This window comes from Nomascus leucogenys, chromosome 14, assembly GCF_006542625.1.
Source record: "Nomascus leucogenys isolate Asia chromosome 14, Asia_NLE_v1, whole genome shotgun sequence".
Classification (NCBI taxonomy): Eukaryota; Metazoa; Chordata; class Mammalia; order Primates; family Hylobatidae; genus Nomascus; species Nomascus leucogenys.
In genome coordinates this window covers 20,680,916-20,753,004 of record NC_044394.1, presented here as the reverse complement: position 1 = coordinate 20,753,004, position 72,089 = coordinate 20,680,916, and the positions used below count along the sequence as shown (strand labels likewise).

At 41.4% G+C, this 72,089-nt stretch overlaps 1 long non-coding RNA gene across 1 annotated transcript; it reads left to right on the top strand.

Annotated features, from left to right (window-relative positions):
* The first annotated feature begins 55,390 nt into the window (after positions 1–55,390).
* Positions 55,391–71,115, top strand: LOC105738566. The gene is made up of 2 exons (XR_001114391.2): positions 55,391–55,463; positions 67,713–71,115. It is a non-coding gene; the product is annotated as an uncharacterized LOC105738566 (long non-coding RNA).
* The last annotated feature ends 974 nt before the right edge of the window (positions 71,116–72,089 follow it).

Here is a 72,089-nt window from a genome sequence, read left to right as displayed (position 1 = left end):
AAAGAAACGAACAAAGCCTCCAAGAAATATGAGATTATGTGAAAAGAACAAATCTACGTCTTATTGGTGTACCTCAAAGTGACAGGGAGAATGGAACCAAGCTGGAAAACACTCTGCAGGATATTATCCAGGAGAACTTCCCCCAACCTAGCAAGGCACGCCAACATTCAAATTCAGGAAATACAGAGAACGCCACAAAGATACTCCTCCAGAAGAGCAACTCCAAGACACATAATTGTCAGATTCACCAAAGTAGAAATGAAGGAAAAAATGTCAAGGGCAGCCAGAGAGAAAGGTTGATTACCCACAAAGGGAAGCACATCAGACTAACAGCTGATCTCTCGGCAGAAACTCTACAAGCCAGAAGAGAGTGGGGGCCAATATTCAACACTCTTAAGGAAAATAATTTTCAACCTAGAATTTCATATCCAGCCAAACTAAGCTTCATAAGTGAAGGAGAAATAAAATTATTTACAGACAAGCAAATACTGAGAGATTTTGTCACCACCAGGCCTACCCTATAAGAGCTCCTGAAGGAAGCACTAAACATGGAAAGGAACAACCGGTACCAGCCACTGCAAAAACATGCCAAATTGTAAAGACCATCAAGGCTAGGAAGAAACTGCATCAACTAACAAGCAAAATAACCAGCTAACATCATAATGACAAGATCAAATTCACACATAACAATATTAACGTTAAATGTAAATGGGCTAAATGCTCCAATTAAAAGACACAGACTGGCAAATTGGATAACGAGTCAAGACCCATCAGTGTGCTGTATTCAGGAGACCCATCTCACATGCAGAGACACACATAGACTCAAAATAAAGGGCTGGAGGAAGATCTACCAAGCAAATGGAAAACAAAAAAAGGCAGGGGTTGCAATCCTAGTCTTTGATAAAACAGACTTTAAGCCAAGAAAGATCCAAAGAGACCAAGAAGACCATTACATAATGGTAAAGGAATCAATTCAACAAGAAGAGCTAACTATCCTAAATATATATGCACCCAATACAGGAGCACCCAGATTCATAAAGCAAGCCCTTGGAGACCTACAAAGAGACTTAGACTCTAACACAATAATAATGGGAGACTTTAACACCCCACTGTCAACATTAGACACATCAACGAGACAGAAAGTTAACAAGGATATCCAGGAATTGAACTCAGCTCTGCACCAAGTGGACCTAATAGACATCTACAGAACTCTCCACCCCAAATCAACAGAATATACATTCTTCTCAGCACCACACCACACCTATTCCAAAATTGACCACATAGTTGGAAGTAAAGCACTCCTCAGCAAATGTAAAAGAACAGAAATTATAACAAACTGTCTCTCAGACCAGAGTGCAATCAAACTAGAACTCAGGATTAAGAAACTCACTCAAAACCACACAACTACATGGAAACTGAACAACCCGCTCCTGCATGACTACTGGTTACATAAAGAAATGCAGGCAGAAATAAAGATGTTCTTTGAAACCAACAAGAACAAAGATACAACATACCAGAATCTCTGGGACACATTTAAAGCAGTGTACAGAGGGAAATTTATAGCACTAAATGCCCACAAGAGAAAGCAGGAAAGATCTAAAATTGACACCCTAACATCACAATTAAAAGAACTAGAGAAAAAAGAGCAAACACATTCAAAAGCTAGCAGAAGGCAAGAAATAACTAAGATCAGAGCAGAACTGAAGGAAATAGAGACACAAAAAACCCTTCAAAAAATCAATGAACCCAGGAGCTGGTTTTTTGAAAAGATCAACAAAATTGATAGACCACTAGCAAGACTAATAAAGAAGAAAAGAGAGAAGAATCAAATAGAGGCAATAAAAAATAAAGGATATATCACCACCCATCCCACAGAAATACAAACTACCATCAGAGAATACTATAAACACTTCTACGCAAATAAACTAGAAAATCTAGAAGAAACGGATAAATTCCTTGACACATACAACCTCCCAAGACTAAACCAGGAAGAAGTTGAATCTCTGAATAGACCAATAACAGGCTCTGAAATTGAGGCAATAATTAATAGCTTACCAACCAAAAAAAGTCCAGGACCAGATGGATTCACAGCCGAATTCTACCAGAGGTACAAGGAGGAGCTGGTACCATTCCTTCTGAAACTACTCCAGTCAATAGAAAAAGAGGGAATCCTCCCTAACTCATTTTATGAGGCCAGCATTATCCTGATACCAAAGCCTGGCAGAGACACAACAAAAAAAGAGAGTTTTAGACCAATATCCCTGATGAACATCGATGCAAAAATCCTCAATAAAATACTGGCAAACCGAATCCAGCAGCACATCAAAAAGCTTATCCTCCATGATCAAGTGGGCTTCATCCCTGGGATGCAAGGCTGGTTCAACATATGCAAATCAATAGATGTAATCCAGCATATAAACAGAACCAATGACAAAACCACATGATTATCTCAATAGATGCAGAAAAGGCCTTTGACAAAATTCAACAACCCTTCATGCTAAAAACTCTCAATAAATTAGGTATTGATGGGACATATCTCAAAATAAGAAGAGCCATCTATGACAAACCCATAGCCAATATCATACCGAATGGGCAAAAACTGGAAGCATTCCCTTTGAAAACTGGCACAAGACAGGGATGCCCTCTCTCACCACTCCCATTCAACATAGTGTTGGAAGTTCTGGCCAGGGCAATCAGGCAGGAGAAGAAAATAAAGGGTATTCAATTAGGAAAAGAGGAAGTCAAATTGTCCCTGTTTGCAGATGACATGATTGTATATCTAGAAAACCCCATCGTCTCAGCCCAAAATCTCCTTAAGCTGATTAGCAGCTTCAGCAAAGTCTCAGGATACAAAATCAATGTGCAAAAATCACAAGTATTCCTATAGACCAATAACAGACAAACAGAGAGCCAAATCATGAGTGAACTCCCATTCACAATTGCTTCAACAAGAATAAAATACCTAGGAACCCAACTTACAAGGGATGTGAAGAACCTCTTTAAGGAGACCAACAAACCACTGCTCAACAAAATAAAAGAGGATACAAACAAATGGAAGAACATTCCATGCTCATGGGTAGGAAGAATCAATATCTTGAAAATGGCCATACTGCCCAAGGTAATTTATAGATTCAATGCCATCCCCATCAAGCTACCAATGACTTTCCTCACAGAATTGGAAAAAACTACTTTAAAGTTCATATGGAACCAAAAAAGAGCCCGCATTGCCAAGTCAATCCTAAGCCAAAAGAACAAAGCTGGAGGCATCACGCTACCTGACTTCAAACCATACTACAAGGCTACAGTAACCAAAACAGCATGATACTGGTACCAAAACAGATCCATAGACCAATAGAACAGAACAGAGCCCTCTGAAATAATGCCGCATGTCTACAACTATCTGAATTTTGACAAACCTGACAAAAACAAGAAATGGGGAAAGGATTCCCTATTTAATAAATGGTGCTGGGAAAACTGACTAACCATATGTAGAAAGCTGAAACTGGATCCCTTCCTTACACCGTATACAAAAATTAATTCAAGATGGATTAAAGACTTAAATGTTAGACCTAAAACCGTAAAAACCCTAGAAGAAAACCTAGGCAATATCATTCAGGACACAGGCATGGGCAAGGACTTCATGTCTAAAACACCAAAAGCAATGGCAACAAAAGCCAAAATTGACAAATAGGATCTAATTAAACTAAAGAGCTTCTGCACAGCAAAAGAAACTACCATCAGAGTGAACAGGCAACCTACACAATTGGAGAAAATTTTTGCAACCTACTCATCTGACAAAGGGCTAGTATCCAGAATCTACAATGAACTCAAACAAATTTACAAGAAAAAAACAAACAACCCCATCAACAAGTGGGCAAAGGATATGAACAGACACTTCCCAAAAGAAGACATTTGTGCAGCCAACAGACACATGAAAAAATGCTCATCATCACTGGCCATCATAGAAATGCAAATCAAAACCACAGTGAGATACCATCTCACACCAGTTAGAATGGCGATCATTAAAAAGTCAGGAAACAACAGGTGCTGGAGAGGATGTGGAGAAATAGGAACACTTTTACACTGTTGGTGGGACTGTAAACTAGTTCAACCATTGTGGAAGTCAGTGTGGCGATTCCTCACGAATCTAGAACTAGAAATACCATTTGACCCAACCATCCCATTACTGAGTATATACCCAAAGGATTATAAAACATGCTGCTATAAAGACACATGCACACGTATGTTTATTGCAACACTATTCACAATAGTAAAGACTTGGAACCAACCCAGATGTCCAACAAGATAGACTGGATTAAGAAAATGTGGCACATATCCACCATGGAATACTATGTAGCCATAAAAAATGATGACTTCATGTCCTTTGTAGGGACATGGATGAAGCCAGAAACCATCATTCTCAGCAAACTATCTCAAGGACAAAAAACCAAACACCGCATGTTCTCACTCATAGGTGGGAATTGAACAATGAGAACACACAGACACAGGAAGGGGAACATCACACACCGGGGCCTGTTGTGGGGTGGGGGGAGGGGGGAGGGACAGCATTAGGAGATATACCTAATGTTAAATGATGAGTTAATGGGTGCAGCACACCAACATGGCACATGTATACATATGTAACAAACCTGCCCATTGTGCACATGTACCCTAAAACTTAAAGTATAATTAAAAAAAAAAGAAATCTCATAGAAAGTAAAACAAAATGACAAAAAGGTAGGAAATAAGAGAACAAAAAATCAAGAAAATTGGAGGATTGATGGTCAAACATCAGGATAGCAAGGGTTCCAGGGAAGGAGGGGGTGGTGTGGAAAATGAGATCAGAGAACATGCAGGGAAACTATTATAAAAGAAATTATGCAAAAAATTTCTCAGAACTTAGAAGAATGTGTTTCTAAAATAGAAAGGACCTACCAGATGTCCTGAAAAATGCCCATCATTGTGAAATTTCATAACACTCACTGGGCCTCTGGAAAACAGTTCCTTCAAGGTTCTGAGGGAAATTCTGTTGAACACAGAATTCTATACTTAGCAAAATCATTAGTCAAGTGTGAGGGTAGAATATAGACAAGAAACAGGAAGTCATGTAATCCAAGAAGCCAGGGATAAAACACAGAAGTGAACCAAATTCCCAGGATGACGGTGAGGGGAGCCTCTGGGTAACAGCCAGGCTTCAGGGCCAGAGAAGGGTCAGAACTGATTGGAAGCAAGGTAGGCGGATTCCAAAGGTTCATCTCAAAGGTGGCAGGCAGGGGCGTTGGCGTTGGGGAGTGCAAGAGATTACTTGAACTTATAGAGGGGTGTTTTCAGCCTTCAGGAGTTTACAGATGGGCTATTCAAATAAACAGAAGCAGTTCATAGCTCTAGGAAAAAAGAAAGAGCACTACAGGAAAAGAAGGGTATATTTAAAAATATGTAATTATAATTCTCGGGTCCTTCCAAGGAATCTGGTAAATCATTTTCTTATTTCTCACCAAAGTTTTAAACAAATTGGCAAATAAATCAGAAAATTTAGATGAAGGACAAAACCTCACCCTTATTTCCCTCTAGTGATAAAGGCTTCACTAGCTTCCACCATCTGAGGTTAGAGTGAGAAGATGGCTGTCTATTAGGAAGTGGACCCTCACCAGAATTCCAGATCTGCCAGTGCCTTGATCTTGGACTTCTCAACCTCTAGACCTGTGAGAAATAAATTTCTGTTCTCTATTAAAAAGAAAAAGGCATATTTGGCTAATGTAGTTTAGGCATGAGAACCAAATGAGCCTTGAATCTCATAATTAGGCAGATTCCCACTCTTCCCCAAACTCCCTGCCCAAGCCAAGGCAAGGCTGGACCTTCCCTGCCCAGATGGAGCAGCAAGGAACACTCTCCCCTTGCTATTAAATAGCTTCCAGAGAGCAGAAGGAAAAAGGGCTGATCCAAATTCACTGACCAGATTAAGCCACTCTTCCTTCCCTACAGAGAAGCAAATGAATTAACGAGTAAAGGCGCAGAGAGATCACGGAAATGTTTAGCAGAAACCCCACTTCACGGAAAAAAATATCAGGAGTTCCCTCCTGACATTAATGATGCAAATATGAAGTGTGATCTCACTAGAAATTGTAATATAGTAATGTAAGGGCAGAGAATGCAGACATTTATGATAGTGGTGGCATAAGCGTTAAATCGTCATCCTCAGAGCAGAAATTCAATAGATAGTTACAATGGAAAATCAAGAAATGACAGTAACATATATTATTTGGCAATATGTAGCCAAGGAAATAGCTAAAAACAGCTACCTATAAGAGTTGAGAGTGGCAGCCTTCGGGGAGAAGGAGTCTGAGGTGGGAAGATGCGAAGCAGGGACCTCCTGCCCGTTTCATATTAAAACCTATTTGTAGTGCTGTTGTGTTGTTGGACTTTGAAAACTTTGGATTAGATTGGATCATATAAAATTGCCAATATTTGCCTATTTGTGGCCTAAAAAACTGGCAATTTCATATGGTTCATATAGTTCAGCCTAAAATTTTAACAAAGTGAATTTAAAAAAACTTTTTTAATGAAAGGAAAAGGAGCCCAGCCCTTGGGATACCTTCTCTGCTTCCTTTCTCGTTAGTCTAGTTTGTGTGCCTCCCTGAGGCACTTTATCTCTACTAACGAACCCGGCCCTATCTGATGTTGCCATAACACTGCAATCATTAGTGGCCTTGTCTTCCCTCCACTGGTTGAGATCACGTTGAGGGGAGGCCCTGTTTATTATCCCAGGGTGCCCACCACAGCAGCAGGCACATAGTAGGCCGTCAGCATTTTCTGAATGATGGCGTAGTTACAAACCCTCATTGGGTGGTTGGATTGGTTGCTTCCTTTCCCTGGTGTTTATTATACAATAACCTTTTAAGTCTTACGGCTATTACCCTATTATCTTAGGATTTCACCCAGCATCTACACCAAGCTCACTAACTTGCAATGCGTAGAATCTGTCTTATTCTGTCTCGCTCTCGCTCTCTCTTTTAGGAAAAGTTTCAAAAGAGAAACACATTTTCCCATTCCTGGATTTGCAACCCCTTGCCATGGTTCACAGTGCAAGTTCTCTCACAGGCTGGGGTGTTCTGTATCTGCACCAGGAGGACTGACCTCCCATAGGAACTCTGGAGGCCCAGTAATTGAGCAGCTCGGCTCTCAAGCTCCAGATCAGATGGCATGAGAATAAATTGTGTGTCGCCTTCCTTTCCCCTTATTACAGGGAACGTAAACAAATACTTTCACCTCTCTCTGTCTAAGGTTCCTAATATCTAAATAAGATAGTGCCTAAAACCGTAAAGTTACTGTATAGATTAAATGAGATAATACAGGTAAAATATTGAATGTAGGAAGCATTCTAATGTGTAGCTGTTACTAGCTGACATGGCTTTTTTTCAGTCTGAACTTCCATTCCCTTTTATCAACATTTGTTCTATGCTTTCAATTCAAAAATCATTCTTTGTTGCAAAAAATGAAGATGAACAGAAGTAAAGGAGCTCATTTATATTATTGGTCAGCATGCAAGAATCGCTCAAAGAAGCAGGCCCATTCCCCACCCCCTCTTGTGGGGATTACTCTAAAAATAATTTTCTGAGTTTTGTTGCCCCGAGAATTTCTTACAAGCTCATGGAAATGAGAGGCTATATAATACTGTTCTCATAAGCCTTCCTCTTATCACTGGCCAAGCACTCCTTCCTGTTTCTTTTCTAAGTATTCACTGGAAATCAGAGTTCATCAGAGAGAAACCTATGTAGCCACCCTGGCTTCCCTAAGCACCCATTTAATTACTCCTTGTGTTAGGCTGTTCCTGCATTGCTATAAAGGAACACAAGAGACTGGATAATTTATAAAGAAAAGAGGTTTCATTGGCTCACAGTTCTGCAGACTGTACAGGAAGCATGGCAGATGTTTGGCTTCTGGGGAGGCCTCAGGAACCTTACATTTATGGTAGAAGGCAAAGAAGGAGCCGACATACCACACAGTGAGAGCAGGGGCAAGAGAAAGAGAGTGGAAGGTGCCACACACTTTTTATTTATTGTATTATTTATTTATTTATTTATTTATTTATTGAGACAGTCTCACTCTGTCACCCAGGCTCACACTTTCAAACAACTGGATCTCGTGTGAATTCACTCATCACCAAGGGGATAGCACTAAGCCATTCATGAGGGATACACCCCCATGATTCAAACTCCTCCCACCAGGCACCACCTCCAACACTGGGATTACATTTCAACCTGAGGTTTGGCAGGGACACAGATCCAAATCATATCACTTCTTATTGGGTGTATTTGCAATTGTGGAGTCAGAGCACTGTGTTTTTGAGAGCTCCCCATCCTTCGTGCACACTTTTCCCTCTAAGTGCCCGTTTTGCTCTGAACGCTAGAACCCAGGTCTATGCCTCACCAGTCCCAGGTTTCTTCCCTGGATATTACTGCCTTGGGATGCCGTGGGTAATTCTCATGATGTTCTTCTCACTCATCACTCTCTCTTGGTTAGAATTAGATCTGGGCCAGGCCTGGTGGCTCATGCCTGTAATCCCAGCACTTTGGGAGGCCAAGGCGGGTGGATCACAAGGTTAGGAGATCGAGACCATCCTGGCTAACATGGTGAAACCCCGGCTCTACTAAAAAATACAAAAAAATTAGCTCTGCGTGGTGGTGGGCATGTGTAGTCCTAGCCACTCGGGAGGCTGAGGCTGGAGAATCACTTCAACCTGGGAGGCGGAGGTTGCAGTGAGCTGAGATCGCGCCACTGCACTCCAGCCTGGGCGACAGAGGGAGACTCAATCTCAAAAAAAAAAAAAAAAAAAAAAGGAATTAGATCTAAAGCAGCAGTTCTGCTGGTTACTTTCTAAATAAGCAGGTAAACAGCAACTAATCAGAGAAAATCCTATTGTTGTGAAGGCGTCTGTGGGGACTTACAGTACAAATGAATAAACATCACTTCCCATGCAAAGGAGCAACGCTAATTATGAGGCTTTCTAACAGTCTGTCAAGTCAGCCAGAGAGGTGTTCTGTTTGGCCCTGGATAACTTCTTGGTGACCTTTATATCATAATGTTTTGCCAAATGGCTACTTCATCTAAGTGAGGACCATCTTGGTGAGGAGAGGATATAAATGTCTGCATTACCTAACTGGAGAGAGTTGATGAATCCCTTCTCCATCTGAGCCCTGTTTCTCATCTGTAACATGAGGGTGTTGAAATGGTTGGTCTCAAAGATCTCAGCCATTTGAAGGTTTTAGGATTTTAAGCATAAATGGAGGGTTTCTTTTGATATCTAGTGTCTGCGCTAGCGTTAAAACAAAGTAGTATATCAAAGAAGCATATCTGAGTTCAAATATAATTTTTCTAGTCTTATGCAAAATGTAAACTTCCCATCTTTTTTCATGTTTTCTTTTACATCATATTCATCACATTCTTTTTTGCAGTGGGAACGCCTAATTCTGTTTTTCAATCTGTTGTTCTATTTCCCCAGTAGATGGCACCCCATTATAACTTTCAATTACTTTCTGACTACAAACTCAGTGCAACCAGCCCAGAAAATCAAGGCAGACTGAAGAGAATGTGGGAGTATTCGTTTATCAAAAACAGACAAATAAGCAAAAATTTATATTGAGCATCTAATATATGCATCGATTTTTTTAAAATTTAAACCTCTAATTTAAAATTTAAATTTAAATTTAGAAAAATCTAAATTAGTTTAAATTTAAACATTTTTTCTAGTTTAAATTTTAGAAAAATGGATGCATATTTTTGGTGCATGCCTAATATAAAGTTTAGAAAATTTAAATTTAAATTAGGTTCTAAAATAAGGTATAAGAAAGTAATTAGAATGTTTTTATACAAACATGTCAGACTACCGTGTGTTAGCCTGAGTGCTACCCCTCAAAATGATGAATGTTTGAGATTATGGATGATCAAGTTGATTCATTTACATTTCTATTTTTAAAAACATTTAGAAAACCATTTTCTGGAAAAAAAACTCCCAGGATCAATTTCTGGCCTATATGACAAAACCTGTCTCGATGCCTCCTTTCTGACAATTCCTCCTCTGTAGCATCCACTTCCTTGATAATCCTTACATTCAAGAAAGTTTTTCCCTCCTTGGAAAGGCTATTTCCAAACATTCTATACTCAATGAAGTTTGGCCATCTACTTTTAAGTATTTTGGACAGAATAGAACTCAGTGACTTATAACCATAATTTCAGCCCACGTGCTCTGTCTCGGCTGGCTTCCTTTGCCACGATGAGTAGAACGTGCCCCATGTTGCAGGTAAATGGTTACTGGTAAGCAAGCCCCATGTTACAGGTTACAGGTTACTGGTAAGCAAAGAAGCCAGTAACTGAGACGGGAAAGGACTCTAGCATTGGGAATTATGAGCCCTAACAAATTTGAATTTACCTTCTGAGAAAAGTAAGAAGGTGAGCAAATATCCTGCCAGTCTCTCATGAAGAACTCGCCCCTGCTTCAAGCCTGGCAGTGAGTTAGGAACTCCAGTCCTAGCTATATAGGGTCCAGGATTGGTCTTGCTGCCCTTAGCCCAGGTGCAGCATTCCTGGGGAAGAAGTACCCACCTGATATCCTTGGAGAAAGAAAGAATCACCCTCCAGTCTTTACCTGAATGCATTCTTATTCCCCTACTGGAAGGAAAGCCCTGCCCCAAACTGTTTCTCAGGTGAATCCACTCTTGTTCTTTAAATATTACTGGCACACCCTCCAATTACAGTGCACTGAGGGAATGCACAAACTTGCAGCACCCAGCCCAAAGAGTAGTCCCCATCTCAGATCTAATTAACCTGTCCCTGACTGCTCTCATCTCCTCACATGTTGAGTTCCATGACCTTTATATTCCCACTCCTGAAATCTACCTCAAGCCCTGCTTACTATGGTGACCTTCCTTCCCCACTGACGCTAGATTCCATACGCTTCTGAGTTTGGGTACCCTGACTTCTCCAGATAAGAGACGGGCCTCCACAGCCCCTATCCCCACCTTTCCTAGCTCCCTGATCTCTGCTGGGAGAAAGGATTAACACTTGGTTTTGAGCCCCTCATTTCTCACAGCTGAGATCTTGAATGGTAGAGAACTTCAATGAGTTTGGGATTATACTCTAAAGCCACTATTAACCCTGAAGATCAGTTGCATGATCTTCTAGACTTCCAGTTACATGAGCAATTTAATTTCCTAGTTGCTTAATCCAGTTTGAATTGGGTCTTCAACTCCCTCTGGTGGTAGAATCCTCACCCACAGGCCACCACACAAAGCTGAAGCTCTGAAGTTTGGCTGGTTTATAGGCACAGCTTAGTGGCTTCCCAAGCATGTAAGAATATTTAAGAATGCATGTTTTAATTGTGGGGGAACTATGCCATCTGACTCCCAGGTTGGGTTTCCTTGGGGGAAGTCTTCACTTACTCTGAATGACTTTAACTTTAACCTCTAATATGTTTTCTCCACAGACTGAAAATCCTCTATCATGAGAATTTGCCAAATACAATGACAATTCAGTCAACAGCCTATATTTCTATAGTACTATTTAAGTTTTTCTTTTTCCTAATATTTATTGAATATTTGCTATGTGCTTGTCCCTATTCTAAGCACCTTTCTTATATTACCTTTTTTAATACTTAAAACAACTCCATGAAGTTAATAATTATTATCCCCATTCTTTAGAAGAAAAGATTGTCATATGGCATCTCATATGCTCCAAGCCAGAGAGAACAACAGATATTCATCTCTCAGATTGATCTACATAGGTTTGTGAATCAAATGAGCCTGTTGGGCCCATAGAGAGGAATCAGGGTGACTTCAGCAGCCCAGATACTTTTTTTTTTTTTTTTTTCAGGAGATAAAGCACCCAAGAGGATTGTTAGACCTGTCAGAAAAATATAACCCAGATTCACACAGAAATCCCAAATCTGAACTTTTAGGAGTTTAATTGCTAACACATGGGTAAGAGCCAGCTTCCAAACACACTTAAGATTACAGAAGAGAAAGGATCTAGAGATGTATGTGACATCTGAGATAGGCCAACTGCGATCTTGCAGTAGGGTGACCAACTGTCCCAGTTTGCCCATGATTGAGGGGTTTCCCAGGCCGTAGGACTTTCATTGCTAGTGATAGGAAGGTATTCAGCCTTAGCCTTGACCCCACACCTAATCCACTCCCCATTTATTTAGCTGGGCAATATTGGCATCTCCTATAAGGAGTCAGGCCTGAGATTTAGGAGATCTAGAACTTGATACTAACTGTTCAGCCCCATGAGCCTCAGTTTTGCAGATTAAAATAGGAGTAATCCCTGCCCTTAACCACCTCCTAGGATATTTGGACTCCTCAAAACATTTTCATAAACCCATGAGGAAGACTGCTGTGATCCTAAGAACCTCTTTCTATACAACATTGCCCTTGACTGTGTTTAAAAATGGGCCCCATAGTTTCAAATTTAAAATTTTAAATTTTTAATTTAAAATGTTTTACATTTAATTTTAAAATTTAAAATTTAAAAACAAGGCTGGGCACGGTGGCTCACACCTGCAATCCCTGCACTTTGGGAGGCCAAGGTGGGTGGATCACCTGAGGTCAGGAGTTCGAAACCAGCCTGGACAACATGATGAAACCCCGTATCTACTAAAAGTACAAAAAGGTAGCCGGGCGTGGTGGCAGGCACCTGTAATCCCAGCTACTCAGGAGGCTGAGCCAGGAGAATCACTTGAACCCAAGATGCAGAGGTTGCAGTGAGCCGAGATCACGCTGCTGAACTCCAGCCTGGGCAACAAGAACGAAACTCTGTCTCAAAAGAAAAAAAAAAAGGGCCAGGCATGGTGGCTCACACCTGCAATCCCAGCACTTTGGGAGGCCAAGGTGGGCAGATCACCTGAGGTCAGAAATTCGAGACCAGCCTAAACAACATGGTGAAACTCTGTTTCTACTAAAAATACAAAAATTAGCTGGGCGTGGTGGTGCACACCAGTGATCCCAGCTACTTGGGAGGCTGAGGCACAAGAATTGCTTGAACCCGAGAGATGGAGGTTGCAGGGAGCCGAAATTGCACCACTGCCCTCCAGCCCGGGTGACTGAATGAGATTCCATCTCAAAAAAAAAAAAAAAAGACAAAAAGCAGACAATGCTAACACAGACAAGCAAAGCAATCAGAAAGATTTAGATAAATAGTTTGAGCTATTTAAAAAAAAAAAAAGAAGAAGAAGTACTTTTTTTTTTTTTTTTTTTGAGACAGAGTCTTGCTGTCGCCCAGGCTGGAGTGCAGTGGCGTGATCTCGGCTCACTGCAGGCTCCGCCCTCCCGGGGTTCACGCCATTCTCCTGCCTCAGCCTCCCGAGTAGCTGGGACTACAGGTGCCCGCCACCTCTCCTGGCTAATTTTTTGTATTTTTAGTAGAGACGGGGTTTCACTGTGTTAGCCAGGATGGTCTCGATCTCCTGACCTCGTGATCTGCCCGCCTCGGCCTCCCAAAGTGCTGGGATTACAGGCGTGAGCCACTGCGCCCGGCCAAGAAGAAGTACTTTTTAAAACCACTTCCCAGACTTGAATTGTATTCACAATTCTAGTCTAGACCCAACCAGCGGTACAGCATTAAGAAACCACACACACACACACACACATAAAAACCATCATTTGGCCTTTTTTTAAATGATGATCATCGGTACTCCAAGAGACACAGGTAGTGGAGACATCACTGTGTAGGAAATTGCTAAAGAAGTCCAGGCAATTCCAGTTTTCTAGTATCAGTTAAAAACAATCCTTGTCTCTTGCTCAGCATTTTCCCCTAGAAGTATCTGAGTCAGCCCTTTGGTCCTCCAGAGGTCTGGCTTTGTTCTGGTGCTCACATTCTGAGGTTCAGAGATAGATATCCCAATGGGAAGGGTCTGCATTCAAGCAACGAGACAAGCTTTCTAAATAAACACTCTTTATACCCTCTGTTGCCTCTTTCATTTCCTCTGCCTCCCAAATTTTCTCTCTAGGATAAAATGCATTCGATCTTTTTAAATAAAGAACATCTGCTTAACCCTGCCCAAAAGAAACTTCTACTGCCCTATTTATTTTAATAGCCATGTGATCTACCAATGAACACGAACAGCAGAAATTAAACAGAGGAAATCTCTCCTCAGTCATGCTTTATCCATTAAGCATGTGTGAATCTGTGATGATCTCGGCTTTCCTTGTGCACAATGACTAATTGAGTTTGAGACAGTGGCTGTCACAAGCTGAAAAAGGCATGATTTATGCTATGGAAATTTTTAGTTTCTGACATCTTCAGCTTTATAGGGAATAAAAGAAGTCATTACTGTATCAGGACTGTGACAACAGGCAGTTTCTAACAATGGAATTACCCTCCTACAACTAGCCAGTCTATTAATTGAAAGCATCGAGTTTCTATCTTTGCTTTCACCTGCTGCTCCTGGGCAGATGATCCTGCAGATTTTCCATTTGCATTTATTTCAGCTGCAACATTTATTACATTCCCATTTATCCTTCCCTGAGATCTTATTGACGCTGCCACTGGGAACCATGGCAATAAGTGATAGCTTCAGTGAAGAACCAGCTGCCAGACCTGGCCCACTGTTCAGATGATGTATGCCCCAGCCTGGCCCCTCTCTGAAGCAGCAACTCAGGAACATCCTGGTTACCCACAGAGGAATCACATTTCCAGCCCATAACTTGATTACCATCGCTTTCACTTGAGACTGCAAAATGGCAGTAGGTGAATGAAAATTTCTGGCTGATGTGTGTGAACTGGGTTCATAATATTGCCCTCTTGAAAAAACAAAACAAACACAAAAGGATAGAAGGACAGAGTTGGGGAGGTAAGACAGACTTAATTGTTTTAATAAATGCAGGGTGCACAAGTCAGAACTGAATCTATGTCAACCTGTAAGCCTTAGAAATAGCAATAACATTTAAATGCTGAATTCTGGTGACTACACATTTGCTTGACTGCTTTATCACAGGGATGATGTAATCAACTAGCAAGGTCTGAGATCCTGGCATGGATCACAGTGCAGAGACGTCTGCCTTTTTGTGACATTGCTTCCTTGGATCTTCTGCTTCCCCTGGAAATTGTCTCTGATGGATCCAAGAATATCATCACAGTGCTTGTATTTGCAGTTTCCTCTAAGCTCCACTGCTCTCCTGCAATCAGTCCTGCCTCGGGTAACATTGACAGAGCACCCTCTTGTCAGCTTACCCTCCTGCTCCTCCAATCCATCTCATGGGCCTGCCCTTCTCCACTCCCCACCTGAGTTGTTGCTCACAGTCCAGAACACTGACTCCTGCAAGGTCTTCTGATAACACGCTGTTAGAAAGGCCTTCAGTGATATGCATGGAAATGGAGGCAAAATGCCCCCAAGGGTTTAGATCCCCAGGAGTGAGGAATTCAAAGGACAGGTATTCACATTTCAGGGGAACCATGGGAAACACAGCAGTTTTGATCTCACCTCCCCTCTCTTTCATGTTCTACCCTGTCTGTCCCTCACTGGGGGTCCAATATCTTCTAACTGCCTACACAATTCTACAGCCCCTCTCAATATTGTTTGCTTCCTCATGAAGGGGCTCATTCTTTTCTCTTTCCCCAGCAACCTGGCTCAGGACATCCACCAGCAAGAATCATGCAGAGAGCAGGCTGTGGCTCTGACCTATAAGAGATAGAAACTCACCTCAAACACAGAAGGAGTTTACATAAATGAGAAGTTGAACAGACAAACTACCTCCAGGAATAGCTGGATCCAGGGGCTTAACGGTGTCTTCAGAAATCCCTCAATTTCTCAGCTCTGCCTTTCTGGTCTCAGCTTCATTTTAAGGTACACTGTCCCTAGGTCATGGCAAAGAGAACCACCAGCAGCTCTAGGTTTACCTAATCCTTACAGCTTGTGGTTCTAGTGAAACAAGAGGATCCATTTTCCCAATAATTCCAATAAAAATCTCAGGGCAGGCTCTGGTTTGCCTAACTTAATCACGTATCATCTCTGAAACATTTGCTATACCCAGGTGGACTGTGTATTCTAATTAGTTAGCCTTGGGTCATATATCTACCCTAAAACACATGGGATGGGCTTCCTGCTGAAATAGGGGTTATATGACTAGGAGAAGGAAGATTAAGGGGCATCCTGGACAAACATAACTATAGTTATAATAACAGTCCACTACACAGATTAAAACGCCTTTGCCCAGATTAATAGGTCTGAGAAATTTCCAGCATTAGTAACAAGAAAGTAGGAATCAGGAATCATTCTTACCATATTTCTTACATGTGACTATTGAACTCCCTCAAAATATAATGTGTGGAATATTCATATCAGAATTATCCCTGCTAAGGCATCATTCCCTAAAGCAATGGTGTTCAAATTTGATTTTAAGCACCAGGACTTTCCTCAAATAAATTGTATGTAAAATTCCAATACATAAAATGGATAAAAGTGAAAGGTTCTATTGACAGCTGAGAGCTGGAGGTTTTGAAGAGTAGAGGGGCAGACACAGACATGGGAACTCAGCCCTGTCTCACTTGGTGGCCCCTTGGGTAACATCCCTGGAACCCCTGGGGCTTCTGAAAGTTAAGTTTCTACATATGAATTTTGGAGGGACACAAACATTTCGTCCATAACATTAATCATGTACTTATATTACAGTTTTAATTAATAAGCAGTATAAAGTCCAAATAGTTCATTGTATACTGTGTTTGTTCTCAACTATCCTTTGTAATATTTAAATAAGTTTCTGAGTCAAATGAACCCCTACAGAAAAAAAAAGTATCTATAATACAGAAGCGGTCCTAACAAAATAACCTTTAAAAAGACAACCCAATAGAAGAATGAGCAAAGGCTATGAATTGGCAATTCACAAAAAAAAGAAGTCAAAATTGCTATTGCAATGAAGGTATGCTCAGCCTCACTAGCAGTGAAGGAAATGCCAATGAAAGTAACAAGGGAAAGCTGACTGTGCCCATCATAAACATATCCATTATAAAGAACTATGTAAAGGTCCAGGCACGGTGGCTCACGCCTGTAATCCCAGCGCTTTGGGAGGCCGAGGCGGGTGGATCACGAGGTCAGGAGATTGAGACCATCCTGGCTAACATGGTGAAACCCCGTCTCCACTAAAAAAAAAATTACAAAAAATTAGCCGGGCATGGTGGCGGGCACCTGTAGTACCAGCTACTCGGGAGGCTGAGGCAAAAGAATGGTGTGAACCTGGGAGGCGGAGCTTGCAGTGAGCCAAGATGGCGCCACTGCCCTTCAGCCTGGGCAACAGAGCTAGACTCCGTCTCAAAAAAAAAAAAAAAGAACTATGTAAAATATAAACACTTACAATGACAATACCCAGTGCTGACAGGCATATGGAGAAAAGAGCATTTTTAATCATTGCTTGAACAATGTGAATTAAGACTTTCTAATAAAGAAATTCAGTAATGTCAAACTTTTAAATGTACATATCCTTTGACCTAGCCATCTTATATCTGGGAATAAAGTCACCAGTAGCTAAGGACATATGTACAAAAATGTTTGTTGCTATATTGTTTGTAATAGTAAAACAAAGCAAACCAAAACAATAAATAATGGAACTAATCTGAACACCTATTGGTAGGAAATGGTTGGATAAATTTTGGCTTATCCATACTACGGATATTATGTAGCTATTAATTAATTAGTTATATGGTAGTTTAGCAGAGGGGTGGAGTCCTAATTAGGGAAAGGAAGTCAGGCTGGTGGGAGCAGGAGAAAGCGAGAAGAAAAAGCAGATAAGCTGTGAGTCTGCCTTTCCTCATGGTCCAGAACACTTAGCCCTCCTGCTCAAATAAGTAACAATCTTCCTGCGCCCAGCTATCAACAGAGCCTTCACTGATAGGAAAATGCAAGTTAGCTCACCGCAACCTTGACATTAACAGTACTTCACAAAGCCCTCTTTAGCACATAGCACAAGCACCATTCTATAAAATCCCCAGCAAGTCTTTGTCTCTTTGCATTTAGCTCCTCTCTTGCTAACTTGCCCGTTATTATAACTTGCAATGTATTTTCATACCTTCTCTAATAAATTTGCCTTTCTTTATCTACAACTGCTTGGTAAATTCTTCTTACCGCCCTCATGATACCAGCTTAAGATAGTCATTGCTCACCCACAACAGGGCCTCTGCAAAGTACTTCTGTCATGAGGATGAGGCTCTCATGAATGAGATTAGAGACCCCAGAGAACTCCCTCAAACTCCTGTGCCTTGTGAGGACACAGTGAGGAGATGGCTGTCTGCAACCTGGAAGAGGGTCCTCACTACAACCTGACCATGTGAGCACCCTGATCCTGGATTCCCAGCCTCCAGAACTGTGAGAAATAAATCTGTGTTGCTTGTAAGCCACCAGTCTCTGGTTAGTTAACAGCCTTAACTGACTAAGGCAATTGTGAACTAACAATAATATTTAGACATCTCTACTATGTGGTTCAGGAGATAACTACCACTCCTTGCAGGAAGAGTCCTGATAAATCCTTAGGTAGAAGCCCCACTGGGTGATGGGTAGGGCATGTTCCAGCACCAATGCCTGGGGAGCTGTGTTCATACCATGTCTTTGACTGATGTACTTTCATCTTACTCTCAGGAATCACAGAAAATGTGTGAGGAAAAAGCTCAGAGAAGGCCGGGCACGGTGGCTCATGCCTGTAATCCCAACACTTTGGGAAGCTGAGGCGGGTGGATCACCTGAGGTCAGGAGTTCAAGACCAGCCTAGCCAACATGGTGAAACCCCATCTCTACTAAAAAATGCAAAAACTAGCTGGGCATGGTGGCATGCACTGGTAATCCCGGCTACTCGGGAGGGTGAGGCATGAGAATCGCTTGAACCCAGAAGGCAGAGGTTGCAGTGAGCCAAGAAAAAAAAAAAAAGCTTAAAGAAACTTCATGACCCAAGGTCCAGTGATCTGTAAGTTTATTCAGCAGCAGCTTGGCCAAGAGCTGGGGCACAGCACAAAAGAACATTTAACATACTTGTCTGTCACACATAAAATGGACACTCCAGCATGGCATTGATCTATCCATGGAAATGTTAAGATTTTTCAGTCAGTAGAGACATACAACAGACTCTAACTCTGGAAGCTCAGAGACATTACTATACTTTTCCTATGATAAGGGAACCAACAATTGTTCAGTACTTACAACTTGACAGGTCCCAACCTAGATCTTTAACCTTCCTTCTTATTAATTCTCCTCACAGCCTTGTAAGTAGCAATTATCACACCAACTCAGTTGAGAAAATGAGTCTCAGAAGGGTTAAGTAGCCTTTCCCAAAGCCACACACCTGGGTATGTAAGTGGTAAAGTTAAATTCTAACTGAGGTCTGCTTATTCCTAAACCAATGCTCTTACCTGTGCTCCATTAGAAACTCCACACACAGGATACAGTATTAATTGAAAAGAAGTAGGACACAAAATTGCATATGCCTAATATGATACTACCTATTTTAAAATATAAATGCATAATTAAAAGATTAAAAGAGAGTATATGAAAGCATTAATAGATCATCTAGGTTGGTGAGATTATAAAGGTTATGATAATAATAGCTAAAATCTAAGTGCTTACTACATTCAGGCACTAAGGACATTACATAAGTTCTCTCATTAAATCCTCAGAACAACCACTTGGGGGTAGCTATGATTATTTTTCTCGATTTTACAGAAGAGGAAATAGCAAATGACTTGTGCAAAGTCACACGGCTTATGAGTTCTGGGTTCAAACTCAATCTCCAAATACCTTGCTCATAACAATACACTCTAGTACTTTTCACAAATAAATGGACATGCACTTATTATTTAATCAGACAACAAATTAATGATTAAAATAAAATCCAACCCAAAACCAAATTTTCTTCCATGTATGGTTATTCAGCAGGACATGGGAGCCTCTTGGGCTGGCCCTTTGTCCACCATAAAGGTTAATCTGGACCATGAGGCTGTTCATCCTCACCCTAGCCACTGCCTTCAAGAAAACACTGCCCTGCAGTCATTGTCCCAGCCAGAAGAAGCACCCTCTTTCATTTCATGGTAGTTCAGCTCATGCCCACCCTGGGTACACTTGCTGGGTGTTCTGCCTCGGAACCAGGTCTGTAAGAAAGGGACCCAACCAATGTTGGTTTGACCTAACCTTCCTATTTTCCAAGACTCTGACTTTTCGCCTGCCTTTTTTCCATCCCCATCTTGCTACCAAGTCTCTGGTTTACCTAGAGGCAGAACCTACAATGCTCACTTTTAAGTAGCCTTCTAAGGATGGGCTGTGAAGGTGCACAAATCACAGCCACAGCTTAAAAAATGAGCAGAAAACAAGGCAAAGTTGACCAGCTACTCAGATCCTGCTTGCCTTCTGAATTCAAGACTATACCTTGACAAAGGCCCCAGCACCTCCTGGCTCTGTCAAGTTCCCTGTAATGTGTCTTCTCCAATAGCAGGTGGCAGGTAAGTGATCCACAGTAACTGCCTCCTCCCTTGTTCCATCCTTGACAACAGCAATCCTAAGTGTCTTCAACTGAACACCAAGCTGATTGTGCCTCCCTGACACACTCAGTGGTGTCCCTTAAGCTAAGCAACCCTGAGAATAGAACCTCTGCATCCAAGGTGGAGTGGGGCTGACACCCACTCTGCCAGCCTGCTCAATGGGCCCACAGTTGTTTCTGGCCTGCAGCTTCCTTCTCATGGGAACTGGTCAGTCCATCTAGATCCTAGGCGTGGCCATCTGGGTGTCTGGATGTCAGAGGTGGCCAGTCCAGAGAAGCCTATGTAAATTCAAAACCTATGAATTCTCGTCTTCGGTGACTATGAACTCTCTCTGGCTTGTTTTGGGGAAGCAGAGTGTACAATCCCCAAACAGTTTTCCTTACAACAATAGTGTCTGTTGGGATGCTAGTATGTTTAAAAGTGGGGAAAAGTTAGCTGGGTGTGGTGGCTCGCGCCTGTAATCCCAGCACTTTGGGAGGCTGAGGCAGGCAGATCACAAGGTCAGGAGATCATGACCATCCTGGCTAAAACCGTGAAACCCCATCTCTACTAAAAATACAAAAAATTAGCCGGGCATGGTGGCGGGCACCTGTAGTCCCAGCTACTCAGGAGGCTGAGGCAGGAGAATGGCGTGAACCCGGGAGGTGGAGCTTGCAGTGAGCCAAGATCGTGCCACTGCACTCCAGCCTGGGCAACAGAGCGAGACTCCATCTCAAAAAAAAAAAAAAAAAAAACTGGGGAAAAGTGTCTGTTATTAAATGAGTTTGGAAAACTCTGCCTCCATGACTTTTATTGAAGAGTCACAGTTCACATTAGAATCTCCAAGGTCTATGAGGTCCTGCAGTAAAGAAACCTTCTTACCCAGGCTTCATCTAGGGACACCCAAACTTCCTTGGTTATACAGCTCACCCCTTTCTCCCCCAGAACATCTATGGACCTCATGTTGGACATACTGTTGACAGAATCTAGTTGGGAAAATCTCGAAGGCCTGAGAATGAGGAGGCCAGGGTGATCGTCCAGGTATGCCTCTGGCCAGCTTCTCATCAGTCCCTTCTCTGAGCCTCAATTTCTTCATCTGTAAAATGGGAGTTAGATCAAGTTAATTTTCAAGCTACTCCTGAAGGAACCCAACGGTGTCCATGAATCTGCCTTAGAAACTTCCTCAAGGGATAAAGGGGAAAAGAGGATCAGCTTGAAGCTCTCCAGACCCCCTCACCTCCAACCAGCATAGCAAAGTTCCTTGTAAGAGGTCCTTTAAAAAATTTCTTTTGGAAGGGAAGGAGGAGGGAAAGGGATGGAAGAAAGGAAGAGTAATGTGTTCCCGTGAGACTGTTCCCACACCCCTGCCTGACACTCCCCGTTTGGACATCAGCGTAACCACCCACCCACCCCTGCCCATGACTCCTGCTGTCCAAAGGCTGGATGTGACACTAACATTCTAATACAAATCACTAATTCTCGAAGTGAAACATGTGGACTCCCCAGCTGCTTGTTAGAATTCAATCCTGGGCACTTAGACCTACTGAATCAGAATTAGGGGTCAGCAGGACCTGACAATCTGAATTTTAACAAAGGCCCCAGGTGATTCTTAGTGAGAGGTGACAGCATGCTGGCAGTCCTCACAGCCCTCGCTCGCTCTTGGCGCCTCCTCTGCCTGGGCTCCCACTTTGGTGGCACTTGAGGAGCCCTTCAGCCCACTGCTGCACTGTGGGAGCCCCTTTCTGGGCTGGCCAAGGCGGGAGCCAGCTCCCTCAGCTTGCAGGGAGGTGTGGAGGGAGAGGCGCCAGCAGGAACCAGGGCTGCGCCGGGCGCTTGCAGCCCAGCTGGAGTTCCGGGTAGGCGTGGGCTTGGCGGGCCCCTCACTCAGAGCAGCCTGCCCGCCCTGCCGGCCCCGCCGGCCCCGGGCAATGAGGGGCTTAGCACCCAGGCCAGCGGCTGCGGAGAGTGTACCGGGTCCCCCAGCAGTGCCAGCCCACCGGCGCTGCGCTCGATTTCTCACCGGGCCTTAGCTGCCTTCCCACGGGGCAGGGCTCGGGACCTGCAGCCCGCCATGCCTGAGCCTCCCACCCCCTCCATGGGCTCCTGTGCCGCCGGAGCCTCCCCAACGAGCGCCACCCCCTGCTCCACGGCGCCCAGTCCCATCGACCACCCAAGGGCTGAGGAGTGCGAGCGCACGGCGCGGGACTGGCAGGCAGCTCCACCTGCAGCCCCAGTGCGGGATCCACTGGGTGAAGCCAGCTGGGCTCCTGAGTCTGGTGGAGATGTGGAGAACTTTTATGTCTAGCTCAGGGATTGTAAACGCACCAATGGGCACTCTGTGTCTAGCTCAAGGTTTGTGAACACACCAATCAGCACCCTGTGTCTAGCTCAGGGTCTGTGAGTGCACCAATCGACACGGTATCTAGCTGCTCTGGTGGGGCCTTGGAGAAACTTTGCGTCCATACTCTGTATCTAACTGATCTGATGGGGACGTGGTGAACCTTTATGTCTAGCTCAGGGATTGTAAATGCACCAATCAGTACCCTGTCAAAACAGACCACTGGGGTCTACCAATCAGCAGGACGTGGGTGGGGCCAGACAAGAGAATAAAAGCAGGCTGCCCGAACCAGCAGTGGCAACCCGCTTGGGTCCCCTTCCACACTGTAGAAGCTTTGTTCTTTTGCTCTTTGCAATAAATCTTGCTACTGCTCACTCTTTGGGTCCACACTGCTTTTATGAGCTGTAACACTCACCGCGAAGGTCTGCAGCTTCACTCCTGAAGCCAGCAAGACCATGAGCCCACCGGAAGGAACAAACAACTCCAGACATGCTGCTTAAGAGCTGTAACACTCACTGCGAAGGTCTGCAGCTTCACTCCTGAGCCAGCAAAACCACGAACCCACCAGAAGGAAGAAACTCCGAACACATCTGAACATCAGAAGGAACAAACTCCGGACACGCCGCCTTTAGAACTGTAACACTCACCGCAAGGGTCTGCGGCTTCATTCTTGAAGTCAGTGAGACCAAGAACCCAGCAATTCCGGACACATTAGGTACTCTGAAATTTGAGATCCACCGCCCAGATTTTAGGAACTGGGAAATTTCCATCACACTAGGCAACTGACTCCCTCCTTCTCTGGAAAGGGTTACTCCTCTGTCAGAGTGGCAGAGTGCAGGGATATCCCCTACTACAGATGGTGCATGGGTGCAGAGCAAATCTCACAAGCATGCCCAGGAAAACTAAGGCCTGGAGACAAGGGTCCAAAACTGTTAGAAAAGGGAAGTCTGGGCTGGGCGTGGTGGCTCATGCCTGTAATCTCAGCACTTTGGGAGGCCGAGGCAGGTGGATCACGAGGTCAGGAGATCGAGACCATCCTGGCTAACACAGTGAAACCCCGTCTCTACTAAAAATACAAAAAATTAGCCGGGAGAGGTGGTGGGCGCCTGTAATCCCAGCTACTTGGGAAGCTGAGGCAGGAGAATGGCGTGAACCCAGGAGGTGGAGCTTGCAGTAAGCCAAGATGGCGCCACTGCACTCCAGCCTGGGCGACAGAGCAAGACTCCATCTCAAACAAAAAAATGGGGAAGTCTGCAGTGAACATGGGAAGCTAAGGTGCTGCAGCAAAGGGAGCTGGAGCTGGAGAATGAAACGCAAACTATGGAGAGCCCCAGTGGCCAAAACTAGAGAAAGTCTGTGCGTATTCCAAAGACACAGGTCAATGCTGGGCTGTGTGTTGTCTTGTTTTTTTGTAACTTGCTCTGGCTGGGTATTTATGTGTTACTAGCTTATGTTTGCAGAGGCAGAACAAATCTGTTAGATGTCAGGAAGGCGGCAGATGCAGGTAACCCACACTTTCTATAATTAGAAATAAATAATTGTTTTCCTTCTTTACGCCTCCCTGCAAAGGCAAATTTCACCCTGGAAAATACAAGCGGTTTTTGGGGATGATTCCTCTGTCATCCCCAAGCCTCACCATAGAGTTTTGAGGTGAGCAGCCCCCAGAACACCCCACAGGGACACTGGGACTTGCAATCTGATTTTCAAGTCAGCACAGGGCTGCTAATTCCTCCCCTGTCTCTGAGTACTAAAAAGTCTCCTCCTTAACACTTGAAACAGTGTAGCATCTTAAAAGGCAATCTTTTCTCTGTCCTTCTGAAAGCTAAACAACAGCAGTCCGATGGAATCCAGTTAACAAAGAACAGTTTAAGAGCCTTTCTGGGTTCTTGATCTTGTGCCTGAACTGAAGGAAAATCAAGATGAAATAACCAAGGAGAATCTCTAAATCCTAGCCTCCGATTTCTCTCCAAAAACCCTAAGCAGCAGATTCTGTCTTCACCTCCTTAGTGATGTCAGTGGCCTCAGATTTCTGTCACTCCTTCCTCTGTCACATAAAGCACGTTACTAAGACAGCTGGCAGTGGCATCAGACATAACCTGGTGTTGGATCCCGGCCCTGCAGCTCACTCAGCAGATTAGATCACTTTCAAAATGGAGGGTTGGTAAGCATTAGTGGGGCTTGATAAGCATCCTCATTTGCATTGGGGCCAATAATAAGTTACCGCATAAGATCGTTACCAGGATTCAATGAAGCAGTGACTAAGCAGTCCTTAGACCTGGGCTTTGTCCACATTCATCTTTTTATTGTAATTTTTATTACCTGTCACAGTCCTGTAACAAGGCACTTCCGTGCAAAACCCTCCTAGATGGTCAGAATTTGCTGAACTGAATTGAAGGACTAGGAGAAGACAAAGAACCTGCATGAAGTGAAATGCAGGAACTCACATTGCTGTATAAATTAACGACAGTGTGGATTTGAAAGGAGATTCGGTTGTGGCTTCTTGTTTATTCTACTGGAACGTGTAACACAAACTAAAAGAAAAAGAAAAAAATCAACCAATTTTCCTCGTTAACAGGAAAAAGTACATACAGAATTCCAGGACAGATACTAGAAGGAAATACAGAAAGGAAGCAGAAAGTTCCTAAAAAGGCACTCACTCGTACTTCCTTCCCATGGAGGGATGACCCGTTTTCGAACATCCTCAGGTCACAGTCTCACTCCTTGTACTTCTCTTTGTCCTGCCAATCTCCTTTGTCTGAAAGCTTCAGGTTCTGAAAGTTTAATGTACCTCAAAATCAGCTGGAGGGCCTGTTAAAACACATGATTTCTGGGCGCGACCCACAGTTCTGACTCAGGAGGTCATGAGAGGAGCCTGAAAATTTGCATTTTTCCTGAATTCCTGGTGCTGCTGCTGCTGGCCCAGGACCTCATTTTGAGCACCACTGGTCTAACTCCACCCCTTATGAGTTACTTAACCTTTTTTTGAGCTTCAGGCACCTCATATATAAACTGGAGATAAGAACGCTTACCTCTTAGAATTCTTGTGAGGATTAAATTGGTTACTCATAAAGTGATTAAAATGATCTCTTGCATTCCTGAAGCCCTCAATAAATGTGGCCTATAAAAGCCATAATCCCAGAGAAGGGGCTGCAATAAGGATGCACTTTGTGGTAAATTCTGAGAGGTGACAGCGTGCTGGCAGTCCTCACAGCCCTCGCTCGCTCTCGGCTCCTCCTCTGCCTGGGCTCGCACTTTGGTGGCACTTGAGGAGCCCTTCAGCCCACTGCTGCACTGTGGGAGCCCCTTTCTGGGCTGGCCAAGGCCACAGCCGGCTCCCTCAGCTTGCAGGGAGGTGTGGAGGGAGAGGCGCGAGCGGGAACCGGGGCTGCGCACGGCACTTGCGGGCCAGCTGGAGTTCCGGGTGGGCGTGGGCTTGGCCGGCCCCGCACTCGGAGCAGCCCGCCGGCCCTGCCAGCCCCAGGCAATGAGGGGCTTAGCACCCAGGCCAGCGGCTGTGGAGGGTGTACTGGGTCCCCCAGCAGTGCCAGCCCACCGGTGCTGAGCTCGATTTCTCACTGGGCCTTAGCTGCCTTCCCGTGGCGCAGGGCTCAGGACCTGCAGCCCGCCATGCCTGAGCCTCCCACCCCCTCTGTGGGCTCCCGTAGCCTCCCCGACCAGTGGCACCCCCTGCTCCATGGCGCCCAGTCCCATCGACCACCCAACGGCTGAGGAGTGCGAGCGCAGGGCGCAGGACTGGCAGGCAGCTCCACCGGCAGCCCCTGTGCAGGATCCACAGGGTGAAGCCAGCTGGGCTCCTGAGTCTGGTGGAGACTGGGAGAACCTTTATGTCTAGCTCAGGGATTGTAAATACACCAATCGGCACTCTGTATCTAGCTCAAGGCTTGTAAACACACCAATCAGCACCCTGTGTCTAGCTCAGGGTTTGTGAGTGCACCAAACAACACTCTGCATCTAGCTGCTCTGGTGGGGCCTTGGAGAACCTTTATGTGGATTCTCTGTATCTAACTGATCTGATGGGGACGTGCAGAACCTTTATGTCTAGCTCAGGGATTGTAAATGCACCAATCAGCGCCCTGTCAAAACAGACCACTTGGCTCTACCAATCAGCAGGACGTGGGTGGGGCCAGATAAGACAATAAAAGCAGGCTGCCCGAGCCAGCAGTGGCAACCCGCTCAGGTCCCCTTCCACGCTGTGGAAGCTTTGTTCTTTTGCTCTTTGCAATAAATCTTGCTACTGCTCACTCTTTGGGTCCACACTGCTTTTATGAGCTGTAACACCGCGAAGGTCTGCAGCTTCACTCCTGAAGCCAGCGAGACCACGAACCCACCAGAAGGAAGAAACTCCAAACACATCTGAACATCAGAAGGAACAAACTCCGGACCCGCCACCTTTAAGAGCTGTTAACACTCACCGCGAGGGTCCGCGGCTTCATTCTTGAAGTCAGTGAGACCAAGAACCCACCAATTCCAGACACAATTCCTCCATGCTTGCTTATAGAACTCATATGGCCTCTCATAAGATTGTTGAGAAAGACAGAAACAATGCATATAAATTGTTTGGGATTCCTGGCAATAAAAGACTCCAAAAAAATTCTAGTTGTTTTTCTTAGTACAGCTTGGAAGGATGTGGTAATGAGCCCAAAAAGGTACTCTCACTCTATATCCCATAACTCATAAGGAGCAAGACTGGGATTTGAACCTTCTAAGCCATTTGATGGCAAAGCCCATCCTCTTTACCACTCCAAACATAGCAAATATATTTCATCTTCCAATCATCCCATCCAGTAACAGCTGCCTAGAGCACAGGCTTCTGACACATAAATATTCTGGCTCAAAGGGAAGGATTGTTGGAATTGATTAGAAACGTCTCGCTGCTAGAGACAGGAGTGTCAAAACAGAAAACAGATATTTGCTGCCCCTGCACTTTGCTGTAGCAACACAGATGGTGGTAAGGGTTTCCTAATTTCACAGAAGATTATATATAAATATACACAAATCAGGTGAATGCTCCCAGGAGCTGCTAATGATTTCATATCTGCAGTCCAGCTTCCTTCCCCCGCTGTAATTTAATTTTGCATGGTATTTCAGCGTACACAAGTGAAGGCAAATAGTTATATAACTAAGCCACATCTTTAGGTGATCCAAAACCATTTCTCTTTGGTTTTAGAGTTCCATCAGGACTACAATGCTTTAAAACTCTCACTAGACTATCTGGCATGATTGATAGATATTCTAGCAAGTTTCTGAACAGTATAGATTTAAAAAGGTAAGAGATACTCCATCTTCAAGTAAAACCTGAAAAACAAAGCTTCATCTATCTGGATGTGTGAAGGTATTTTCTAATTCCCTTAAGCCAACAGTTCTCAAATTTCAATGCACAAGAAAATTGACATGAGGAAATGTGTTTTAAAAAGCAGATTACTAGGTCCCCACCTGAGAGATTCTAATCCAAAGAGTCAGAGATGGAGTGGGGTAATCTGCATTTTAAAAAGAAAACACCAGGGTTTCAGACTATACCTGGGAAGCCCTGCCTTAGGCAAAGTTATAGAATAGCTGCTTTTCAATAGGAGGAAACCTATTCTGCTCAAAAAATTTGGCCCAACAATCCCATTATTGGGTATATACCCAAAGGAATATAAATCATTCTGCCATAAAGACACATGCCCATGATGTTCATTGCAGCAGTATTCACAATAACAAAGACATGAAATCAACCAAAATGCCCATCAGTGACAGATTGGATAAAGAAAATGTGTTACATATACATCATGGAATACTATGCCGCCATAAAAAAGATTTTTGGGGGGAATGTGAATGGAGCTGGAGACCGTTATCCTTAGCAAACTAACAAAGGAACAGAAAATTAAATATCACATGTTCTCACTTACAAGTGGGAGCTAAGTGATGAGGACTCATGGACACAAAGAGAACAACAGACATGGGGGCCTACTTGAGGGTGGAGGGTAAAAGGGGGGAGAGGATAAAAAAATAAGTATTGAGTACTAGGCTTGGTAACTGGGTGATGAAATAATCTGTACAACAAACCCCTGCGACATGAGTTTACCTATGTAACAAACCTGCACATGTAACCCTGAACGTAAAATAAAAGATAAAAAATAAATTTCTCAGACAGTGGTTGAGAAAACATAGGATAGCAAAAAACTACAATGAATGTTGTAATGGTTATAGATCAATGTGTATTTTACTTACCACAATAGTGTGTATACTTTAATTTGGGAAACCCATAGTAGAAACTCCCTGTAAGAGACAGTGTTTAATCTGTCTATATATAAAGCTCAGTGCACAAATGGGTTAGAAATCTTTTTCAGATAATTCTGAAACCTTTCCTCCACACCATCATTCACCTGAGGGGTAGAGGAAAAGGAAAGTCATATCCATCAAACACTTCCTATGTGGGAGCAGTGGACCCATATTGACTGCTCTACATAGTATTATTCACTTAAAACCAGGAATGTGATGCTTTTGAGCTAGGAGGTGGAAATTCCACTCCAGAGGTGGGGCTCAGACATCAGACCAAATTGAGGACTAGCTAAAACACGGATGGGGCAGAAGCAGCTTTCTGTAAGATAAGCCCACCAGTGTGCCATGTCAGGTTACCACTGCCAAGCCAACTGGGAATTCCTGCCCCTTTCCATGGCAATGACCTGAGAACCAGAAGTTACAACCCTTTGCCTAGAAATGTGTGCATAAACTGCCCCTTAATCTGCATGTAATTAAAAGTAGGTATAAATATGACTGTAGAACGGCCCTGAGCTGCTACTCTCTGCCAACTAGGTAGGCCTGCTCTACAGGAGTAGTCATGGAGCTATCACACTTCTAGAGCTGTAACACTGCTGCTTCAATAAAGCTATTTTTTTCTATCTCTGGCTTGCCCTTGAATTTGTTTCCTGGGCAAAGCCAAGAACCCTCATGGGCTAAGCCCATTTTGGGGCTCACCTGCCCTGCATCACTTTCTTCCATCATCTGTACCAACAGAGTACAAATTCAAATTTGATTAATTCTCATTTTACTATAAATGAGATGTCTTATATTGTCATTCCAGTTTTTATGCTTTTGGTGGCTAAAACTCACATTTGTAAGTAACACTGAATCAAAAAAATGTGTTCAGTATCTACTGTGAGCAAAGCATTTTGCTAAATACCACAAAGACCTCATCAAAATTGGTTTGGGTTTCAATGCAGGAGATTCTTATTAAAGAGGTATTGCTTGGACACTTTTGGTTGGTGCCTATTCTATTTTCTAAATTCAAAACTTCTCAACTTTAGAAACAGAAACTGTTCTTCCTCAATAAAGAGTTACTGGGTTGTTTGTTTTTTTGAGACACAGTTTTACTCTGTTGCCCAGGCTCGAGTACAGTGGCACAATCTCGGCTCACTGCAACCTCTACCTGGGTTCAAGCGATTCTCCTGTCTCAGCCTCCGAGTAGCTGGGATTACAGGCACATGCCACCACACCCGGCTAATTTTTGTATTTTTAGTAGAGACTGGGTTTCACCATTTTGGCCTGGCTGCTCTCGAACTCCTGACCTTAAGTGATCGGCCCACCTGGGCCTTCCAAAGTGCTGGGATTACAGTCGTGAGCCACTGTGCCTAGCTAAGAATTACTGGGTTCTAACAGATGTGGATTAAATAAGATTATAAATCCAATTGCTTTTTGTGTAAACTCACATTCAAATTAGTTTGAGTTCCCTGAAAAACCTCTGAGTAGATGATGGGAGATGCTGGTCTAGAATTCAACATTTGCACCGAAAATCTACAATGCACATGTGGACAATAAGGAAAAAAATGAATGTATGGAAAAGACAAAGGAAAAGACACCACAATTATCAATAAACAAGGAGCGTTTGTTCAGCAACTCAGTCTTGCCTGGCACTGAAGAACTGGCTTGACTTTACCACAGATTTGATGTTTTCATAGATAGTAACAATAAGGACTTGGACAGAAAAAAGCCCCAACTTACCAACACAAGGACCAAAGCACTCAGAAAGTGGCTTAACCCACTCAGTTCTGATCGTTTCTAGCTGGGTAATGCTCAGCTTTAACCATCAGGCTCATAGATGATGGACTTGTAGTTCATTAAGAAATGTTTTGGAGGGGGATGAGAAAGGAGAAAATGAGAGCTGCTTCATTGGGAGAATTTTTTTTTATTGCTATTTGTCTTCATGACACCAAGGAGAAGCACTAGGAGATTCAGCAGCTGCATTTAGTTTGTAATGACCTTTCACCTCTGTTGATCTCTGACCTTGCTGTTTTCAATCACACAGACAGGGAAGCTCGCAGCTCCACCAGGAGATGTTTCAGGAGGCAGTTTTCCTTTGTAGTGTGGTGGGAGGGAAAGAGGTTGAAAATAAAATCTCTCCAGCAAGACAGATTGCTCATGTGCTTTAGCTGACAAAGGGTTAACAGAACTTCAGGTCCAGTTTCCTGCTCAGCTGTTCAATTGCTGCAGGCCAGGGAAATATTTGAGGGAGAGAGCTCTTACCAGGGGTCTCATTTTTCAAAGACCTGTCAGAAAGCTAGTCCACTGAATGAGTTTATACAGAAACCAGGAATTGAGTCTGTTTCCCAAATTCGAATGACTTGGACCCTATTGACTTATTATCCCTCAGCAGGAATTATCTAGTTGTTGGCTACCACGGTCCTCTCATCTGTTAACAGATTGTTTCCCAAAATAAGCACACCATATACAAAGGGTGTGTGGTGTGGAGAGTGTGTGTACATTATTTTAAAGCAGGGCTTCCCCAACTTGAGTATGCATCCAAATCACCTGGAGGGTTTGTTAAACCATAGATTGCTAAATCTGCTGTTACATTCTGTTTTAGTAGATCTGAGTGGGGTCTGGGAATTTGCATTTCTAACAATTTACAGGTGATGCGGAGCCTGCTCGTCTGAACACTACTTTGTGAGAACTACTGTCCTAAAATATACTTTCCACTGTCATCCTTCTGCTTTAATAAATATACTCAAGCATGCACCAACATAATAAATTTTTCTATGTTCTAAAAATGCCAATATATTACTGTTATTAACATCTATTTTGAGTGCCTATTGAACACCAGTGCTATCAACCCTCTGAGGCAGGCATTATTGCCCAATTAAAAGCTGGTCCAGCCCAAATCTGACTCCTATGCCCATGATCTTAACTACTTTACTACGTTCTTAACACATAATAAAACAACCAGTCAAAATTAACCAACCTACAAGTATTTTTAATCAATGTCTCATCTCTATCCTAATAAAATATATACTTGTACTAACTCTCAGTGGAAGAGTATAACCTTTCTCCTTATGGTACTTAGAACCAAAAAACAAAAAGGAATATATAAGGAATATAGCAAAATCAACTAACCAGCATATGTATTCTGAGTTATCCCTGGATGCCTGAGGACCACAGGACAAGCCAGCTCCCTGACCCAGTGAACCTGAAACAATCAAAGAATAGTCTCAGATCATTGTGAATGTCAAATATGAGTGCCATAAGACATTTTGTATGGTCTTGACAAATAGGAATAGGTGGAAAAGATAACATGGCACCAAAACAACAATCTAGAGCATTGGTTCTCAAACTTTAGCAAGTACCAGAGTTACCTGGAGGCTTGCTGAAGCACACATAGCTGCCTCCCAGTTTCTGATTTAGCTGGTCTAGGGTGAAGCCCAAGAATGTGCATTTCCAACAATGTCTCTAGCAATGCTAAAGCTGCTCATCCAAGGACCAGGCTTTAAGAACCATTGTTTTAGAACTAGACTTCCCTGATTAACTCAGCCTCTCTGATCCATCTGTCATTCGCTGATTCAACAGACATTGCTTGAGTGCCTACTATATGGGAAGCGTCTTACTAACTCTGAGAATAAAGCAGTAACCCAACTAGACAAAACATTCGCCCTCACAGAACTCACTATTTAGGAGGGGCGATAGGCCAAAAAATTATAAATATGTAATATAACAAGTGATCTAAGGAAAGACAGAATAAAAGTGAGCAGATGGAAGGATGCTGTTTTAGATAGTGTGATTACCTCTCTGAGGAGCAGAGGCCTAAACAGGGTAATGGAGCAAGCCAATGCAGATATCTGGGTGAAGAGAGTTATAAAGAGGAATTAGCAAGTGCAAAGGCCCTGGGGAGGAAAAGTGCTCATTGCGTTCCAGGAAAAGCAAGGAGACTGGTAGCAGGAGAGTGTGCAAGACACCTCCTGGGAGGTGAGATTGAGACTTAAAAGTAATCTGCTTTTTTTTTTTTTTCTTTTGAGACAGAGTTTCACTCTTCTTACCCAGGCTGGAGTACAATGGCGTGATCCTGGCTCGCTGCAACCTCCACCTTGTGGGTTCAAGTGATTCTCCTCCCTCAGCCTCCTGAGTAGCTGGGATTACGGGCACCCGCCACCATACCAGGCTAGTTTTTTGTATTTTTAGTAGAGATGGGGTTTCACCATGTTGGCCAGGCTGGTCTCAGACTCCTGACTTCAGGTGATCCGCCCACCTGAGCCTCCCAAAGTGGTGGGATTACAGGCGTAAGCCACCACACCTGGCTGTAATCTGCATTTTCAAAAAACTCCCCAGGAGATTCCATTTTAGATTTGGGGCTGGGAATAACATCTCAGATGCTCTTATTTCTATAGCTCATCCAACTTTTCTCAATTCTTATTAACACTATTTGGGTGTATGATCTGTGAGTGGACACATCCCTATAGCATACAATAAAAACTGCATCCTCATAGGTTAAAGTTTATTGGACAAGCCCAAAGACTGGGCTTGTCATGGTTGTTATTCAAAGAAATTGTTTCTCTCTCTTAAACAAAAGAGACTGAGCCAAGCTCATATATTGAGTGAGGAAATGAATGAGAAGGGCTGAATCCAAAAAGGAAGGGGCAGCTCTTGGTGACAGATGAGATATGGAAGGCAGTCCAGGCATGGTGGCTCACGCCTATGATCCCAGCACTTTGGGAGGCAGAGGCGGGCGGATCACCTGAGTTCAAGAATTCGAGACCAGCCTGGCCAATCTGGCAAAACCCCCATCTCTACTAAAAATACAAAAAATTAGCCAGGCATGGTGGTGTGTGCCTGTAGTCCCAGCTACTTGGAGGATAAGGCAGGAGAATCATTTGAACCTGGGAGGTGGAGGTTGCAGTGAGCAGAGATCATACCACTGCACTCCAACCTGGGAACAGAGTGAGACTCCATCTAAAACAACAGCAGCAACAAAAAAAGATATGGAAGGCAAAGGAAAGAAGAATGGATATGCATGGCCATGAACAGGTTTTAAGAGAAGCAATGAAATATACATGAGGCAACAATGAGTTGAGTTTCATATATAAGTCTATATGAATCTAACTGAAGTGTGTGTGTGTGTGTGTGTGTGTGTGTGTGTATGTCGGAGAGTGTAAGATGGCAAGACATGGGGAAAAGGTCATGGCTGGAGGCAAACAGGAGGCAAATGAAGCCCCTAAATTAAATAAGTTCCCTGAAAAATAAGTGTCCAGAGTGGAGAATGGAAGAGCAGGACTAAGCCCTGGTAGGGAGAGATGTTAAGGGGCCAAAAAAAAAAAAAGAATCAACAGCAAAGTACCAGAAAAATATGAGACCCTACCAGCCTATTACCCCAAATTACTGTTTCTAACAGAGTTTCAGCAAACACAAAATGGGCAAAGGTCAGTTCTCCTGTCTTTCAAACATATGGGTATGTAACTTTATAAAAAAAGAATATCTTATTATGGGGAACACTTTATCCCATAAATAAGTCAGACTCGATTATTTTATATCAAAACAATATCTTAGCTTTTAACTAGCACAGCTGCCAATACTCAGAGTCACATATTATGAATCACTATTTGCTCCTTCCTACACTTTCTAATTTGCTGCTAAGGAGACAGTGCTGAACGGGGTCATTAATCTGAATTAGAAATACTGTGACCTGCTCTGCACTTTACTTGCTAACACTGTGTGGCAGAGCTGCATCTGTGGGGGTTTTGTTTTCTCTACTTCTCTGAGAAACAGGTGAGGCAAGGGAAGATGCTGAACTAGTTTTAACTTTTAAGCCCTTTTTAATTCCAGGTGCCATTTGTGCATGTCATACTGGGCTTTCAAATTCTTGCTATCATTTCACTGTTTGTACTGGAGCTGTTGTCAAATGACAAGCTTTGCTCAGTCCCTGTCTGGAAGTCTAGAAGGCTCACCTTAGAAGGCTAAAATAATGTGTCCCCCGTATTAGAAAAGGAAGACGTGTATTTTTCTGGCCCGATTGACATAACTTAATGGATGTTCACTGGTCATGCCATGGAGGGAAGAATCTGAATGGAGCAGGAGCACCTGCAAAGCAGTTAGTTCAATAAGTCTCCCTTTTACCATTGTGTGCTGACTTCAGAGGCAATACAATAAATGACCCTTGGAAAAACATAACTGCAAAGCCTCACTTTATAGCTTTCAGGCATTTATTTCGTGTACATTAATTACTTACTATGTGGACTGGGAAAATAAACAGAAAACAGGTTTATTAATTTACCTCCTTGTTTAGGACCTGATGAAAATTTTGATGGAATTGTTGGGGCTAATGGGAGTTGAGGATTATCTTCAGAGGTACACCAGCCTTGTTCTACCTTCGACCAAAAGAGGGCCTCTCTTGACCTTCCCTGCCCTACTCTGACCTCTGACTGATCACCACCCTTACTGCTAACAGTACTACTAGTAGAAACTAACTAGAAATAAAAGCAGGTCCCACGAAGGTCGGATAAATCCCCAGTTGGCAGGTCTGTTGGAGTTTGTCTGCAGGTGCAGCCCCAGCCTTCTGAGGTTGTCATGCAAGGAAAACAACTGCATTTCCTTAAGTTCATTCTGGAAGTCTCTCCCAGATTCAGAATGCAGAGCTGAAGGAACTATAGGTCTAAGCTGAGGGTCATTTATTTGTCTGTCCTATCTGCTGGGTTCTGCTACACCATTCCGAAGCCCTCAGAAGCTGGGAGGATTGGGCACTCAAATTTTCTCTATGGCTTGTGCATGAAAATTATTCTCTTTCTGACTGATCTCCTGTCTCTCCACACCCACTTTCATGGTCCTGGGTGGTGGTGTCCTTGAAACAGCTCCACCTACCTGCAGCTTTGCCCAGAACTTCCTGAGCTGGCCAGCATCCCACTGCTCCTTCCACATACCCTACATCCTCCTCAGTGACCTAGAATTGACTATATGTAGCCAATCACTTTGGAGCACTGGGCTTTGGGGGTTTTGTTGCTGCTCTAGGGCTACTTGAGTAATTTTCAGCGGTCACAAACCCCAGGATCCCTAGTCAGTGTAATTGTAAGTCAATCACTTCCTTCTAACTCTGCTTCCACTTCCCTTTGGGCTGGCAAAATCATTACCATGGTTTCTTTCTCTCCTCAGTCGGGCATTTGTATAGGCCATTTACTTTGCTTCTCATGAATCTTCTGAACTGAGTATTATTTGGGAGTGATTTTACTTATTTATTTAACTCAGAACTGCAGAAGGCCCGTCATTGATTTTCCACCCTTCAACAGCCTAGGGCTGCCTTCTGTTTTTCTAACTGTAAGTACATGGACAGATGATCCCCAGAAGAAACCTTCGTGTGGCACAGCCTCGAGGGTCCCCCAACATGTAGCCATTAGCCCACCAATAGCCTGGCTTGGAGACCCCACGATCCAACAAGGCCAGAAGAAGAAGCACTCTCTCTTCTAAGGAGGCACTGTGGGCAGGGCCAGGAGATAGGGGGATTTGTGTGTATGGGGAAACGTGAAGAACCCCTTCCAAAAAGGTCCAGGCCTGCCTCACTACACTAACAAGAAAAGAAAAATAAAAGTGCCCCTTGAGTCAGATACAGAAGTTCCATATATAGGATGGTTATTTATTTATTTATTTATTTATTTTACTTTTTGTAGAGATTAAGGTCTTTCTATGTAGCCCAGGCTGGTTTTGAACTCCTGGCCTCAAGCAATCCTCCTGCCTCAGCCTCCCAAAATGCTAGGATTACAGGTATGAGCCACTGTATCCAGCCAGGATGGTTATTTATGATAGTAAGTTTTGTTGAGTCAGAATCAAGGAGGCTACTAAATTCTCCTAGGACACTCCCTAATCTCCCATCTTCTCCCTGTTCCATCAGTGATCCCAACACCCAGCACAGCAAAGAGTGTTCACATTAAGGCTTTTCATGTGGTGGTGCAGGGTTCCTGCCTCTGCTTAAACCCAGGTCACAGAACTCAGAAGCTCTATCCCTGGAATGCCCCCTCTATCTCTGATACTTTAAAATTCCCCTAGTGACATGCATTTCCAACGTTCCAGGATTGCAGACTCCTTTACCTGCAGGCATGGATTAATTTGGAGCCAGGTTCACTGTCCATTCCTGAGCCTATGCACATATTTCTGAAGCCTGCTGCATTTTTAATTATGTAATTTAGCTGCTGTCAGCATTTCCACAACCATTTCTCATCCTCCTTCCTTTAGCATTTTATAACATAGCAGCAATTCCCTAAAGAGGACATCAATATAGTGGCATCATGTGGTAGAAGAGTGTGGTCACAGAGTCGATGGGGCCTGTGTTCAAATCCCAAGGCAGCAACTTACTGGCTGCATGGCCTTGGGCAAGTTATTCAATCTCCCTAAATTCTAGTGTCTTCTACTTCATGTCATAGTTGTGAAGATTAAATAAGATAATGAAGAGAAATACTTATCCTGGATCTAGAATAGCACTGTTCAATAGATATAGAATGTGAGCCACATATGTGATTTTAAGTTTCTATTAGCTATACTTTTTCAAAAAGGAAAAGAAACAGATGATATTTTATTTATATGTTTTATGTAACCCAACATATCAAAATATTATTTTAACATGTCACCAATATAAAAATATAAATGAGATATTTTAAATTCCTTTTGTCATACTAAATCTTTGAAATCATATGTATTTTATACTTACGGCACATCTCAATGCAGACTTGGCACATGCCAAGTGTTCAATAGCCTCATGCAGATAGTGGCTAAAATATGGGACAGTGAAGGCATAAAACATAGTAGGTGTGAAGCAAAGGCAAGTTCCCTTCACTAAGATGCTGTCTTTCCATGCTTTGGAGTTTAGGCATATTTGAAAATGAAACACTGAAGTCAGATTTAGCCCCAGTGCTGAAAGGCTGCTTTTGAGACTTTCCATGATGTTCTCTTTCTGCAGAAAAACCAACAATTTGGTGCCCAGCTACCTATGCTTGGGTAGAGAGTTCTAAGGATGTTCACCTATCCTGCTCTTAGCCAAACAGACAGATGCATGTTCACCTATCCTGCTCTTAGCCAAACAGAAAGATGCTGCTATATTCCTGTTTTCTTGGAACCCTATACCTCAGAGTTGCAGGGGCCCTCAGTAGTCTAACCTAATCTCTCATCAAATGCTTGAGCACTTTAATAATCAAGCTAATCCCTCAGCCTTTTCTTGAACCTTCCTAGGGATGGGCAGCTCATCATGCTCCTGGGAATGCCTGCTCCACTTCAGATGCCTTTGGTCATAACAAAACTCGTCTTTAGATGACATTCATCTTCTCTCCATCTTCTACCCATTGGTTCTAATACCAACCTCTGGGGAGATACAGAACAAGTCAGAGCCATAATCTGTGTGATAATCCCAGTGGTATTTGAAGTAGGCTCTCAAGTAACCTCTAAGTCCCTTTGTGTCTAGGATAAATAGCCCCAGTTACTTCCATGTTTGCTCATATGACAGTTATTGAGTAGTTTCTTGTGTCCTTTGCAAAGAGCAGCCCCAGACTTAAGCATGGGGTGTGCAGTGTGGACCTTGAAGACAAATATTCCTGCTTAAAGGTGGCTCTACGACCACTGTCACTTTCACCACACCTTCAGCACTGGTTGGCAAGGAGCGTGTCAGCCCAGATGAGGCTCTACACACAGCGGCCCAGCTCAGAAGACAACTCGGGGGCTCTGCTTTCATGCTGGATGCTGAGCCTCCTCCACCTACTAGCTGGAGCAGTCACCCTGGCATTTCTCCTCTCCCAGCTGATATGGTTTGGATCTATGTCCGTGCCCAAATCTCATGTCAAATTGTAATCCCCAATGTTGGAGGTGGAGCCTGGTGGGAGGCGATTGGATCCTGGGGCAGATTTTCCCCTTGGTACTGTGTTGTGAGAGTGAGTGAGTTCTCGTGAGATCTGGTTATTTTAAAAGTGTGTAGCACTTCCCCTGCTCTCTTTCTTCTTCCTGCTCTGGCCGTGTAAGACGTATATGCTTCCCTTTCACCTTCCGCCATGACTGAAAGTTTCCTGAGGCCTCCCTGGAAGCCAGACAGATGCATCCATGCTTCCTGTATTGCCTGCAGAACGATAAGCCAATTAAACCTCTTTTCTTTACAAATTACCCAGTCTCACATATTTCTTTATAGCAAAGCAGGAATGACTAATATACCAGCTTGGGATCGAAGAGGACCCAGAGCTCCAGTCCCACCTCTCCTCCCACATGTCACAGTCTGTGAGCCACTCCCAGCCTCTTCATGGCTTTGTACGTAGAGGCAGGGGCCTGGAGATGCTTTGGCTTGTTCTTTCTCTGGGGGATTAGTGTTGTTCCTTCTGTGCCCCTCTGGCAGTGGGAAACCATTAGCTAGCTTCCCCTGTATGTGATATGGAAACTCCTAGAGCTACAGATTTGAGACCCTCTTTAGGGTCTCTAGATGTTTCTCTGCCACTGGTTAACTTCATATCAAACTCCCAGTAAGACTTGGTTCAAAGGAGTAGGGTAGGCTATGCATGGTGATGTTGGGCAGGGCCAAACACAAGTCTCCAGAGATGTGCAAGGAAAGGAGCAGCTGCAAGGGAAGATTAAGCTCAGCTTTGCTCCCGTAGATCAATAAATCAGTCAATCTTTATTGAACTCCTCTGCCCACACATGCTCATTAGCCAGCTTGGACCCAGGAGGAGATTTGAGGGGGAGGGGAAGGCCTCGGGCCAAAATATTTCACCTCACAAAGGTCAGTGGTTTCCCTGTAGGGTCATTAGCTAATTCATGCTAAAGTGTTAATGACTTATCAGCTTTCATTCTTTCTAAAGGGACTCCAACCAGGGGTGAGCTCTGAGAACTGATTAGGGGGCCTGGGTAGAGACCACCTAACATGGTAAAGGATGGAGAAATAGATGCTAAATGCGATTTTATCTATCTTGTCATTTTCTCTAGGGCTTGGGATGCTGAATATTAATTAGGGTGGGAACAGAAGGCAGAAGCAGGGCCTCTGGTGACAGCACCACTTTCATTTCATTTCCCAGCCCTTGCTTCACCAAATGTGACATGCAGCTGGTCACTCGGCTTGTCAGGACTCTGTCTTCTCACTAGGAAAGCAGGAGTGTCCACCAAATAGAGTTGGGAAGATAAAGCACTTCATACAGCTCTCAGTTTAAAGATAAAATGTGCTGGTTGCTTTTGTGCACAATGAATGTAACATAGAGACCAACAAGAGCCATGACCCTCAAAAAAGAAAATGGATGGTAGCTCCTCCTCAGGCCTTCACCCGTTCCTCATTTGGTAGCCTTATATGACACCAACATTCGTAAAGTTGTCCAACCCCTTTTGATATTCATTCCTACTCATTTCTACAGCCTCCTAAATTACCTCCTAATTAATGAGTGTGAGAAGTTTATTGTTCTGAAATCACTTCCCTGCAATATCAAGGTGACCTCCCTAGCAAGAGATTCGGGATTTGGTGACCAAGCTGCATTTTTCTTTTCCTTTTGCTTCTTAATTATAGATTCAGCACATGTCTTAGCTCCAGCTTTTCTCTCAGCAGAGCATGAAGTGTGTCTTTATGCCACAGTCTTGCCCCCTTCACACTAGTCCTTCCTTCTTTCCTTTCTTCTCTTCCTTCCTTCCCTCATTTGACAAACATTTACTGGGTTCCCTCTATGTGCTGCTGATAAAGGCAGAATTACAAAGACAGTCTCTGGACTCATAGTCATTACATACTAGTGGGCAAAGGTAGACAAGAAATAGGTACACAAGCAAATGAATAAAGTAATTCCAGCATAATGTGAAGTGTAAGTAGGTGTAATGGAGAAAACAAACAAGAGGCTGAGGTGATGACTACTAGAGAGAAGGTCATCCACATCAGGCAAGAGCTTCTCAGGTGAGAAAGAGCTCAGAATGAGATGCTGAGGCACTGAGAGACAACTGGGGTGACTAGAGCCTAATGAGCTGGGTTAGGGAGGAGAAGCAAGGAGGCAGAGAGCGGGGTTGAAAAGGAGGCTGGGGCCAGATCATGCAGAGCTTTGTAGCTCATCATATGAAGTTTGAATCTTATTTTAAACTCTGTTTTTGCTGAGAAGCTGTTGAAAGGTTTTGGTCATGGCAGAAACATAATCTGATATGTCTTTTGAGAGGTGACCTCTGCCATCAAGTGGATAATGGGCTGGGTTTGGGAAGGCAGATTGTAAATTCAGAGACTGTTGCTTTAATCTAAATGAGGGATGGTGGTGGCCTAGACCAGTGGAATGAAGTAGAGAGATTCCAGACACATTATTTTTGTGTGTGTGTGTGTTTTCTTAATTATTTCTTTTTTTTTTATTATTATACTTTAGGTTTTAGGGTACATGTGCACAATGTGCAGGTTTGTTACATATGTATACATGTGCCATGTTGATTTCCTGCACCCATTAACTCGTCATTTAGCATTAGGTATATCTCCTAATGCTGTCCCTCCCCCCTCCCCCCACCCCACAACAGTCCCCGGAGTGTGATGTTCCCCTTCCTGTGTCCATAAGTTCTCATTGTTCAATTCCCACCTATGAGTGAGAACATGCGGTGTTTGGTTTTTTGTCCTTGCGATAGTTTACTGAGAATGATGTTTTCCAGTTTCATCCATGTCCCTACAAAGGACACGAACTCATCATTTTTATGGCTGCATAGTATTCCATGGTGTATATGTGCCACATTTTCTTAATCCAGTCTATTGTTGTTGGACATTTGGGTTGGTTCCAACTCTTTGCTATTGTGAATAGTGCCGCAATAAACATACGTGTGCATGTGTCTTTATAGCAGCATGATTTATAGTCCTTTGGGTATATACCCAGTAATGGGATGGCTGGGTCAAATGGTATTTCTAGTTCTAGATCCCTGAGGAATCGCCACACTGACTTCCACAATGGTTGAACTAGTTTACAGTCCCACCAACAGTGTAAAAGTGTTCCTATTTCTCCACATCCTCTCCAGCACCTGTTGTTTCCTGCTTTTTTAATGATGGCCATTCTAACTGGTGTGAGATGGTATCTCACTGTGGTTTTGATTTGCATTTCTCTGATGGCCAGTGATGATGAGCATTTCTTCATGTGTTTTTTGGCTGCATAAATGCCAGACACATTATTGACAGGACTTGCTGATAGATTGGATATATGGAGTAGGATAAGGGAAAGAATGATCACCAATGATTCCTGGGCTTCTCTTTGGAGTAATTGGATCAACATACAGAGGTATCATTATTAAGATAGGAAAGACACAAAGCAGGTGGTAGCAGAGAACCAAGTGTCCTATTTTCAAACACATTAGTTTTGTGATTCTGTGAGTTGTGAGGTGTCAAATAGATGGATGGATTTGTGAGCCTGGAACTCACAAACATGACCAGAGATAAATTCGGAAGTCATAGCAAAAAAAAAAATAAAATAAATGACCTTTAATCCATAGGGATCAGTTTGATTTCCTCCCTTCTGCCAAGCATTCCAGTTCCTCTCCTGTAGACATAATCTAGTGCCATTACAGTTGCTGTATAGCCACAGAGAATAGACTCACAGATTTCCAGGTCTGACCAGGCAGCCCCAGAAAGCAGCTGCTTATCTAAGGACAACTGAGAGAAATAGTAGCCACTGCTATTTCCTGTGGAACCTCACCCTCCGACTCAATTCTAAGGAACCCTGCTCACTGCCTGTATTATTCTGGAAGGAGTTGTTTTTCTCCCAAAACTCATTGCAAGTATTGCATATACCATTTGGAAAAATGGCCATTTCAGTAGATACTCAAGCAAATATTTGTTCTGTTTTTTAAAGTGGAGGTAAATGACAATTTCTATCTTAACTCCAGCACCATTTCCTTTTGTGTGAATAAATTCATTTTCTGTCACTGCTGGCCTTTTGAGACAAACGTATTTTAGGTATTACATGTCCCTGCAGCTAGGACATCAAGTGACAGTGTTACAGGACAGGTGAGCCCCCAAATTGGGGCTTAGCCTGGGAGCGTTTTTGGCTTCACCCAGGAAGGAATTTAAGGATGAGCTGATGGTGTTAAGCAGCAATCTTTTAGTGAACAGTATTGCTGCTAGTGGAACAGTGCTAACTCATAAGCAGTACACACAGAGTCAGCAATGAAGGGGCTCTTGGCAACTGTATTTATACTCAGGTAAACCCACTTTCAATTACAAGCAAATTTAGCGGTGGGCCAATGCAAATTGAGGGGCAGGTTATTTAGAACTTTCTAGGAAAGGGGCAGTAACTTTCAGGTCCTTGCCGTGGAAAGGGGTGATAGCTTCTGGATCTTTGCCATGGCATTTGTAAACTGTCATGGCGTTGGTGGGAGTGTCCAATGCTAACGAGCAATGAGGGAAGCTAGGGATCACTTTTGTCACCATCTGCTGGTTCCTGCCAGTTTCTTCATTTTATCCTGTCTGGACCAGATCTTGTTTTGGTCAGCAGGGCTGTGACCAGAAAACAACTCCTGCTGGCCCCCTACCTCAAAAGACAATATAAAGTGTGATAAACATAAGAAAAGACAACAAAAGAAATTAGGGCATTTTTACCCTGGGAATACATCCCTAGAGGACCCAGATATTCACAATGATTCTAGTCAGTGAAGGGCTCCAAAAATCATAAGCTACCAGAAAAGAGAAACATTGCTCATAATATCTAGGTTTTTCTAGATTTTACATTTCTCCCATTTTAGAAACTAAACAAAAGTTGGATTTTCCCCCTTCCTATGTGTCTAGAATTGACTCTTAAGCAAGATTTAATAAAATTTATATTTTATACTTTGTTAAATATTTCTAGAAAGTAGGAGATTTTGGTGAACATGTACTCTGAACAAAAATCACTATACTGTTAAACATTTGCATGCTGTTATAATGTTTTCCATATACAATTACAAACACATTATTTGCTAACTACTACTCTCAGTCTAAGGAGAATCAAACAAAACCATCAGCATATGCCATACCAGCAAGTTTTTCTGTTTTGAACTACTCTGGGGAGCTTGAATTTGCATGCTAAAGTTAAATGAAACAACTTGATTATATTTGCTGAAACAGCCCATTACTGAGCATCATTTGAGAGGACCACTAAATTTGGCACATGTAATAGAAATGGATTACCTCCGTCTAACTGTGAGAGCGTTGAGGAGAAACTATAAAAACATTGAGTATTATGATAAATTGAGATCTCATAAATGAAGCTGGTTAATTTTCTTACCAATTATCTTGCTATTACTTGAATACAGTTTAAATACCATATGTCTTAAGTCTTTGCATCTTCCTTATGAATATGTTGCTGTTTGTCTTAGAAAGATTTGACTCTGCGTTTTTTCTTCGCACTGAATCTTCTCAACCAGTTCAATTTTTTTTTTTTTATTTTTAGCTTCTGACGTCAAAAGAAGTATTGTTGGATGTGGTAAATTGTTTAATCTACAGAGAAAATTCCCAGCATGTGATGATTTAAATTTTAATTAAAAAGTTTCTCATGTATTTGTATTCTAGTTAACACAGAAGATATGGGCTAAAGGGAGGTTTCTTAACCTTTCTCTGTGCAAATACATGGGCTTAAACCTGCAAAAATTAGAAACAGTGACTTCACAGAAAGCCCACAAGCCCAGGAATTGAAACAGAGTAGGAACAGAAAACTTACAAGTCATAGTAAAGAAACCCTTGATGAAATGGTGTCAGCTTTCTGGGTAGATGCCAGTGTCCACCTTGATTATCTACAAATCCCTTTTGCTGTCTTGGCTTCTGTCAGAAATGTCAGTTAGGAAATCATAATCAAAACATGCAGGTGTCTCAACATAATTCTGGGCTTTTTGTTTCAATTCAACTGGGAAGATTGTTTTTTCATAATCATTGAAGAAGGAAGCATAGTGTCTGGAAGATTCTTTTAACTTTTTAAAAAACTTGAAAAAACTTTTCTCACAAGTCCTTCTTGACTTCTTGACACAAAACATCTTAAAAAGAATATAAATTCAATATTGGGCCAAAAATAAAATGATGAAAAAAGAGTGTTATGAAAATGAAAACTGAAGATTTATGGAAACATATTGAAAAATCAAAGCAATATCATGAAAGAAATAGCAAATAAATTAGAAGAGCAAGGAACAGAATAAGTACTACTGATAATGAAATTACAAATAGAATAAAAGTTTCAGCTACTTAGGATACAAGCAGATTTAAGAAGATAAAGCAACAAGAATTGATATGAAAGATACAGGAACACATATTCTTGAAATAGCCTAATAGATAATATATTCTAACATATTAATAATGGTTACATAGTAATAATAGTTAATATATTCAAAAATATAATACAAGAAAATTTAGCTGAATTAAAGGAAATGTTTTTTAATTATATATAGTGGAAAAGAACATGTGCAATGAGAAAATTTAATACAAGACTCTCTGTACCAAGACAGATCCTAGCCAAGCTCCTGAATTTCAGGGATAAAATTATTTCAGGCATTTGGACAGAAAAAGCAAATAACCCAAAAGAGATTAAAATCAGGCTGCCCTAGACTTCTCCACAGAATTAGCCAATGCTATAAGACAATGGAACAATTGTTCTGAGGTGAAAATAACATGACCCAATAATGTAATGCCCAAGATGGCAACCAAGTATAAAAGCATTAGGCATTATGAACAAGGAGAGTACTAAAGGAACATATTGCCATGAGCTTGTTTGAAAAAAACAGAAGATAAAAACTTGCCAATTCATTTTAATCAAAATTAAAACAGAGAAGGTATGTGTCTTTTAAAAAACCAGTGGTTCGATCCACTTAAATATTGCCTATTTAGCATATGAAAACTGTAATTACAGAACAAGATTCAATATTATAAACCCAAACAATGTAACAAAATAATAAAACTTACAAAAGTTGGAGGTGATGATAGAGAAAATGTGAAGATGTGGAAAAAACGGCCATGGCCTTTTTTCTTTCATAGCAGGAAGTAAATTTAAAATGTTGAAAATTAAAACACAGCCCTTTAAAAGTCTTGATTCCAACACCAATATTTATCATGTTTTCTTAACTTTAAAAAGTACTTTTACAAAAAATATTTTTTGATACAAGGCAATATGAATTTGAAATTTAATAATACCTTTAGCCTTGCTTCTATAAGTTCAATTAAAATCAAATTTAACACACTTTATTTCGAAATGTATAAAATTATAATTTTATAAACATAATAATAAGCTATTTTTATTTTTAAAAAGACTGGAAGCAAATATACCAGTATATTGATAATGTTTCATTTTGAGTAATGGAAATTGAGATTATTAGAGTTTCATCTTTATTCTTTTCTATAATTTTTTAAATTTCTTAAAAATAAGCAAGAGTTAAAACTGGACCAGGTGTATCTGATACGGAGTTTTTCTCAGACTTTCCTGATTCTAGGTAGTTGTCGATGAATTTTTGTCGTGAGCAGCTAGGGAGTGGGAAGGCTTGCATAGCTGTATATCTACTGTATCATGCATATATTATAATAGTAGGTATGTTTGTATAAATGTCTTCACTGCTAGAAAAGGAAGTAGTAGCCACTTCCATTTTTCATGTTTTTGTCTGTTCCTCCACCTCTCCCCTCTTCTGACCCTGGCTCTCTTCCATTTTTCAGTGGAAGCACAGCACAGAGTAATGAAAAGGTCTACTTCCTACTCCCTCACGTAGAAGCCTCAGGTTAGTCACTTCTCTTTTCCAGACCTTGCTGCCTCATCTATAACACATTGTCACCTGCCTGATAAGACTTCAGTAAACTACTCTGAGAAGCCCCTTGGATTTAGATTGGGGAGCATGAGGAGAACCATGACCTGAACAATCACAGACGTGTTCCGAGTGGGGCTACATTTCCAATCAGCCACAGCAGGAGGTTCCAAGAGAACTGTGGATAGAGAACAGTGGCTGACCCATGGCTGGACCAAGATGCTCAACCTCAGTAGATAAAGGCCAACAGCAAAAATATGCTGGTTATTTATTTTTTTTCAATTCTCAAACGTTCCTATTCTTTTTTTTTTTATACTTTAACTTCTAGGGTACATGTGCACAACGTGCAGGTTTGTTACATATACCTGTGCCATGTTGGTGTGCTGCACCCGTTAACATGACATTCACATTAGATATATCTTCTAATGCTGTCCCTCCCCCTTCCCCCCACCCCACAACAGGCCCCGGTGTGTGATGTTCCCCACCCTGTGTCCAAGTGTTATTGTTCAATTCTCACTTATGAGTGAGAACACGCGGGGTTTGGTTTTCTGTCCTTGCGATAGTTTGTTCAGAATGATGGTTTCAGCTTCATCCATGTCCCTACAAAGGACACTAACTCATCCTTTTTTATGGCTGCATAGTATTCCATAGTGTACATGTGCCACATTTTCTTAATCCAGTCTATCACTGACGGACATTTGGGTTGGTTCCAAGTCTTTGCTATGGTGAATAGTGCCACAGTAAACATATGTGTGCATGTGTCTTTATAGCAGCATGATTTATAATCCTTTGAGTATATACCCAGTAATGGGATGGCTGGGTCAAATGGTATTTCTAGTTCTAGATCCCTGAGGAATCGCCACACTGACTTCCACAATGGTTGAACTAGTTTACAGTCCCACCAACAGTGTAAAAGTGTTCCTATTTCTCCACATCCTCTCCAGCACCTGTTGTTTCCTGACTTTTTAATGATGGCCATTCTAACTGGTGTGAGATGGTATCTCATTGTGGTTTTGATTTGAATTTTTCTGATGGCCAGTGATGATGAGCATTTTTTCATGTGTCTGTTGGCTGCATAAATGTCTTCTTTTAAGAAGTGTCTTTTCATATCCTTTGCCCACTTTTTGATGGGGCTGTTTGATTTTTTCTTGTAAATTTGTTTAAGTTCTTTGTAGATTCTGGATATTAGCCCTTTGTCTGATGGGTAGATTGTAAAAATTTTCTCCCATTCTGTAGGTTGCCTGTTCACTCTGATGGTAGTTTCTTTTGCTGTGCAGAAGCTCTTTAGTTTAATTAGATCCCATTTGTCAATTTTGGCTTTTGTTGCCATTGCTTTTGGTGTTTAGACATGAAGTCCTTGCCCACGCCTACGTCCTGAAGGTATTTCCTAGGTTTTCTTCTAGGGTTTTTATGGTTTTAGGTCTAACATTTAAGTCTTTAATCCATCTTGAATTAATTTTTGTATTAGGTGTAAGGAAGGGATCCAGTTTCAGCTTTCTACATATGGTTAGCCAGTTTACCCGGCACCATTTATTAAATAGGGAACCCTTTCCCCATTTCTTGTTTTTGTCAGATTTGTCAAAGATCAGATGGTTGTAGACGTGTGGTATTATTTCTGAGGGCTCTGTTCTGTTCCATTGGTCTATATCTCTGTTTTGGTACCAGTACCATGCTGTTTTGGTTACTGTACCCTTGTAGTATAGTTTGAAGTCAGGTAGGGTGATGCCTCCAGCTTTGTTCTTTTGGCTTAGGATTGTCTTGGCAATGTGGGCTCTTTTTTGGTTCCATATGAACTTTAAAGTAGTTTTTTCCAATTCTGTGAAGAAAGTCATTGGTAGCTTGATGGGGATGGCATTTAATCTATAAATTACCCTGGGCAGTATGACGATTTTCACGATATTGATTCTTCCATCCCATGAGCATGGAATGTTCTTCCATTTGTTTGTGTCCTCTTTTATTTCATTGAGCAGTGGTTTGTAGTTCTCCTTGAAGAGATCCTTCACATCCATTGTAAGTTGGATTCCTAGGTATTTTATTCTCTTGGAAGCAATTGTGAATGGGAGTTCACCCATGATTTGGCTCTCTGTTTGTCTGTTACTGGTGTATAAGAATGCTTGTGATTTTTGTACATTGATTTTGTATCCTGAGACTTTGCTGAAGTTGCTTATTAGCTTAAGGAGATTTGGGGCTGAGACGATGGGGTTTTCTAAATATACAATCATGTCATCTGCAAACAGGGACAATTTGACTTCCTCTTTTCCTAATTGAATACCCTTTATTTCTTTCTCCTGCTTGATTGCCCTGACCAGAACTTCCAGCACTATGTTGAATAGGAGTGGTGAGAGAGGGCATCCCTGTCTTGTGCCAGTTTTCAAAGGGAATTCTTCCAGTTTTTGCCCATTCAGTATGATATTGGCTGTGGGTTTGTCATTAACAGCTCTTATTATTTTGAGATATTTGCCATCAATACTTAGTTTATTAAGAGTTTTTAGCATGAAGAGCTGTTGAATTTTGTCAAAGGCCTTTTCTTCATCTATTGAGATAATCATATGGTTTTTTGTCTTTGGTTCTGTTTATATGATGGATTATGTTTATTGATTTGCATATGTTGAACCAGCCTTGCATCCCAGGGATGAAGCCAGCTTGATTGTGGTGGATAAGCTTTTTGATGTGCTGCTGGATTCGGTTTGCCAGAATTTTATTGAGGATTTTTGTGTCGATGTTCATCAGGGATATTGGTCTAAAATTCTCTTTTTTTTGTTGTGTCTCTGCCAGGCTTTGGTATCGGGATGATGTTGGCCTCATAAAATGAGTTAGGGAGGATTCCCTCTTTTTCTATTGATTGAAATAGTTTCAGAAGGAATGGTACCAGCTCCTCTTTGTACCTCTGGTAGAACTCAGCTGTGAATCTGTCTGGTCCTGGACTTTTTTTGGTTGGTAAGCTATTAATTATTGCCTCAATTTCAGAGCCTGTTATTGGTCTCTTCAGGGATTCAATTTCTTCCTGGTTTAGTCTTGGGAGGGTGTATATGTCCAGGAATTTATCCATTTCTTCTAGATTTTCTAGTTTATTTACGTAGTGGTGTTTATAGTATTCTCTGATGGTAGTTTGTATTTCTGTGGGATCAGTGGTGATATCCCCTTTATCATTGTTTATTGCATCTATTTGATTCTTCTCTCTTTTCTTCTTTATTAGTCTTGCTAGTGATCTATCAATTTTGTTGATCTTTTCAAAAAACTAGCTCCTGGAGTCATTGATTTTTTGAAGGGTTTTTTGTGTCTCTATCTCCTTCTGTTCTCCTCTGATCTTAGTTATTTCTTGCCTTCTGCTAGCTCTTGAATGTGTTTGCTCTTTTTTCTCTAGTTCTTTTAATTGTGATGTTAGGGTGTCAATTTTAGATCTTTCCTCCTTTCTCTTGTGGGCATTTAGTGCTATAAATTTCCCTGTACACGCTGCTTTAAATGTGTGCCAGAGATTCTGCTATGTTGTATCTTTGTTCTTGTTGGTTTCAAAGAACATCTTTATTTCTGCCTTCATTTCGTTATGTACCCAGTAGTCATTCAGGAGCAGGTTGTTCCGTTTCCATGTATCCGAGCGGTTTTGAGTGAGTTTCTTAATCCTGAGTTCTAGTTTGATTGCACTGTGGTCTGAGAGATAGTTTGTTATAATTTCTGTTCTTTTACATTTGCTGAGGAGAGCTTTACTTCCAACTATGTGGTCAATTTTGGAGTAAGTGCTATGTGGTGCTGAGAAGAATGTATATTCTGTTGATTTGGGGTGGAGAGTTCTGTAGATGTCTATTAGGTCCCCTTGGTGCAGAGCTGAGTTCAATTCCTGGATATCCTTAATTTTTGTCTCATTCATCTGTCTAATGTTGACAGTGGGGTGTTAAAATCTCCCATTATTATTGTGTGGGAGTCTAAGTCTCTTTGTACGTCTCTAAGGGCTTGCTTTATGAATCTGGGTGCTCCTGTATTGGGTGCATATATATTTAGGATAGTCAGCTCTTCTTGCTGAATTAATCTGTGTACCATTATGTAATGTCCTTCTTTGTCTGTTTTGATCTTCGTTGGTTTAAAGTCTGTTTTATCAGAGACTAGGATTGCAATCCCTGCTTTTTTTTTTTTTGTTTTCCATTTGCTTGGTAGATCTTCCTCCATCCCTTTATTTTGAGTCTGTGTGTGTCTCTGCATGTGAGATGGGTCTCCTGAATACAGCACATTGATGTGTCGACTCCATCCAATTTGCCAGTCTGTGTCTTTTAACTGGAGCATTTAGCCCATTTACATTTTAGGTTAATATTGTTATGTGTGAATTTGATCCTGTCATTATGATGTTAGTTGGTTATTTTGCTCATTAGTTGATGCAGTTTCTTCCTAGCATTGATGGTCTTTACAATTTGGCATGTTTTTGCAGTGGCTAGTACCGGTAGTTCCTTTCCATGTTTAGTGCTTCCTGCAGGAGCTCTTGTAAGGCATGCCTGGTGGTGACAAAACCTCTCAGCATTTGTTTGTCTGTAAAGTATTTTATTTCTCCTTCATTTATGAAGCTTAGTTTGGCTGGATATGAAATTCTGGGTTGAAAATTCTTTTCTTTAAGAATATTGAATATTGGCCCCCACTCTTTTCTGGCCTGTAGAATTTCTGCCGAGAGATCAGCTGCTAGTGTGATGGGCTTCCCTTTGTGGGTAACCGACCTTTCTCTCTGGCTGCCCTTAACATTTTTTCCTTCATTTCAACTTTGGTTAATCAGGCAATTATGTGTCTTGGAGTTGCTCTTCTCGAGCAGTGTCTTTGTGGCAGTCTCTGTATTTCCTGAATTTGAATGTTGGCCTGCCTTGCTAGGTTGGGGAAGTTCTCCTGGATAATACCCTTAAGAGTGTTTTCTAACTTGGTTCCATTCTCCCCATCACTTTCAGGTACACCAGTCAGACGTAGATTCGATCTTTTCACATAGTCCCATATTTCTTGGAGGCTTTGTTCATTTCTTTTTACTCTTTTTTTCTCTAAACTTCTCTTCTTGCTTCTTTTCATTCATTTGATTTTCAATCACTGATACCCTTTCTTCCACTTGATCAAATCAGCTACTGAAGCTTGTGCATGCATCACGTAGTTCTAGTGCCATGGTTTTCAGCTCCATCAGGTCATTTAAGGTCTTCTCTACACTGTTTATTGTAGTTAGCCATTCGTCTAATATTTTTTCGAGGTTTTTAGCTTCTTTGCAATGGGTTCGAACATCCTCCTTTAGCTCGAAGAAGTTTATTATTACCAATCGTTTGAAGCCTTCTTCTCTCAACTCATCAAAGTCATTCTCTGTCCAGCTTTGTTCCATTGCTGGCGAGGAGCTGCATTCCTTTGGAGGAGAAGAGGCACTCTGATTTTTAGAATTTTCAGCTTTTCTGCTCTGGTTTCTCCCCATCTTTTTGGTTTTATCTACCTTTGGTCTTTCATGATGGTGACGTACAGATGGGGTTTTGGTGTGGATGTCCTTTCTGTTTGTTAGTTTTCCATCTAACAATCAGGACTCTCAGCTGCAGGTCTGCTGCAGTTTGCTGGAGGTCCACTCCAGACCCTGTTTGCCTGGGTATCACCAGCAGAGGCTGCAGAACAGCGAATATTGGTGAACAGCAAATGTTACTGCCTGATCCTTCCCCTGGAAGCTTCGTCTCAGAGGGGCACCTGGCTGTATGAAGTGTCATTCAGCCCCTACTGGGAGATGTCTCCCAGTTAGGCTACTCAGGGGTCAGGGACCCACTTGAGGACGCAGTCTGTCCATTCTCAGATCTCAAACTCCATGCTGGGATAACCACTACTCTCTTCAAAGCTGTCAGACAGGGACGTTTAAGTCTGCAGAAGTTTCTGCTGCCTTTTGTTCAGCTATGCCCTGCTGCCAGAGGTGGATTCTACAGAGGCAAGCAGGCCTCCTTGAGCTGCTGTGGGCTCCACCCAGTTCGCGCTTCCTGGCTGCTTTGTTTCCCTACTCAAGCCTCAGCAATGGCAGACGCCCCTCCCCCAGCCTCGCTGCCACCTTGCAGTTCAATCTCAGACTGCTGTGCTGGCAGTGAGCAAGGCTCCTTGGGCGTGGGACCCTCTGAGCCAGGCGCGGGATATAATCTCCTGGTGTGCCATTTGCTAAGACCATTGGAAAAGCGCAGTATTAGGTTTGGAGTGTCCCAATTTTCCAGGTACCATCTGTCATGGCTGCCCTTGGCTAGGAACGGGAATTCCCCAACTGCTTGCGCTTCCCGGGGGAGGCGATGCTCTTCCCTGCTTTGTGGGCTGCACCCACTGTCTGACAAGCCCCAGTGAGATGAACCCAGTACCTCAGTTGGAAATGCAGAAATCACCTGTCTTCTGCGTTGCTCACGCTGGGAGCTGTAGACTGGAGCTGTTCCTTATCAGCCATCTTGGAACCTCCCCTTTTTTTTTTTTCTTTTTTGGGACAGCGTCTCGGTCTGTCACCCAGGCTGGAGTGCAGTGGTGCCATCTCTGCTCACTGCAACCTCTGCTTCCAAGGTTCAGGCAATTCTCCTGTCTCAGCCTCCCCAGTAGCTGGGACTACAGGCACATACCACGACATCTGGCTAATTTTTGTATTTTTAGTAGAGACGGGGTTTCACCATATTGGTCAGGCTGGTCTTGAACTCCTAACCTAAGGTGATCCACCCACCTCGGCCTCCCAAAGTGCTGGGATTACAGGCATGAGCCACCACACCCGGCCCCTATTCTTTTTCACAGATTTAGGTGGGGAGCTTTGGTGCAAACAGTACATGGAGTAAGACAGTAAATTCTATGAGTTCATTAGAAAGCAAAAAAAAAAAAAAAAAAAAAAAGGGATTTGGGGAGGGACAAGGGCACAGAGCAGTGGTAACACAATTCAATACAGCTCTTCAGGAAAATATTTGCATAGCTTAGTACTTTACACCTTTACCTTCTTGGCCCTCATAGCAATCCTTGAAGTTAAGGGGAAGAAGTATACATATGGATATGGTCTCCACTTTGCAGATGGCATGGGCTCGGCCCAGTCAGGGGTTTCTTCAGGGTCCTTAGGCTAATAAGGAGTGAGAGTGAGGACGCCAAGCCAGTCTGCTCACCCTAAGGCAGTACTCTTTCTTGTACCCCAGCCTTTCAAATATAAAGCCATCACAGCCCTAAATGTATTTGGCCAAAAAAAAAAATCAAAAAACAAAAAAGCAGACAACCTGAAGAAACACAGTAAAAGGTTTTAAACAAGTGTTTCCAATTTCCCACTCCCATGCAGTGAAACCTCTGTCTCCTGACTTGGGACCTGTACCTCCTTCACCATAGACTGCATGCTGTCCAAATGCCTCAGGGTTCTCCACAGGCAGCACAGAGGGCTCTACTAGAGCCCCTTACAGATGACCCAAAATAGTGCATGGGTTGGGAGAGTGTCTCACATAACCTGCTCATGAGTCCTTCATTCCCAATCCTTTCATGTTCGTATGGATACATCTTTACTGTCCTTGCAGCTTTGTGGGACTAACTGGTAGGCGTCATGCTATTGCCTTTATAGCTAAAGAAAAGAATAATGTGTTTAGAAAATATTGATATGCTATGGACATCTCGCCCCCTATGGAGACTGCAGTTCTGTCAGTCGTTGCAAGTATCCCTTTTACACAGAACTCCACTGGCTAATTTCCTCATTTACCTTCATTGATGTCATCTGTGGAAGTGTTAAGCAGGCATGTAATTGTAATAATGGCAGCTCACATTCCTTGAGCACTTACAGGTGCTGTGCTTAGTGTTTTGTCAGCATAATCTCATTTAACAGAATTATAATCCTAATATTTTAGATAATGGAACTGAGGATAAGAAGGGTTAAGGAACTTAGTCCTAATCAGACAGAATTTGTATGAGGGGAATCAGATTTAAGCCCTGGTCCAGTGGATTCTCAACCTTTATACTAGCACCCTACATACTTCCTCTGGTTTTCATCACAACTAAAGAGCACAAACACCTGCTGAATGCCTGAATAGCCCCATTGAGAATAGCTATGGAAAAGCTTTATGGCAAGGTGTCGTTGTGGCTAAAAGTTTGGAGTTAGGAAGCCTCAAGCTCAAATCACAGCTCTGATACCTAAAACATGTTAATATATTGGAGCCTACGCTTCCCTGGTGAAACAAGGGTAATGATAGCACCAATATTATAGTTCTGATAACTAAATGAGAAAATATCTAAAACACACTTAGCTTGATGGCTGTCGTGCTGCAGAGACTAGGTAATGTTCATTTTTGTTTCTATTAGCCAAAATGAAATAGACTACTCCTTTCTGGTCACTCCCATTAGCAACTTATGGAGACAGAAACTAGTAAGAGTTTACACATTTTAAAACTACTGGCTGAAATAGAGTCATCACTTTTCAGAGCCCCCACCTTTCTCTAGCACATTTAAATGTCTACACTAAAATGACACTGCAAAGACTGCCCAGTAGGTAAAATGAGGAGCTGATATTTATGAAGCACCTAATATTTGCAAAGCTCTTTAGGACACACAAACAAGTATAAATCTAAGACGTTTCCCCCATAGAATTTTTGGGCCTCGTTATGTAATAATAGGATATTATGCAACAATAATAACAACTGCAATGCAAAAAGACAATTCAATACAGGAGACCTTGCAAAGCAGTGTTTGATAGATCCCATTTGGTGGGGTACAAATATGACTCTTAGCTAAGGTAAGATCTTGCAAGCCAGAAAATATGTAAAGATTAAGAGGGAAGAAAGGAATTTAAGAAAAGGGTAAAGACTGTGAAAAATAAATACAGGGTACCCAGTGATGCAAAATCAAGGAAGCGAGGGGATAGAGGCAGAAAGACAGATTGTATGTAAGTGGCTATAATGGATCATGTGTGAGGATGTGGTGGAACAGGAGGAAAGTATATAATGAGCTTCTCACACCCCTTCTGCTCTTTACTCAGGGACCCAGCTAAAGAGCAGGGGGAAAAAAAAGAGCCCTATCATAAAGGGAAATAATTAAAAATCATTTTCTTTGGGAAATCTCAGCAGCACTCTGTCTTGAAAGAGACTTAGGGTGACAACTGCTCACCACCTTAAATCTGCTCTGAATTTGGAATTCATTAAGAGAAGACATGAGGCAAATAGTGAAAAGCACAGTATCAGTTCATAAGACTGGCTGGAAAATTGGGCTAGATCTATGACCACATTTTGAAACTAATGCCCCCTTCCTACAAATTAAGGTTATTGGCCAATTAGGGGTAAAATTGTACAACCACAGGCTCCTGCCCCACCTCACCCCATTCCCCATCCAGGACAGGTCACTGCACGCTGCAGAGAAGAAGACCATACACATAGCTTGCGCAGGTGGTTCTGAAAATAAGAAAGAGGAAGGTCTCAGTGCTCCTCTCCTCCTCCCAATCCCACCAGTCAGCTATGGAGCCAGGAGAGAAGGACAGATGTTTCCCTCCCAATATTGGCCCCTGTTAGGGAGTGAAAAGCATATTTTATAGGCCTAGTAGACATCCAAGGAGGTAGAAAAATAAGTCTCTGCCTCTCTATGTGTCCGTCTCTGTTTCCATCTCAATAAAATTTGATATTGCAATAAATAACAACTAAAAGAAATACTACTTTCTGTATTTTCCCTAGGTATTTATTATTGAGGTTTTATTTGTATCAGCTAACTAGTATGTTTTTTAAATGCCCTTCTGTGTTCTATGGGGGTTGCATTCATTTCTGCTATTTTTCTTTGAGTCAACATCTCACTTGGTCACCCAGGCTGGAGTGCAGTGGGGCAATCACAGCTCACTGCAGCCTTGGCCTCCCAGGCCGAAGCAATCCTCACACCTCAGCCTCCCAAGTAGCCGGGACCACAGGCACATGCTACCATGCCCAGCTTATTTATGCTATTTTGAATAAGCATCACAATTTCACTTTCTGGAAAAACCAAAGTTAGTGGAATTGCAAGTGCCGTTTTTATGCCTCAGACTTTGCAGGTTTTAACATGTCGAAATTGGGGATAACATATAATTTTTGGACTTTATAAAGAGAGATTGGAAAAGAAATCACGATATATTTGAATACCAATGGTACTTGAGGATTAGTGGCTAAATTTGAACCAAATTTCAATATCCTTCCCAAAGATCAAAAGGAAATGAAATCTATCAGTGTGAATAAGCGTATTGTTTTTGGTTTGTTTAGAAAATGTAACTAATGTCAAAAACCTATTCATTTATCTCTTCTTTTCCCTGTTTTCTCCTCTCTGCCCAATTTGAAACTTCATTGTCTCAATTACCTCAGCTAAGCATTGATCTGATTCCAGCTAACATTATCGAGATGACTGGTCGACAGCCCCAAGTAGCCCAATGTACATTTACATTCCAATGATGCGCTTGTTCACTCAAGTGACACAGATGGATGGAATGTTGATCACTGGACTTAGCTAAGCTCTCTCCCTGTGTAGACCACAGTGACTCTTCTAGTCACAAATCTTCCAGAAACAATAATTTCCTTTTAATATTCCAGTTGCTCAGGTAGGTGCCAGGGTCAGCTAAAAGAAAGCACGGTCATGCCATTTCAGGCACAGGGACTTCAGCCTGAGACCCAGGTGGTCTAATCACTTGATTTGGGGAACTTCTTATGGTCTGGCCTTCATGAGCTTCAAGCCTCTGAACTGGGAAATTCAAACATTTCAGGTGCCTGAGGGGCCAACCATTAAAAGACATATTTTGGAAAGAGACCCTTACCCATTCAGCTTACATTTATGAGTATCCTGAATTATCAATCTCATTAGTATTAATATTCCAAAATATGATAATATGATAAATTAACTTATTCCACAAATATTTATTAAATGCCTACAATAGTACCTATTAAATAGTAAGTAATCTGAAACTATTTATTGATGTGTAAAATATTTCTGGAGAACTCACTATATGCAGACTTAGCACTATGTTCCCTGGATGAAATGATTCCTAAGTAGAAATGGGAGCCCTTACTCTGACTATGAAATCATTTGCATACCAAGAGCCTCTTCCTTCCTCTACCCCTAACCATTCCCACCACTTCTAAAGAGACAAGTGATCTAAAAGCTTGAACAATGTGCCCATAAATCTATCTCTAAAGCTCTGCTCAACGGTATGTCCTCCCCTGGGCCCATTACAGGAAAATATGCACCATTTGAAACATGAACCATCCGCTGTCATAGAGAAATACATGAATCAAAAGCAGCTGGCCCTCAGCAAAATCTAATGCTTGCTGGCTCAGCCTCCACGTAAGGCCAATCACTGTTGCCATATTGGTTTGCTGAAGAGTAGAGTCATCAAAAGCTGCAAGGACAAAAAACCAAACACCGCATGTTCTCACTCACAGGTGGGAATTGAACAATGAGAACACATGGACACAGGAAGGGCAACATCACACACCAGGGCCTGTTGTGCGGTGGGGGGAGCGGGGAGGGACAGCATTAGGAGATATACCTAATGTTAAATGACGAGTTAATGGGTGCAGCACACCAACATGGCACATGTATACATATGTAACAAACCTGCCCATTGTGCACATGTACCTTAAAACTTAAAGTATAATAAAAATTAAATAAATAAATAAATAAATAAAGCTACTGCCCAAATAGCTCTTGCACTGCTAGAGAGCTTCAAGATTAAAATATTCCTAGTACTTCCCTCAAAAATCTTCTCAGCTGGGAAACTTACCTGACACTCTCTTCCCCCTTTTCTTCATCAAGAACCCCTTTGTTCTTTGCACCTTCCCCCCACGCTTTGAAAAACTGTCAGTAATACTACTTATCACATTCTGCTAAAATTACTAGTTTGCATGCTTACCTGAGCTTCCTGAGAGCAGTTACTCTGGCTTCTTCATCACTGAAGCCTTAGCATCTTACATAATAATAGCCTAGCACATGGAAGGTAGTGAATAAACAATTTTCAAGTAGAATTTCTTTGTTCTTAATGAGTCAATAAACAAAATATCACTTAGTCAGAGCCAGTATACTATATAAGCATTGGAAGTCTCTGTTCAACCTGCTGTGTACTCCCCAGACAGTCCCAAAATCCTTGTTCATCATTATATGCAAAACCTAGAAAATATTTTGCCCGATTTTTCTATAAAATAAAACCACATAATTTTATTATAGGTGTGCGACCTTGACGATCTTATACAAATCCCCTAATTTCACAGATAAGAAATCTGAAGTCCCAAGTAGGTAAGTCAAGATCATAAAGCTAATAAACAGCAGAAAAAATGATGAAATCCAAGGCTCCTTGCTCTTTTGCCCATGCCTAGTTACTAGTCCATGATCCAGATTCAGCTTGTTGAAGTCCTATTTTTTCAGGGGCTCATGAAGGGACTTGGGGGAACAGTGGTCGTTGAGCTGGATTCAGAAAGATCCCCCAGTTGCTCTAGTTCTTTTTTCTTTCCAAGGGCATTAACACTGGACAAAAGCTATTTTAGTACAAGGAGCAAGAAAGGGAAAACCTGATGGAAATCCAGCTAATGAGATATAAGGAGGCCTTTTAGGACAGTTTCAGATTTGTAACCTGCATTCAGGATAGACTACCCTTGGGTCAGATCTTTGGTAGTGACTAAGCTTCAGAATAGAATTTTTGAATTTATCCTGGTCGAAATCTGTGTCCCTGAAAGGATCCAGTATACTCCCCACCTACACACACAGACACACGTGCACACGTGTGCGTGCGCACACACGTATCCCTAGCGCTCTACCACTCAGGATCTGACACTCAGGGCTAGCATGGTGCCACACAGAACCCTAAACTGACCAGAACCCTAAACTGTCAGTTGCATGACTAACACTACTTAGGCATCTCCAGATATCTTGCCCTGTGTCCTCAAAACAAAAAGAAACCATGTCCAAATGCTATGAAGCTCCGCAAAGGTCAAGATAAACACTGCTACAGAGCAGAGGAGAAATTGAGCAGCAAAAGCCCTTAGGCAAGAGAAAAGACAAATTAATTTCCTTACCAAACTTTCTCCTCCTGGATAGAATGAATGTGATAGATTCTCACAGAACTAAGAGTTATTGCTTCTCTGCAGGTACCAATCTGTGATTCCAGACGTGCTCACAAATTAGTACTGTATTCACAACAGTTTCAGAAGTTGAATCTTTCATAATGTTAAACAATTCATATTACTCTTAAATTTATCTTTATTTAGCTCTAGACATAAAATATGTGGAGGATACAAAAGTTTTTTACATTGGCAACCAGATGAACTTTCAGTGTCAGAACTGTGAATAATTCCATATTTATAAAAATAGAATTCCAAAATAAATGGCGAATGTCAGTTTTATTTAGAAATTTTATGAGCATAACAATTATTTTGTTATGCCTATTGTATTTGTATTTTGCCTATTATTTTTAATAATTCTTTGATATTTTAGGAGAAATATAACTTTTAAGACATATAGTATATAATTTTTTCATATTTATATGTACTCTATTTTTGAACAAAATGTAATCAAATTGTATAGTTTGCATAGATACATTTTATTTTTAATCCTTTAGCTCATTTCTATAAACAGCACTTAAATTATAAAAAATATTAAGTATAACAACAAAATTAATGATTTTGCTAAAGAGAAAAAATAGATCTTATGGAATAATGCATAATAATTGATTAACTATGCATGTTTTTTGTTTTTGTTTTTGTTTTTTGAGAGGGAGTCTCGCTCTGTCGCCCAGGCTGGAGTGCAGTGGCGCGATCTCGGCTCACTGCAAGCTTCACCTCCCGGGTTCACGCCATTCTCCTGCCTCAGCCTCCCGAGTAGCTGGGACTACAGGCGCCTGCCACCAAGCCCGGCTAATTTTTTGTATTTTTAGTAGAGACGGGTTTTCACCGTGTTAGCCAGGATGGTCTTGATCTCCTGACCTCGTGATCCACCCACCTTGACCTCCCAAAGTGCTGGGATTACAGGTGTGAGCCACCGTGCCTGGCCTAACTATGCATGTTTTTTATTACTCATGCAAACAATAATGTCTTATCTACAGAATACCAAGACATGAACAATAATAATTAAACTTAGTCATCTTTAGTGTTTTTCCAACTTTCTATTATATAAAAACCATAGTTTCACCCACATTATTTTTATTTCTTCATTAGGAATGTATATCTGTCAAAGAGGAACGTCAGAACATGTTTTATTGAACAGTTCGTTAGCTTGATTTAGAACCTTTATGTGTATAGACATATGGTTTGTGGGCCTCTGTTTGTCCTCTCATCCCAGCTGCTGAAATGTTAGGAGCGGCCCGTGTATGAGTCACCAAAAGTTAACATAAAGTGATTGAAGCCCCAAAGTAAGCCAACAAGGAAAGTAGGAAAATAAGTCTCTTCCCCTCTCTTGAAGTCAAGACTGTGTTTTGTTTTGTTTTGTTTTGTTTTGTTTTGTTTTGTTTTTGTTTGTTTGTTTGAAAGCTCCTGGTCTCAGGTGGAAGCACACAAGCACATAGACCATGGTGAGTCAGTGTTACCGTCTATGAAGTCGGTATCCAAGAAAGACCTACTGAGCTTTGCCAAATGCTCCTAGGAGGACTGGTCTGTTTGGCTGGATGTTGTTTGTATCTGTCTTTAAGGGCTCCAGAAAGTACAAGGAATACAAAACAACAATGACACTTTTCATGTTTAGAGGCCCCGCCAGTGGCTTCGATGTCTTGATTGTCATGGGGACTGGAATGTGCTCTGCCCAGCAAATTCCCTGCCTGCATGTGACTGGATGCTCTCAAGGGTGTGACTCTGCAGTGTGTTCATAAGGCTGTGGTGAAACATGACTGTTCTATTTTTGGTTTTCATTTCAGAGCCCTCAAAGAGAAAGGCATTAATCTTTCATCTGGATATTAATGTCTTACTTTTTATTTATATTTTATAAATCTTTTGCCATATCTTTTTGCCTCTTCAGTCTCCCAAAACAACCTTATTTGTAGATTTTACGTTATTCTTCAAAAAATATAAATTATTAAAATCTGGTAAATGTTCTCTCCTTGATAATTTTTACAATTATTTTAAACAATTGGGGCTGCCTGTGTCTGTCTTCAAATCTTATCATCTTGTATTATTAGAAGAGAGTCTTGTATTATTAGAAATCCTTAAGAAAACTTAGATAAACAACAACAAATGAAGAGAGTGGCAGCATGAGCAAGAAGGGAACGCTATTTAAATAGTGCAGGTGACTCCCCCAGACCCACACCCAAACCACCCTCAACTCTCTCCCACTCACAGAGCACATGCCTCAGTGAGCTTGAATTGAAAGCCACGAATCTGCCATGTCCTGGGAACCAAATATGATTCCAGTATTTAAAGACATACCTTCTTCAGGCATTACCCCTAAATGTAAGCCAGCCACATTTGAGACTCAGAAAGAGTCAGGATTCAGTCCCAAAGTTACAGGAAAACAGCCAGTGCTGGGTGTTTGGAAGGCAGCATGTTGCTCTCCAAAATACTACCCTCCTCTGCCATTTTCCAAAGGTAATTTTGACTAGTTATGATTTTTACCACATACACCAACTTCAGAAGTAAACCTTTATATATGGTATGAATTATAGTTTTACATTCAGCCCTATTCTTAGTATCATGTTCATGTTTGATTCATCTATTATATCCCTTGCAGCCCCCAGTGCAGTGCCTCAAACATGAGGTGTTTGAGAAACTGTGAATAAATAAGTTTCCAAGGATTGAGAAACACCTCTCTCTGATGGCCCCTATAATCCATGTAACAAAGAAGTCACCAGATGGCTACTATCATATTGATACTAGCTAGTTTCTCCAAGTGTGGTACCCAGATCATCTGCTTCAGAATTAATCAGGATTAGTTAAAAATATTAAAAGTAAATTCGTGGGTCCTACCCTATGTCTCTTGATTCAGTACCTCTGGGAATGAGGCCTCAGAGCCAGACCATCAGTGTATCTCTAAAGCTCCTGAGATGATCCTAACGTGCTTGCAGGGCTCAGAACCATTGTGTCAGACACCCTTTCTCCCACTTTAGCCATTTACAATCTGCAGTATTAGCTACATTCAGCTAACAGTAGACTCTAGGGAAGAAGGGGAGAAGATCAAGGAAAGCAAAACAACATACAAATGTCACGGCTGTGGGAAAGCTAAACCCTGGGCAAAGTGCTGCACAGCATGTGCTTTCAAAAGCAGTCAGCATCAACGTCAAAATAACTGGCTCTCACCAGGCTGGTAAGAGAATGACATTTGATGGACGTGTCAGAAAGAGGCTCTTTGCTACCTCATGAGTATAGCGTATTAGTAATTTAAATTGAATCCAAGTTGCTATTTCTAGGACTGGCTCATGGTGCACCTCATTAAAATTAGAAGAAGATAAATTAATTCCTTGTTTTAGAGAACAAAATGTTTGACTATTCCCTGGAAGAAATAATACCTATTTTGAATAAGTTACTTATTAAAACTATATCTACTATCTGTTATATGCTTCCCAATAACTATGTTCCATAAGCAGGAAACCTACTACTGTCCTTATGTTAGACAGGGTAGAGCTGGGTGGAAAAGGTAAAGTAGACTCCTCAAGCCATATACCTAGTAAGTGCAAGATCCCAGGTCTTCTAACCCAAATCCATTTTTTTTTCTCACTCAAGCTCATCAATACCATTCTTCCTGTAAGAAAGAAAAAAAGATTCGGATTACATGGAAAACTCTCATCCGCCTGCATCTCTCTTATGATACTTAATACTTTCTCTTTTATATTTTACAATTACTTACAGAGCCAGATATCTCTGACTCTTCTACTTAAAGAGGGATGGTATATGTCTGATTCACCTTTATATTCCCCACAATACCAAGCCCTGAAAAATAGTAGGTAGTGAATAAGTGTTTCTTGGGTAATTATATGAAAATAAGAAACAGATATATTTCATATTTCACATTGCAAAACTTCATTTACTTATTTATTTTCTCTATTTATTCTCTAAAAAAAAGGGTAACATGTACAGAATGTGCAGGTTTGTTACATAGGCATACATGTGCCATGGTGGTTTACTGCACCTATTGACCCATCCTCTAAGTTCCCTCCCCTCACCCACTACCCCCTAACAGGCCGCAGTGTGTGTTGTCCCCCAATTTGTGTCCATGTGTTCTCAATGTTCGACTCCCACTTATGAGTGAGATCACGCATTGTTTGGTTTTCTGTTCCTGTATTGGTTTGCTGAAGTTGATGGCTTCCAGCTTCATCCATATCCCTGCAAAGGACATGATCTCATTCCTTTTTATGGCTGCATAGCATTCCATGGTGTACATGTACCACATTGTCTTTCTCCATTCTGTCATTGACAGGCATTTGGGTTGGTACCATGTCTTTGCTATTGTAAATAGTGCTGCAATAAACATACATGTGCAGGTGTCTTTATAATAGAATGCTTTATATTTCTTTGGGTATATACCCAGTAATGGGATTGCTGGGTCAAGTGGTATTTTTGGTTCTAGGAATCACCATACTATTTTCCACAATAGTTGAGCTAATTTACATTCCCACCAACAATGTAAAAGCATTCCTATTTCTCCACAGCCTCGCCAGCATGTATTGTTTCCTGACTCTAAAAATCGCCATTCTGACTGGTATGAGATGGTATCTCATTGTGGTTTTGATTCGCATTTCTCCGATGATCAGTAATGTTGAGCTTTTCTTCATATGTTTGTCAGCCAAGTAAATGTCTTCTTTGGAGAAGTGCCTGTTTATATCTTTTGCCCACTTTTTGATGGGGCTGTTTTCTTTTTTCTTGTAAATATGTTTATGTTCCTTCTAAATTCTGGGTATTAGACCTTTGACAGATGAGTAGATTGCAAAAATTTTCTCCCATTCTGTAGGTTGCCTGTTCACTCTGATGATAGTTTCTTTTGCTGTGCAGAAGCCCTTTAGTTTAATTAGATCTCATTTGTCAGTCGTGGCTTTTATTGCAATTGCTTTTGGCATTTTTGTCATGAAGTCTTTGCCCATGCCTATGTTCTGAATGATATTGCCTAGGTTTTCTTATAGGGTTTTTATGGCTGGGGTTTTATATTTAAGTCTTTAATCCATCTTGAGTTAATTTTCAAATAAGGTGTAAGGAAGGGGCCCAGTTTCAGTTTTCTGCATATGACTAGCCAGTTTTCCCAGCACCATTTACTGAATAGGAGATCCTTTCCCCATTGCTTACTTTTGTCAGGTTTGTCGAAGATCAGATGGTTGTAAATGTGTGGTGTTATTTCTGACGTCTCTGTTCTGCTCCATTGGTCTATATGTCTGTTTTGGTACAAGTACCATGCTGTTTTGGTTACCGTAAACTCGTAATATAGTTTGAAGTCAGGTAGTGTGATGCCTCCAACTTTGTTCTTTTTGCTTAGTATTGTCTTGGCTATACGTGCTCTTTTTTGGTTCCGTATGAAATTTAAAATAGTTTTTTCTAATTCTGTGAAGAATGTCAATGGTAATTTGATGGGAATAGCATTGAATCTATAAATTACTTTGGGCAGTATGGCCATTTTCATGATATTGATTCTTCCTATCCATGAGGGTGGAATGTTTTTCCATTTGTTTTTGTCCTCTCTTATTTCATTGAGCAGTGGTTTGTAGATCTCATTGAAGAGGTCCTTTGCATCCCTTGTTAGCTGTATTCCTAGGTATTTTATTTACTTTGTAGTGATTGTGAATGGGAGTTCCATCATGATTTGACTCCCTGCTTGCCAATTGTTGGTGTAAAGGAATGCTTGTGATTTTTGCACATTGATTTTGTATCCTGAGACTTTGCTGAAGTTGTTTATCAGTTCAAGAAGTTTTGGGGCTGAGATGATTGGGTTTTCTATATATACAGTCAGGTCGTCTGCAAACAGGGATAACTTGACTTCCTCTCTTCCTATTTGAATATGCTTTATTGCTTTCTGTTGCCTGATTGCCCTGGCCAGAACTTCCAATACTGTGTTGAATACGAGTGGTGAGAGAGGGCATCCTTGTCTTGTACCAGTTTTCAAAGGGAATGCTTCCAGCTTTTGCCCTTTCAATATGATATTGACTGTGGGTTTGTCATAAATAGCTCTTATTATTTTGAGATATGTTCCAACAATACCTGGTTTATTGAGTGTTTTTGACACGAAGGGATGTTGAATTTTGTCAAAGGCCTTTTCTGCATCTATGGAGATCATCATGTGGTTTTTGTCTTTGGTTCTGTTTATGTGATGAATTATGTTGATTGATTTGTGTATGTTGAACCAGCTTTGTATCCCAGAGATGAAGCTGACTTGATCGCGGTGGATAAGTTTTTTGATGTGCTGCTGGATTCAGTTTGCCAGTATTTTATTGAGAATTTTTGAGTCAATTCATCAGGGATATTGGCCTGAAGTTGTCTTTTTTTGTTATGTCTCTTCCCGGTTTTGGTATCAGGGTGATGTTGGCTTCATAAAATGAGTTAGGGGAGAGTCCCTCTTTTTCGGTTGTTTGGAATATTTTCAGAAGGAATGGTACCAGCTCCTCTTTGTACTTCTGGTGGAATTCAGCTGTGAATCCATCTAGTCCTAGGCTTTTTCTGGTTGGTAGGCTATTAATTACTGCCTCAATTTCAGAGCTTGTTATTGGTTTAATCAGGGATTCAACTTCTTCCTGATTTAGTCTTGGTAGGATGTATCGTCCAGGAATTTATCCTTGTCTTCAAGATTTTCTAGTTTATTTGCATAGAGGTATCCTGATAACAACTGACATGCCCTTTTCTTTAACAGCATCCCTCTCTGTTCCTCTTACAGTGCCACTATAAACAAAATCATTACTAACCTTGTTGCCAGTCCAGATTTTAAACACAAATGGGAATTATATACCAGGAATCAACTATGGCTTAAGAAATCAATGTTTCCATTCCAGATCAAAATGTTCTTTCTTTTAAAGTGAAGGGACAAATAAACCACACCTCTATCCTTAACAAAGAAAAAGGTTTAAAAAAATTATTTCGGCTGGGCGCGGTGGCTCACGCCTGTAATTCCAGCACTTTGGGACGCTGCGGCGGGTGGATCACAAGGTCAGGAGATGGAGACCAAACTAGCTAACACGGTGAAACCCTGTCTCTAATAAAAAAATAAAAAATTAGCCAGGCATGGTGGCGAGCGCCTGTGGTCCCAGTTACTTGGGAGGCTGAGGCAGGAGAATGGCATGAACCCAGGAGGTGGAGCTTGCAGTGAGCGGAGGCCACTGCACTCCAGCCTGGGCGACAGAGCGAGACACCGTCTCAAAAAAAAAAAAAACAAAAAACAAAAAAAATCAGGATTTTGTTCATTGGGAGGAGTGATGAGTAGGGCTAGAAGGGGGAGTTGGAAATGATTAGTTTCCAGATTTGAATGTCAAGTACAGAGTGTACTCGCTTTGTAAAAATTCATTGAGCAGTTCATATTGAACTTAAAGTAAAAGTTCACTCCTAAAAAAAGTGAGACTCTTGGCACCATTTAACAATGGTGAATAGTACACCGATTCAAAAAAGCTTCTACTGGATATGATGTGGGGGATCATTTCTCCACAAATTGGAGATTTTAACAGCCATGTTTCACATCGGTCACAATTCAGGTGCTTGTGAGATGTTCCTTTGATTTGGAATTTTTCTACATTCACATCTCACTTTCCTCTGGGTTTTTGCCTATTATACAGAGCCTCTTGATGCTATCCATACTCAGTCCTCTTATTATCTCACTCACCTATGCACCAAACACTCCTCAGGGCATGGACTATATCTCTTTCGTTTTGTGATCTCTTCAACCAGCTTGGGGTAAGCCCAAATTAAGTATGTAATAAACGTTAAGATTCTGAGATCTTCAAGGGCATGGACAACATCCCTATCTGTAGAGAGACTTGTTCCTCTGTACCTGGCCAGCCACAAGACAGGCAGATATCAGAAAGCCTCCTTTCACCTCTGGTGCCATTATCCTCTAAAACCATCAGGGCCCGCAGTTCATAAATAATTCTATTTCTTCCCAGAACCACAAAGCATTTTCAGAATACATAAATGGAAAAGTTCTTTCAAGAGCAACATGAAGAATATTCCTAATCCAGTGGCTCCACATGCAAACTTTGCCTCCTGACCACCCAAGGCATCATTTTAGTCAACTACCTCTCCTTCTGGAGCCTAACTTTAGAAAATGCTTCCCACATTGTCTCTTTTAGAAGACAATTTTGATACATGATGTTAGAGGAAACAACTACCTCAACAAGTTTGAAACTGCTTCTAGAAATTGCTCAGCAGCAACACATACTGCTTTTCCAGTAAAAAACCCCTATTTGACAAAAGCGAAACTCCTTGGCCCCACCTGGTGGTTGCTGAATCCAGTAAATTCACCTTTTGCATTTAAGACCCTATCAGAAGCTGTATTTTGTCCTTTGACATCTATGGGGTTATAGACATTGAATCTCCTTGGATGATGAAGTGAGGTCTCATTGCAAGTGCTTAAGATAATGAAACCTGTACGAGGACAGACAATGCAACATCAGCAATTTTTGCAGTGCTATTAATTTCAGGTGGTGTCTTAATTAGAAGTAGGTTACGAGATAAAATACAAGAAAAAGATACTCCAAATTTAAAACAGGACTTTCGTGCAATAAGCATAAATGCTTCCTCTCTAAGTTAAGATCTGGGGCATAGTCTGTAAATTTTAGATGCACATTTTCCTCTTTTGATACCAATTTCTGACTATAGTAAACCAATAATTCTGAGGGCTCTGATTGAACATATTGAACCTAGCAAATATTTGTACTTCCCTCTCTTAAACCCATTGAAATGACAGTAAAGATATGCAAAAGGATAGGATACGAATAGGTGAAATAATTAGGAAGTTCTCTTAAAAATGCATGGCATATGGGATTACACTAACAGATAAAATAGAACAGAGAAAAATAACTATTCAGAGTACAAGAGAAGCCACAAGAGAAGCTGCAGTGAAGGTGGAATCTGTTACTCTATGAAGAGACCCCTGGCGTTGGGAACCTGAAAGAGAGCAGACACCAATAATGCATCTGGCTAAAGAATCTGTTGGCTGGCTTTTGGGTGGTGCATAATGAAGAAGGTTTATGTTTCTGACGTCAATAAGAAAAATTTAGGGAAACTAGAAATTCCAGGAAAAAGAAAATGCTGTACAAAAATTCATGACGAAAATATGAAGCATTATTATAGGAAATTTATGGAGTCTAAGAAAAGAAAATCTTGACTTAGAACTTGAAATATTCTACTTTAAGTAGATCTGATTTAAGAACATAAATTATATCTCCTCTACAGTTGCACTCTGGTTCTGCAGTGAATAATATTGAGCAATATCATAATATTATAAATGATGTTTATCTATTTTTGCTTCTCTGAATCAATATATAGACAAAGAGATGAATACTTAATTAAAATTTCCATTCAGAATGTAAATGTTTTAAACCTTGGCAATATAAAAGTAGTGGTAGAAATGATGAACAGGAGGAGTTAGAGGTGGAAAGGAGAGATGGGAGAGCGTGTAGGAGTGATCGACTCCATATCATACACCATGATACGTCTGAAGTTGACAGACAAGAAATAAAAGTCAAACATATTATTTAAAGTATAATCAACAGAAAAACAAAAAGAAAAAATGGGAGCAGATATAGGGAAAAAGGAAGCAGAGTGGTTGCTATGAGCTGAAATAGTAATCTTTTACAGCAAAGAGTTAAAAGACAAGCTTAAGTTGGTAAGAAAAGAAATAGATATTAATGTTGTATGAAATAGATACTTCGAGCTATAGTGATAATCCCTGGAAGAGCTAAAGACAGAAAACATCATGGATGGTAGCCTCTTGAGAACCAGACTATGGATAGTGGAACTAGACACACTGTTCATCTGGCACCCTTATTTTTTATTGAAATTTTATTTCCATGAGCATGTACTTCTAAAATTCTGATTGGCATGCTGACATTATAACATCCCAAGTTTTGAACTTTTTTATTTTCTAATCCTCAACCAATGAGGCAGTGACTGTATATAATGATCAAAGCTTGACAGCAGGTTAAATTTCCATGGTCTTCAACTCTAAGGTGAGTGGCCTCTCACTAGAGCTCTCCAAGTCTGACATATATTGCCTTCAGAAGTGTAGAAGCAAACATTTCTGAACTATTTCCAACTACCTACTTGTTTGTCCTGCCAGGATTGCCAGTTTTCTATGGATGTCATCTTCTCTTACAACCAAGCATCATAAATCCCTCATAGGTCTCTTTCATGAGGTGTGCTGTTCAAGTCCAAGAATGCCTCACTTTTAATGATCAGAAAAAAAAAAGCTGACAGAACTGAAACCTTGACAATAGGAACTTTCAACTTTCAGCTCTAGCAGAGGGTATTAATTTCATTTCTGGAGCACTCATAATCTAAGAAACTTCTGGATCCTAATAACAAGGATGGAAACAACAATTATTAAATCCCATAAGTATCCCCTCTGCCTAATTATATAGCAAAGCCAAATGCTGAAGAACCATGGGATAAAATATAATGTTATGCATTCCACTTCCAGAGATATGAAGCTGCCATTTTTTCCTTTGCTCTCTGTCTTCGTCCAGCCTCCAAGCATACCCCTAGCTTCACTTGACCTTACTTGGTTGAACATATCCCCAGGATCACTTCACTTTGCTTGCTTTAACATGTTTTCATACCACGTCACCTCACTTGCTTTAGCACATAATACTGAGAGATGAATAAATTGAAAACTGCAGCTGCAATGATCAAAACTGCTCAAAGGAAAAAAATACTGAAGTTTGCCATAGTAAGATAAAAAAGAGCATAAATTTTGAAGTAATACAAAGCTGTCATAAGGTTTCAAACTAGGAAGTTCAAGTACCTTGGGTAAGGTCGCACAGCTTGCAAATATTAGAGTCCAGCCCACAGTTGTTTTCTTAACTAAATAATGATTACGCATAAGAGAGATGATCATTCTCGAACCTATAAATCTACTACAAACTTAATGAATATTGCCTGGCCTGAAAATTGATGATGGCACAAACTTTTTTCTACATATTGGCAAATGTCTACTGAGGTTTATTCTAAGCCTTGATGGGGTACTTAAGTTCAGGAAAATAAAAATATGGATTTTTTTTCCTCATATAAACTACAAACAGATTGGGACAAAAATCATTCCACCTAATTACACCAATCACTGAGAAGAGCAAATAGAAGAGTGTTTTATTTCTGAATAATTACAATTATTTTAAAGGTAACCTATTTTGATTCCAACATTACAGAATTAACATAAAGTATATATTCCCTAAAACACATCAAACTTTTATTGAGTTGTCCTCTTCTTTATATAGCTAAATGTGAAAATGTAAAATATATTAATTATTAAGGGGTGCAGTAAAAAAAATTAAAACAATGCCTTAAATCTATACTAGCCACTTCTATAATATAAGCTACACTATTTTACCTCTAACCTTGGGATTTATATTGCTTGCTAGAATTAATCTGCAAATAGGTTATATCTTATCAGGCAATACCAACTGGTATTAAGCTGATATTAGAGCTTCACTAATAGAGCTGGTTGTTTGGAGCACTATGTTAAGAAGGAGTCTTATGTTGTCCACGTTTAGTGGTAAGGAAGACCTTAATCAATTAACAATATTTACTATGGAAGCAAAAAGAGAGAATGACAGTATGTGCTTATTATCCTTGTCAGGTGCTCAAATCTAGCACATTTTAAAAGTCTTAGTAGTTCTGTATTTTTTAAATTAAAGCAGTCTCACAAGTTGAAATTCTATAATATAAAAACTCTCCTTAGACTCAAGAAATTACCAAAATTAGCAAACTTGTCAGGACTACTCAAGCTGCCCCAGGAAGAAGATGGATATATTCCAAGGTAAACACCAACATGTCATTTGGAGTTCTGGAGGGAAAAATCAAACGAATCAAATGACTTGGTAACCTAAGTTCTCTAACTTAGCACCATCCTTCTCTAAATCCAGTCAATATCTCTAGGAGTCATAATTATACATAGACTAGAAATATTTTCTTTAACATTTTCTTTTTAAATAATAGAGTAAACAGAATAGACAGCTCAGTAACAAACCCATATGAAAATATGTATATAAAGTTAACATATAATCAAGGAGACATCATGAATCAGTGGGAAAATGAAGCATGATTCTGGGCCAGCTAATTAGCTATTTACATTTTATAAAAAAATGTTCAATTAGATCCTCATCTCACACATATATCAAAATATTTTTAGGTGGATTAGAATCCGTGGATTCTATGGACTAGAACATGTCTATTATACATTTAAATATAAAATGTTATATCTTTTTTTGAAACCTACAAAATAGATATAAAATTTTAATGCTCTCTGACTAGATAAATATTTA